Source organism: Rhipicephalus microplus, chromosome 3 (assembly GCF_043290135.1).
Source record: "Rhipicephalus microplus isolate Deutch F79 chromosome 3, USDA_Rmic, whole genome shotgun sequence".
Taxonomy (NCBI): Eukaryota; Metazoa; Arthropoda; class Arachnida; order Ixodida; family Ixodidae; genus Rhipicephalus; species Rhipicephalus microplus.
In genome coordinates this window covers 290,813,811-290,883,148 of record NC_134702.1, presented here as the reverse complement: position 1 = coordinate 290,883,148, position 69,338 = coordinate 290,813,811, and positions in this window count along the sequence as shown.

The window sequence follows — 69,338 nt, the reverse complement described above, 5'->3', positions numbered from 1 at the left end:
TGGTGGTGCGGCGCTTTTTTTTTCTTTGGGGTGATAGCTCTGAGAAATGTTCTGACGGTGGTGAGAGTGGAGCACGACTGTCTCCGTGGGGCAATTGGCTAGCACGATCGGCTGTTACCCGAAAGGTTGGAGGTTCGAGTCCACCCGGTGGTGGTGCGGCGCTTTTTTTTTCTTTGGGGTGATAGCTCTGAAGAAATGGTCTGACGGTGGTGAGAGTGGAGCAGGACGGTCACTGTGGCGCAATTGGCTAGCGCAATCGGCTGTTAACCGAAAAGTTGGAGGTTCGAGCCCACCCGGTGGTGGTGCGGCGCTTTTTTTCTATGGGCTGATAGCTTTGAAGATATGTTCTGATGGTGGTGAGAGTGGAGCACGACTGTCACCGTGGGGCAATTGGCTAGCACGATCGGCTGTTAACCGAAATGTTGGAGGTTCGAGCCCACCCGGTGGTGGTGCGGCGCTTTTTTTTCTTTGGGGTGATAGCTCTGAAGAAATGGTCTGACGGTGGTGAGAGTGGAGCAGGACTTTCTCCGTGGCGCAATTGGCCAGCGCGATCAGCTGTTAACCGAAAAGTTGGAGGTTCGAGCCCTCCCGGGAGTGGTGTTTTGCTTTTTTCTTTGCGCTGATAGCTTTGAAGATATGCTCTGATGGTGGTGAGAGTGAAGCACGACTGTCTCCGTGGCGCAATTGGCTAGCGCGATCGGCAGTTAACCAAAAGTTTGGAGGTTCGAGCCCACACGGTGGTGGTGCGGTGGTTTTTTTTCTTTGGGCTGATGGCTTTGAAGTTATGTTCTGATGGTGGTGAGAAGGGAGAGAGACTGTCTCCGTGGCGCAATGGGCTAGCGCGATCGGCTGTTGACCGAAAGGTTGGAGTTTCGAGCCCTCCCGGGAGTGGTGTGTTGCTTTTTTCTTTGCGCTGATAGCTTTGAAGATATGTTCTGATGGTGGTGAGAGTGGAGCAAGACTGTCTCCGTGGCGCAATGGGCTAGCGCGATCGGCTGTTAACCGTAAGGTTGGAGGTTCGAGCCCACCCGGTGGTGGTGCAGCGCTTTTTTTTTCTTTGGGCTGATAGCTCTGAAGAAATGTTCTGACGGTGGTGAGAGTAGAGGGACTGTCTCCGTGGCGCAATTGGCTAGCGCGATCGGCTGTTAACCAAAAGGTCGGAGGTTCGAGCCCACCCAGTGGTGGTGTGGCGCTTTTTTTTCTTCGGGCTGATAGCTTTGATGAAATGTTCTTATGGTGGTGAGAGTGGAGCAGGTCTGTCTCCGTGGCGCAATTGGCTAGCGCGATCGGCTGTTAACCGAAAAGTTGGAGGTTCGAGCCTACCCGGTGGATGTGCGGCGCTTTTTTTTCTAAGGGTTGATAGCTTTGAAGATATGTTCATATGGTGGTGAGAGATGAGCAAGACTGTCTCCGTGGCGCAATGGGCTAGCGCGATCGGCTGTTGACCGAAAGGTTGGAGTTTCGAGCCCTCCCGGGAGTGGTGTGTTGCTTTTTACTTTGCGATGATAGCTTTGAAGATATGTTCTGATGGTGGTGAGAGTGGAGCAAGACTGTCTCCGTGGCGCAATGGGCTAGCGCGATCGGCTGTTAACCGAAAGGTTGGAGTTTTGAGCCCTCCCGGGAGTGGTGTGTTGCTTTTTTCTTTGCGGTAATAGCTTTGAAGATATGTTCTGATGGTGGTGAGAGTGGAGCAGGACTGTCTTCGTGGCGCAATTGGCTAGCGCGATCTGCTGTTACCCGAAAGGTTGGAGGTTCGAGCCCACCCGGTGGTGGTGCGGCGCTTTTTTTTCTTTGGGCTGATAGCTTTGAAGATATGTTCTAATTGTGGTGAGAGTTGAGCTGGACTGTCTCCGTGGCGCAATTGGCCAGCGCGATCGGCTGTTAACCGAAAAGTTGGAGGTTCGAGCCCACCCGGTGGTGGTGCGGTGCTTTTTTTTCTTTGGGCTGATAGCTTTGAAGATATGTTCTTATGGTGGTGAGAGTGGAGCAGGACTGTCTCCGTGGCGCAATTGGCTAGCGCGATCGGCGGTTAACCGAAAAGTTGGAGGTTCGAGCCTACCCGGTGGTAGTGCGGCGCTTTCTTTTTCTGTGGGCTGATAGCTTTGAAGATATGTTCTGATGGTGGTAAGAGTGGAGCAGGACTGTCTCCGTGGCGCAATTGGCTTGCGTGATCGGCTGTTAACCGGAAAGTTGGAGGTTCGAGCCCACCCGGTGGTGGTGCGTCGCTTTTTTTCTTTGGGCTGATAGCTTTGAAGATATGTTCTGATGGTGGTGAGAGTGGAGCAGGATTGTCTCCGTGGCGCAATGGCTAGCGCGATCGGCTGTTAACCAAAAGGTCGGAGGTTCGAGCCCACCCAGTGGTGGTGCGGCGCTTTTCTTTCTTTGGGCTGATAGCTTTGAAGATATGTTCTTATGGTGGTGAGAGTGGAGCAGGACTGTCACCGTGGCGCAATTGGCTAGCGCGATCGGCTGTTAACCGAAAATTCAGAGGTTGGAGCCTACCCGGTGGTTGTGCGGCGCTTTTTTTTCTGTGGGTTGATAGCTTTGAAAATATGTTCTGATGGTGGTGAGAGTGGAGCAGGACTGTCTCCGTGGCGCAATTGGCTAGCGTGATCGGCTGTTAACCGAAAAGTTGGAGGTTCGAGCCCACCCGGTGGTGGTGCGGTGCTTTTTTTCTTTGGGTTGATAGCTTTGAAGATATCTTCTGATGGTGGTGAGAGTGGAACAGGACTGTCTCCATGGCACAATTGGCGAGCGCGATCGGTGTTAACCAAAAGGTCGGAGGTTCGAGCCCACCCGGTGGTGGTATGGCGCTTTTTTTTTCTTTGGGCTGATAGCTTTGAAGATATGTTCTGATGGTGGTGAGAGTGAAGCAGGACTGTCTCCGTGGCGCAATTGGCTAGCGCGATCGGCTGTTAACCGAAAGGTAGAAGTTTCGAGCCCACCCGGCGGTGGTGAGGCGCTTTTTTTTCTTTGGGCTGATAGCTTTGAAGATATGTTCTGATGGTGGTGAGAGTAGAGCAGGACTGTCTCCGTGGTGCAATTGGCTAGCGCGATCGGCTGTTAACCGAAAGGTTGGAGTTTCGATCCCTCCCGGGATTGGTGTGTTGCTTTTTTCGTTGCGCTGATAGCTTTGAAGATATGTTCTGATGGTGGTGAGAGTGGAGCACGACTGTCTCCGTGGCGCAGTTGGCTAGCGCGATCGGCTGTTAACCGAAAGGTTGGAGGTTCGAGCCCACCCGGGGGTGGTGCGGCGCTTTTTTTCTTTGTGCTGATAGCTTTGAAGATATGATCTGATGGTGGTGAGAGTGGAGCAGGACTGTCTCCGTGGCGCAATTGGCTAGCGCGATTGGCTGTTAACCGAAAGGTTGGATGTTCGAGCCCACCCGGTGGTGGTGCTGTGGTTTTTTTTCTTTGGGCTGATAGCTTTGAAGATATGATCTGATGGTGGTGAGAGTGGAGCAGGACTGTCTCCGTGGCGCAATTGGCTAGCGCGATCGGCTGTTAACCGAAAAGTCGGGGGTTCGAGCCCACCCAGTGGTGGTGCGGCGCTTTTTTTTGGGCTGATACCTTTGTAGATATGTTCTGATGGTGGTGAGAATGGAGCAGGACTGTCTCCATGGCAAAATTGGCTTGCGCGATCGGCTGTTAACCGAAAGGTTGGAGGTTCGAGCCCACCCAGTGGTGGTGCGGCGCTTTTTTTTTCTTTCCGCTGATAGCTTTGAAGATATGTTCTGATGGTGGTGAGAGTGGAGCACGATTGTCTCCGTGGCGCAATTGGCTAGCGCGATCTCCTGTTAACCTAAAGGTTGGAGGTTCCAGCCCACCCAGTGGTGGTGCGGCGCTTTTTTTTTCTTTGGGCTGATAGCTTTGAAGATATGTTCTGATGGTGGTGAGAGTGGAGCAGGACTGTCTTCGTGGCGCAATTGGCTAGCGCGATCGGCTGTTAACCGAAAGGTTGGAGGTTCTAGCCCAACCGGTGGTGGTGCGGCGCTTTTTTTTTCTTTGGGGTGATAGCTCTGAGAAATGTTCTGACGGTGGTGAGAGTGGAGCACGACTGTCTCCGTGGGGCAATTGGCTAGCGCGATCGGCTGTTACCCGAAAGGTTGGAGGTTCGAGCCCACCCGGTGGTGGTGCGGCGCTTTTTTTTTCTTTGGGGTGATAGCTCTGAAGAAATGGTCTGACATGGGTGAGAGTGGAGCAGGACGGTCACCGTGGCGCAATTGGCTAGCGCAATCGGCTGTTAACCGAAAAGTTGGAGGTTCGAGCCCACCCGGTGGTGGTGCGGCGCTTTTTTTCTATGGGCTGATAGCTTTGAAGATATGTTCTGATGGTGGTGAGAGTGGAGCACGACTGTCACCGTGGGGCAATTGGCTAGCACGATCGGTTGTTAACCGAAATGTTGGAGGTTCGAGCCCACCCGGTGGTGATGCGTCGCTTTTTTTTTCTTTGGGGTGATAGCTCTGAAGAAATGGTCTGACGGTGGTGAGAGTGGAGCAGGACTTTCTCCGTGGCGCAATTGGCCAGCGCGATCGGCTGTTAACCGAAAGGTTGGAGTTTTGAGCCCTCCCGGGAGTGGTGTGTTGCTTTTTTCTTTGCGCTGATAGCTTTGAAGATATGTTCTGATGGTGGTGAGAGTGGAGCAAGACTGTCTCCGTGGCGCAATGGGCTAGCACGATCGGCTGTTAACCGTAAGGTTGGAGGTTCGAGCCCACCCGGTGGTGGTGCAGCGCTTTTTTTTTCTTTGGGCTGATAGCTCTGAAGAAATGTTCTGACGGTGGTGAGAGTAGAGGGACTGTCTCCGTGGCGCAATTGGCCAGCGCGATCGGCTGTTAACCAAAAGGTCGGAGGTTCCAGCCCACCCGGTGGTGGTGTGGCGCTTTTTTTTCTTTGGGCTGATAGCTTTGAAGATATGTTCTAATTGTGGTGAGAGTGGAGCACGACTGTCTCCGTGGGGCAATTGGCTAGCGCGATCGGCTGTTACTCGAAAGGTTGGAGGTTCGAGCCCACCCGGTGGTGGTGCGGCGCTTTTTTTTCTTTGGGGTGATAGCTCTGAAGAAATGGTCTGACGGTGGTGAGAGTGGAGCAGGACGGTCCCCGTGGCGCAATCGGCTAGCGCAATCGGCTGTTAACCGAAAAGTTGGAGGTTCGAGCCCACCCGGTGGTGGTGCGGCGCTTTTTTTTCTATGGGCTGATAGCTTTGAAGATATGTTCTGATGGAGGTGAGAGTAGAGCACGACTGTCACCGTGGGGCAATTGGCTAGCACGATCGGCTGTTATCCGAAATGTTGGAGGTTCGAGCCCACCCGGTGGTGGTGCGGCGCTTTTATTTCTTTGGGCTGATATCTTTGAAGATATGTTCTAATTGTGGTGAGAGTGGAGCAGGACTGTCTCCGTGGCGCAATTGGCCAGCGCAATCGGCTGTTAACCGAAAAGTTGGAGGTTCGATCCCACCCGGTGGTGGTGCGGTGCTTTTTTTTCTTTGGGCTGATAGCTTTGAAGATATGTTATGATGGTGGTGAGAGATGAGCAAGACTGTCTCCGTGGCGCAATGGGCTAGCGCGATCGGCTGTTGACCGAAAGGTTGGAGTTTCGAGCCCTCCCGGGAGTGGTGTGTTGCTTATTACTTTGCGATGATAGCTTTGAAGATATGTTCTGATGGTGGTGAGAGTGGAGCAGGACGGTCCCCGTGGCGCAATCGGCTAGCGCAATCGGCTGTTAACCGAAAAGTTGGAGGTTCGAGCCCACCCGGTGGTGGTGCGGCGCTTTTTTTTCTATGGGCTGATAGCTTTGAAGATATGTTCTGATGGTGGTGAGAGTAGAGCACGACTGTCACCGTGGGGCAATTGGCTAGCACGATCGGCTGTTATCCGAAATGTTGGAGGTTCGAGCCCACCCGGTGGTGGTGCGGCGCTTTTTTTTCTTTGGGCTGATATCTTTGAAGATATGTTCTGATGGTGGTGAGAGTGGAGCAGTACTGTCTTCGTGGCGCAATTGGCTAGCGCGATCGGCTGTTAACCGAAAGGTTGGAGGTTCTAGCCCAACCGGTGGTGGTGCGGCGCTTTTTTTTTCTTTGGGGTGATAGCTCTGAGAAATGTTCTGACGGTGGTGAGAGTGGAGCACGACTGTCTCCGTGGGGCAATTGGCTAGCACGATCGGCTGTTACCCGAAAGGTTGGAGGTTCGAGTCCACCCGGTGGTGGTGCGGCGCTTTTTTTTTCTTTGGGGTGATAGCTCTGAAGAAATGGTCTGACGGTGGTGAGAGTGGAGCAGGACGGTCACTGTGGCGCAATTGGCTAGCGCAATCGGCTGTTAACCGAAAAGTTGGAGGTTCGAGCCCACCCGGTGGTGGTGCGGCGCTTTTTTTCTATGGGCTGATAGCTTTGAAGATATGTTCTGATGGTGGGGAGAGTGGAGCACGACTGTCACCGTGGGGCAATTGGCTAGCACGATCGGCTGTTAACCGAAATGTTGGAGGTTCGAGCCCACCCGGTGGTGGTGCGGCGCTTTTTTTTCTTTGGGGTGATAGCTCTGAAGAAATGGTCTGACGGTGGTGAGAGTGGAGCAGGACTTTCTCCGTGGCGCAATTGGCCAGCGCGATCAGCTGTTAACCGAAAAGTTGGAGGTTCGAGCCCTCCCGGGAGTGGTGTTTTGCTTTTTTCTTTGCGCTGATAGCTTTGAAGATATGCTCTGATGGTGGTGAGAGTGAAGCACGACTGTCTCCGTGGCGCAATTGGCTAGCGCGATCGGCAGTTAACCAAAAGTTTGGAGGTTCGAGCCCACACGGTGGTGGTGCGGTGGTTTTTTTTCTTTGGGCTGATGGCTTTGAAGTTATGTTCTGATGGTGGTGAGAAGGGAGAGAGACTGTCTCCGTGGCGCAATGGGCTAGCGCGATCGGCTGTTGACCGAAAGGTTGGAGTTTCGAGCCCTCCCGGGAGTGGTGTGTTGCTTTTTTCTTTGCGCTGATAGCTTTGAAGATATGTTCTGATGGTGGTGAGAGTGGAGCAAGACTGTCTCCGTGGCGCAATGGGCTAGCGCGATCGGCTGTTAACCGTAAGGTTGGAGGTTCGAGCCCACCCGGTGGTGGTGCAGCGCTTTTTTTCTTTGGGCTGATAGCTCTGAAGAAATGTTCTGACGGTGGTGAGAGTAGAGGGACTGTCTCCGTGGCGCAATTGGCTAGCGCGATCGGCTGTTAACCAAAAGGTCGGAGGTTCGAGCCCACCCAGTGGTGGTGTGGCGCTTTTTTTTCTTCGGGCTGATAGCTTTGATGAAATGTTCTTATGGTGGTGAGAGTGGAGCAGGTCTGTCTCCGTGGCGCAATTGGCTAGCGCGATCGGCTGTTAACCGAAAAGTTGGAGGTTCGAGCCTACCCGGTGGATGTGCGGCGCTTTTTTTTCTAAGGGTTGATAGCTTTGAAGATATGTTCTTATGGTGGTGAGAGATGAGCAAGACTGTCTCCGTGGCGGAATGGGCTAGCGCGATCGGCTGTTGACCGAAAGGTTGGAGTTTCGAGCCCTCCCGGGAGTGGTGTGTTGCTTTTTACTTTGCGATGATAGCTTTGAAGATATGTTCTGATGGTGGTGAGAGTGGAGCAAGACTGTCTCCGTGGCGCAATGGGCTAGCGCGATCGGCTGTTAACCGAAAGGTTGGAGTTTTGAGCCCTCCCGGGAGTGGTGTGTTGCTTTTTTCTTTGCGGTAATAGCTTTGAAGATATGTTCTGATGGTGGTGAGAGTGGAGCAGGACTGTCTTCGTGGCGCAATTGGCTAGCGCGATCTGCTGTTACCCGAAAGGTTGGAGGTTCGAGCCCACCCGGTGGTGGTGCAGCGCTTTTTTTTCTTTGGGCTGATAGCTTTGAAGATATGTTCTAATTGTGGTGAGAGTTGAGCTGGACTGTCTCCGTGGCGCAATTGGCCAGCGCGATCGGCTGTTAACCGAAAAGTTGGAGGTTCGAGCCCACCCGGTGGTGGTGCGGTGCTTTTTTTTCTTTGGGCTGATAGCTTTGAAGATATGTTCTTATGGTGGTGAGAGTGGAGCAGGACTGTCTCCGTGGCGCAATTGGCTAGCGCGATCGGCGGTTAACCGAAAAGTTGGAGGTTCGAGCCTACCCGGTGGTAGTGCGGCGCTTTTTTTTCTGTGGGCTGATAGCTTTGAAGATATGTTCTGATGGTGGTAAGAGTGGAGCAGGACTGTCTCCGTGGCGCAATTGGCTTGCGTGATCGGCTGTTAACCAGAAAGTTGGAGGTTCGAGCCCACCCGGTGGTGGTGCGTCGCTTTTTTTCTTTGGGCTGATAGCTTTGAAGATATGTTCTGATGGTGGTGAGAGTGGAGCAGGATTGTCTCCGTGGCGCAATGGCTAGCGCGATCGGCTGTTAACCAAAAGGTCGGAGGTTCGAGCCCACCCAGTGGTGGTGCGGCGCTTTTCTTTCTTTGGGCTGATAGCTTTGAAGATATGTTCTTATGGTGGTGAGAGTGGAGCAGGACTGTCACCGTGGCGCAATTGGCTAGCGCGATCAGCTGTTAACCGAAAATTCAGAGGTTGGAGCCTACCCGGTGGTTGTGCGGCGCTTTTTTTTCTGTGGGTTGATAGCTTTGAAAATATGTTCTGATGGTGGTGAGAGTGGAGCAGGACTGTCTCCGTGGCGCAATTGGCTAGCGTGATCGGCTGTTAACCGAAAAGTTGGAGGTTCGAGCCCACCCGGTGGTGGTGCGGTGCTTTTTTTCTTTGGGTTGATAGCTTTGAAGATATCTTCTGATGGTGGTGAGAGTGGAACAGGACTGTCTCCATGGCACAATTGGCGAGCGCGATCGGTGTTAACCAAAAGGTCGGAGGTTCGAGCCCACCCGGTGGTGGTATGGCGCTTTTTTTTTCTTTGGGCTGATAGCTTTAAGATATGTTCTGATGGTGGTGAGAGTAGAGCAGGACTGTCTCCGTGGTGCAATTGGCTAGCGCGATCGGCTGTTAACCGAAAGGTTGGAGTTTCGATCCCTCCCGGGATTGGTGTGTTGCTTTTTTCGTTGCGCTGATAGCTTTGAAGATATGTTCTGATGGTGGTGAGAGTGGAGCACGACTGTCTCCGTGGCGCAGTTGGCTAGCGCGATCGGCTGTTAACCGAAAGGTTGGAGGTTCGAGCCCACCCGGGGGTGGTGCGGCGCTTTTTTTCTTTGTGCTGATAGCTTTGAAGATATGATCTGATGGTGGTGAGAGTGGAGCAGGACTGTCTCCGTGGCGCAATTGGCTAGCGCGATTGGCTGTTAACCGAAAGGTTGGATGTTCGAGCCCACCCGGTGGTGGTGCTGTGGTTTTTTTTCTTTGGGCTGATAGCTTTGAAGATATGATCTGATGGTGGTGAGAGTGGAGCAGGACTGTCTCCGTGGCGCAATTGGCTAGCGCGATCGGCTGTTAACCGAAAAGTCGGGGGTTCGAGCCCACCCAGTGGTGGTGCGGCGCTTTTTTTTGGGCTGATACCTTTGTAGATATGTTCTGATGGTGGTGAGAATGGAGCAGGACTGTCTCCATGGCAAAATTGGCTTGCGCGATCGGCTGTTAACCGAAAGGTTGGAGGTTCGAGCCCACCCAGTGGTGGTGCGGCGCTTTTTTTTTCTTTCCGCTGATAGCTTTGAAGATATGTTCTGATGGTGGTGAGAGTGGAGCACGATTGTCTCCGTGGCGCAATTGGCTAGCGCGATCTCCTGTTAACGTAAAGGTTGGAGGTTCCAGCCCACCCGGTGGTGGTGCGGCGCTTTTTTTTTCTTTGGGCTGATAGCTTTGAAGATATGTTCTGATGGTGGTGAGAGTGGAGCAGGACTGTCTTCGTGGCGCAATTGGCTAGCGCGATCGGCTGTTAACCGAAAGGTTGGAGGTTCTAGCCCAACCGGTGGTGGTGCGGCGCTTTTTTTTTCTTTGGGGTGATAGCTCTGAGAAATGTTCTGACGGTGGTGAGAGTGGAGCACGACTGTCTCCGTGGGGCAATTGGCTAGCGCGATCGGCTGTTACCCGAAAGGCTGGAGGTTCGAGCCCACCCGGTGGTGGTGCGGCGCTTTTTTTTTCTTTGGGGTGATAGCTCTGAAGAAATGGTCTGACATGGGTGAGAGTGGAGCAGGACGGTCACCGTGGCGCAATTGGCTAGCGCAATCGGCTGTTAACCGAAAAGTTGGAGGTTCGAGCCCACCCGGTGGTGGTGCGGCGCTTTTTTTCTATGGGCTGATAGCTTTGAAGATATGTTCTGATGGTGGTGAGAGTGGAGCACGACTGTCACCGTGGGGCAATTGGCTAGCACGATCGGCTGTTAACCGAAATGTTGGAGGTTCGAGCCCACCCGGTGGTGATGCGTCGCTTTTTTTTTCTTTGGGGTGATAGCTCTGAAGAAATGGTCTGACGGTGGTGAGAGTGGAGCAGGACTTTCTCCGTGGCGCAATTGGCCAGCGCGATCGGCTGTTAACCGAAAGGTTGGAGTTTTGAGCCCTCCCGGGAGTGGTGTGTTGCTTTTTTCTTTGCGCTGATAGCTTTGAAGATATGTTCTGATGGTGGTGAGAGTGGAGCAAGACTGTCTCCGTGGCGCAATGGGCTAGCACGATCGGCTGTTAACCGTAAGGTTGGAGGTTCGAGCCCACCCGGTGGTGGTGCAGCGCTTTTTTTTTCTTTGGGCTGATAGCTCTGAAGAAATGTTCTGACGGTGGTGAGAGTAGAGGGACTGTCTCCGTGGCGCAATTGGCCAGCGCGATCGGCTGTTAACCAAAAGGTCGGAGGTTCCAGCCCACCCGGTGGTGGTGTGGCGCTTTTTTTTCTTTGGGCTGATAGCTTTGAAGATATGTTCTAATTGTGGTGAGAGTGGAGCACGACTGTCTCCGTGGGGCAATTGGCTAGCGCGATCGGCTGTTACTCGAAAGGTTGGAGGTTCGAGCCCACCCGGTGGTGGTGCGGCGCTTTTTTTTTCTTTGGGGTGATAGCTCTGAAGAAATGGTCTGACGGTGGTGAGAGTGGAGCAGGACGGTCCCCGTGGCGCAATCGGCTAGCGCAATCGGCTGTTAACCGAAAAGTTGGAGGTTCGAGCCCACCCGGTGGTGGTGCGGCGCTTTTTTTTCTATGGGCTGATAGCTTTGAAGATATGTTCTGATGGTGGTGAGAGTAGAGCACGACTGTCACCGTGGGGCAATTGGCTAGCACGATCGGCTGTTATCCGAAATGTTGGAGGTTCGAGCCCACCCGGTGGTGGTGCGGCGCTTTTATTTCTTTGGGCTGATATCTTTGAAGATATGTTCTAATTGTGGTGAGAGTGGAGCAGGACTGTCTCCGTGGCGCAATTGGCCAGCGCAATCGGCTGTTAACCGAAAAGTTGGAGGTTCGATCCCACCCGGTGGTGGTGCGGTGCTTTTTTTTCTTTGGGCTGATAGCTTTGAAGATATGTTATGATGGTGGTGAGAGATGAGCAAGACTGTCTCCGTGGCGCAATGGGCTAGCGCGATCGGCTGTTGACCGAAAGGTTGGAGTTTCGAGCCCTCCCGGGAGTGGTGTGTTGCTTATTACTTTGCGATGATAGCTTTGAAGATATGTTCTGATGGTGGTGAGAGTGGAGCAAGACTGTCTCCGTGGCGCAATGGGCTAGCGCGATCGGCTGTTAACCGAAAGGTTGGAGTTTTGAGCCCTCCCGGGAGTGGTGTGTTGCTTTTTTCTTTGCGGTAATAGCTTTGAAGATATGTTCTGATGGTGGTGAGAGTGGAGCAGGACTGTCTTCGTGGCGCAATTGGCTAGCGCGATCGGCTGTTAACCGAAAGGTTGGAGGTTCTAGCCCAACCGGTGGTGGTGCGGCGCTTTGTTTTTCTTTGGGGTGATAGCTCTGAGAAATGTTCTGACGGTGGTGAGAGTGGAGCACGACTGTCTCCGTGGGGCAATTGGCTAGCGCGATCGGCTGTTACCCGAAAGGTTGGAGGTTCGAGCCCACCCGGTGGTGGTGCGGCGCTTTTTTTTTCTTTGGGGTGATAGCTCTGAAGAAATGGTCTGACGGTGGTGAGAGTGGAGAAGGACGGTCACCGTGGCGCAATTGGCTAGCGCAATCGGCTGTTAACCGAAAAGTTGGAGGTTCGAGCCCACCCGGTGGTGGTGCGGCGCTTTTTTTCTATGGGCTGATAGCTTTGAAGATATGTTCTGATGGTGGTGAGAGTGGAGCACGACTGTCACCGTGGGGCAATTGGCTAGCACGATCGGCTGTTAACCGAAATGTTGGAGGTTCGAGCCCACCCGGTGGTGATGCGGCGCTTTTTTTTTCTTTGGGGTGATAGCTCTGAAGAAATGGTCTGACGGTGGTGAGAGTGGAGCAGGACTTCCTCCGTGGCGCAATTGGCCAGCGCGATCAGCTGTTAACCGAAAGGTTGGAGTTTTGAGCCCTCCCGGGAGTGGTGTGTTGCTTTTTCTTTGCGCTGATAGCTTTGAAGATATGTTCTGATGGTGGTGAGAGTGGAGCAAGACTGTCTCCGTGGCGCAATGGGCTAGCACGATCGGCTGTTAACCGTAAGGTTGGAGGTTCGAGCCCACCCGGTGGTGGTGCAGCGCTTTTTTTTTCTTTGGGCTGATAGCTCTGAAGAAATGTTCTGACGGTGGTGAGAGTAGAGGGACTGTCTCCGTGGCGCAATTGGCCAGCGCGATCGGCTGTTAACCAAAAGGTCGGAGGTTCCAGCCCACCCGGTGGTGGTGTGGCGCTTTTTTTTCTTTGGGCTGATAGCTTTGAAGATATGTTCTAATTGTGGTGAGAGTGGAGCACGACTGTCTCCGTGGGGCAATTGGCTAGCGCGATCGGCTGTTACTCGAAAGGTTGGAGGTTCGAGCCCACCCGGTGGTGGTGCGGCGCTTTTTTTTTTCTTTGGGGTGATAGCTCTGAAGAAATGGTCTGACGGTGGTGAGAGTGGAGCAGGACGGTCCCCGTGGCGCAATCGGCTAGCGCAATCGGCTGTTAACCGAAAAGTTGGAGGTTCGAGCCCACCCGGTGGTGGTGCGGCGCTTTTTTTTCTATGGGCTGATAGCTTTGAAGATATGTTCTGATGGTGGTGAGATTAGAGCACGACTGTCACCGTGGGGCAATTGGCTAGCACGATCGGCTGTTATCCGAAATGTTGGAGGTTCGAGCCCACCCGGTGGTGGTGCGGCGCTTTTTTTCTTTGGGCTGATATCTTTGAAGATATGTTCTAATTGTGGTGAGAGTGGAGCAGGACTGTCTCCGTGGCGCAATTGGCCAGCGCAATCGGCTGTTAACCGAAAAGTTGGAGGTTCGATCCCACCCGGTGGTGGTGCGGTGCTTTTTTTTCTTTGGGCTGATAGCTTTGATGATATGATCTGATGGTGGTGAGAGATTGGCAAGACTGTCTCCGTGGCGCAATGGGCTAGCGCGATCGGCTGTTAACCGAAAGGTTGGAGTTTTGAGCCCTCCCGGGAGTGGTGTGTTGCCTTTTTCTTTGCGGTAATAGCTTTGAAGATATGTTCTGATGGTGGTGAGAGTAGAGCAGGACTGTCTTCGTGGCGCAATTGGCTAGCGCGATCGGCTGTTAACCGAAAGGTTGGAGGTTCTAGCCCAACCGGTGGTGGTGCGGCGCTTTTTTTTTCTTTGGGGTGATAGCTCTGAGAAATGTTCTGACGGTGGTGAGAGTGGAGCACGACTGTCTCCGTGGGGCAATTGGCTAGCACGATCGGCTGTTACCCGAAAGGTTGGAGGTTCGAGTCCACCCGGTGGTGGTGCGGCGCTTTTTTTTTCTTTGGGGTGATAGCTCTGAAGAAATGGTCTGACGGTGGTGAGAGTGGAGCAGGACGGTCACTGTGGCGCAATTGGCTAGCGCAATCGGCTGTTAACCGAAAAGTTGGAGGTTCGAGCCCACCCGGTGGTGGTGCGGCGCTTTTTTTCTATGGGCTGATAGCTTTAAAGATATGTTCTGATGGTGGTGAGAGTGGAGCACGACTGTCACCGTGGGGCAATTGGCTAGCACGATCGGCTGTTAACCGAAATGTTGGAGGTTCGAGCCCACCCGGTGGTGGTGCGGCGCTTTTTTTTCTTTGGGGTGATAGCTCTGAAGAAATGGTCTGACGGTGGTGAGAGTGGAGCAGGACTTTCTCCGTGGCGCAATTGGCCAGCGCGATCAGCTGTTAACCGAAAAGTTGGAGGTTCGAGCCCTCCCGGGAGTGGTGTTTTGCTTTTTTCTTTGCGCTGATAGCTTTGAAGATATGCTCTGATGGTGGTGAGAGTGAAGCACGACTGTCTCCGTGGCGCAATTGGCTAGCGCGATCGGCAGTTAACCAAAAGTTTGGAGGTTCGAGCCCACACGGTGGTGGTGCGGTGGTTTTTTTTCTTTGGGCTGATGGCTTTGAAGTTATGTTCTGATGGTGGTGAGAAGGGAGAGAGACTGTCTCCGTGGCGCAATGGGCTAGCGCGATCGGCTGTTGACCGAAAGGTTGGAGTTTCGAGCCCTCCCGGGAGTGGTGTGTTGCTTTTTTCTTTGCGCTGATAGCTTTGAAGATATGTTCTGATGGTGGTGAGAGTGGAGCAAGACTGTCTCCGTGGCGCAATGGGCTAGCGCGATCGGCTGTTAACCGTAAGGTTGGAGGTTCGAGCCCACCCGGTGGTGGTGCAGCGCTTTTTTTTTTCTTTGGGCTGATAGCTCTGAAGAAATGTTCTGACGGTGGTGAGAGTAGAGGGACTGTCTCCGTGGCGCAATTGGCTAGCGCGATCGGCTGTTCACCAAAGGTCGGAGGTTCGAGCCCACCCAGTGGTGGTGTGGCGCTTTTTTTTCTTCGGGCTGATAGCTTTGATGAAATGTTCTTATGGTGGTGAGAGTGGAGCAGGTCTGTCTCCGTGGCGCAATTGGCTAGCGCGATCGGCTGTTAACCGAAAAGTTGGAGGTTCGAGCCTACCCGGTGGATGTGCGGCGCTTTTTTTTCTAAGGGTTGATAGCTTTGAAGATATGTTCTTATGGTGGTGAGAGATGAGCAAGACTGTCTCCGTGGCGCAATGGGCTAGCGCGATCGGCTGTTGACCGAAAGGTTGGAGTTTCGAGCCCTCCCGGGAGTGGTGTGTTGCTTTTTACTTTGCGATGATAGCTTTGAAGATATGTTCTGATGGTGGTGAGAGTGGAGCAAGACTGTCTCCGTGGCGCAATGGGCTAGCGCGATCGGCTGTTAACCGAAAGGTTGGAGTTTTGAGCCCTCCCGGGAGTGGTGTGTTGCTTTTTTCTTTGCGGTAATAGCTTTGAAGATATGTTCTGATGGTGGTGAGAGTGGAGCAGGACTGTCTTCGTGGCGCAATTGGCTAGCGCGATCTGCTGTTACCCGAAAGGTTGGAGGTTCGAGCCCACCCGGTGGTGGTGCGGCGCTTTTTTTTCTTTGGGCTGATAGCTTTGAAGATATGTTCTAATTGTGGTGAGAGTTGAGCTGGACTGTCTCCGTGGCGCAATTGGCCAGCGCGATCGGCTGTTAACCGAAAAGTTGGAGGTTCGAGCCCACCCGGTGGTGGTGCGGTGCTTTTTTTTCTTTGGGCTGATAGCTTTGAAGATATGTTCTTATGGTGGTGAGAGTGGAGCAGGACTGTCTCCGTGGCGCAATTGGCTAGCGCGATCGGCGGTTAACCGAAAAGTTGGAGGTTCGAGCCTACCCGGTGGTAGTGCGGCGCTTTTTTTTCTGTGGGCTGATAGCTTTGAAGATATGTTCTGATGGTGGTAAGAGTGGAGCAGGACTGTCTCCGTGGCGCAATTGGCTTGCGTGATCGGCTGTTAACCGGAAAGTTGGAGGTTCGAGCCCACCCGGTGGTGGTGCGTCGCTTTTTTTCTTTGGGCTGATAGCTTTGAAGATATGTTCTGATGGTGGTGAGAGTGGAGCAGGATTGTCTCCGTGGCGCAATGGCTAGCGCGATCGGCTGTTAACCAAAAGGTCGGAGGTTCGAGCCCACCCAGTGGTGGTGCGGCGCTTTTCTTTCTTTGGGCTGATAGCTTTGAAGATATGTTCTTATGGTGGTGAGAGTGGAGCAGGACTGTCACCGTGGCGCAATTGGCTAGCGCGATCGGCTGTTAACCGAAAATTCAGAGGTTGGAGCCTACCCGGTGGTTGTGCGGCGCTTTTTTTTCTGTGGGTTGATAGCTTTGAAAATATGTTCTGATGGTGGTGAGAGTGGAGCAGGACTGTCTCCGTGGCGCAATTGGCTAGCGTGATCGGCTGTTAACCGAAAAGTTGGAGGTTCGAGCCCACCCGGTGGTGGTGCGGTGCTTTTTTTCTTTGGGTTGATAGCTTTGAAGATATCTTCTGATGGTGGTGAGAGTGGAACAGGACTGTCTCCATGGCACAATTGGCGAGCGCGATCGGTGTTAACCAAAAGGTCGGAGGTTCGAGCCCACCCGGTGGTGGTATGGCGCTTTTTTTTTCTTTGGGCTGATAGCTTTGAAGATATGTTCTGATGGTGGTGAGAGTGAAGCAGGACTGTCTCCGTGGCGCAATTGGCTAGCGCGATCGGCTGTTAACCGAAAGGTAGAAGTTTCGAGCCCACCCGGCGGTGGTGAGGCGCTTTTTTTTCTTTGGGCTGATAGCTTTGAAGATATGTTCTGATGGTGGTGAGAGTAGAGCAGGACTGTCTCCGTGGTGCAATTGGCTAGCGCGATCGGCTGTTAACCGAAAGGTTGGAGTTTCGATCCCTCCCGGGATTGGTGTGTTGCTTTTTTCGTTGCGCTGATAGCTTTGAAGATATGTTCTGATGGTGGTGAGAGTGGAGCACGACTGTCTCCGTGGCGCAGTTGGCTAGCGCGATCGGCTGTTAACCGAAAGGTTGGAGGTTCGAGCCCACCCGGGGGTGGTGCGGCGCTTTTTTTCTTTGTGCTGATAGCTTTGAAGATATGATCTGATGGTGGTGAGAGTGGAGCAGGACTGTCTCCGTGGCGCAATTGGCTAGCGCGATTGGCTGTTAACCGAAAGGTTGGATGTTCGAGCCCACCCGGTGGTTGTGCTGTGGTTTTTTTTCTTTGGGCTGATAGCTTTGAAGATATGATCTGATGGTGGTGAGAGTGGAGCAGGACTGTCTCCGTGGCGCAATTGGCTAGCGCGATCGGCTGTTAACCGAAAAGTCGGGGGTTCGAGCCCACCCAGTGGTGGTGCGGCGCTTTTTTTTGGGCTGATACCTTTGTAGATATGTTCTGATGGTGGTGAGAATGGAGCAGGACTGTCTCCATGGCAAAATTGGCTTGCGCGATCGGCTGTTAACCGAAAGGTTGGAGGTTCGAGCCCACCCAGTGGTGGTGCGGCGCTTTTTTTTTCTTTCCGCTGATAGCTTTGAAGATATGTTCTGATGGTGGTGAGAGTGGACCACGATTGTCTCCGTGGCGCAATTGGCTAGCGCGATCTCCTGTTAACCTAAAGGTTGGAGGTTCCAGCCCACCCGGTGGTGGTGCGGCGCTTTTTTTTTCTTTGGGCTGATAGCTTTGAAGATATGTTCTAATTGTGGTGAGAGTGGAGCAGGACTGTCTCCGTGGCGCAATTGGCCAGCGCGATCAGCTGTTAACCGAAAGTTGGAGGTTCGATCCCACCCGGTGGTGGTGCGGTGCTTTTTTTTCTTTGGGCTGATAGCTTTGATGATATGATCTAATGGTGGTGAGAGATGAGCAAGACGGTCTCCGTGGCGCAATGGGCTAGCGCGATCGGCTGTTGACCGAAAGGTTGGAGTTTAAAGCCCTCCCGGGAGTGGTGTGTTGCTTTTTACTTTGCGATGATAGCTTTGAAGATATGTTCTGATGGTCGTGAGAGTGGAGCAAGACTGTCTCCGTGGCGCAATGGGCTAGCGCGATCGGCTGTTAACCGAAAGATTGGAGTTTTGAGCCCTCCCGGGAGTGGTGTGTTGCTTTTTTCTTTGCGGTAATAGCTTTGAAGATATGTTCTTATGGTGGTGAGAGTGGAGCAGAACTGTGTCCGTGGCGCAATTGGCTAGCGCGATCGGCTGTTAACCGAAAATTCAGAGGTTGGAGCCTACCCGGTGGTTGTGCGGCGCTTTTTTTCTGTGGGTTGATAGCTTTGAAGATATGTTCTGATGGTGGTGAGAGTGGAGCAGGACTGTCTCCGTGGCGCAATTGGCTAGCGTGATCGGCTGTTAACCGAAAAGTTGGAGGTTCGAGCCCTCCCGGGAGTGGTGTGTTGCTTTTTACTTTGCGATGATAGCTTTGAAGATATGTTATGATGGTGGTGAGAGTGGAGCAAGACTGTCTCCGTGGCGCAATGGGCTAGCGCGATCGGCTGTTAACCGAAAGGTTGGAGTTTTGAGCCCTCCCGGGAGTGGTGTGTTGCTTTTTTCCTTGCGGTAATAGCTTTGAAGATATGTTCTGATGGTGGTGAGTGTGGAGCAGGACTGTCTTCGTGGCGCAATTGGCTAGCGCGATCGGCTGTTAACCGAAAGGTTGGAGGTGCGGCGCTTTTTTTTTCTTTGGGGTGATAGCTCTGAAGAAATGTTCTGACGGTGGTGAGAGTGGAGCACGACTGTCTCCGTGGGGCAATTGGCTAGCGCGATCGGCTGTTACTCGAAAGGTTGGAGGTTCGAGCCCACCCGGTGGTGGTGCGGCGCTTTTTTTTTCTTTGGGGTGATAGCTCTGAAGAAATGGTCTGACGGTGGTGAGAGTGGAGCAGGACGGTCCCCGTGGCGCAATCGGCTAGCGCAATCGGCTGTTAACCGAAAAGTTGGAGGTTCGAGCCCACCCGGTGGTGGTGCGGCGCTTTTTTTTCTATGGGCTGATAGCTTTGAAGATATGTTCTGATGGTGGCGAGAGTAGAGCACGACTGTCACCGTGGGGCAATTGGCTAGCACGATCGGCTGTTATCCGAAATGTTGGAGGTTCGATCCCACCCGGTGGTGGTGCGGCGCTTTTTTTTCTTTGGGCTGATATCTTTGAAGATATGTTCTAATTGTGGTGAGAGTGGAGCAGGACTGTCTCCGTGGCGCAATTGGCCAGCGCAATCGGCTGTTAACCGAAAAGTTGGAGGTTCGATCCCACCCGGTGGTGGTGCGGTGCTTTTTTTTCTTTGGGCTGATAGCTTTGAAGATATGTTATGATGGTGGTGAGAGATGAGCAAGACTGTCTCCGTGGCGCAATGGGCTAGCGCGATCGGCTGTTGACCGAAAGGTTGGAGTTTCGAGCCCTCCCGGGAGTGGTGTGTTGCTTTTTACTTTGCGATGATAGCTTTGAAGATATGTTCTGATGGTGGTGAGAGTGGAGCAAGACTGTCTCCGTGGCGCAATGGGCTAGCGCGATCGGCTGTTAACCGAAAGGTTGGAGTTTTGAGCCCTCCCGGGAGTGGTGTGTTGCTTTTTTCTTTGCGGTAATAGCTTTGAAGATATGTTCTGATGGTGGTGAGAGTGGAGCAGGACTGTCTTCGTGGCGCAATTGGCTAGCGCGATCGGCTGTTAACCGAAAGGTTGGAGGTTCTAGCCCAACCGGTGGTGGTGCGGCGCTTTTTTTTTCTTTGGGGTGATAGCTCTGAGAAATGTTCTGACGGTGGTGAGAGTGGAGCACGACTGTCTCCGTGGGGCAATTGGCTAGCGCGATCGGCTGTTACCCGAAAGGTTGGAGGTTCGAGCCCACCCGGTGGTGGTGCGGCGCTTTTTTTTTCTTTGGGGTGATAGCTCTGAAGAAATGGTCTGACGGTGGTGAGAGTGGAGCAGGACGGTCACCGTGGCGCAATTGGCTAGCGCAATCGGCTGTTAACCGAAAAGTTGGAGGTTCGAGCCCACCCGGTGGTGGTGCGGCGCTTTTTTTCTATGGGCTGATAGCTTTGAAGATATGTTCTGATGGTGGTGAGAGTGGAGCACGACTGTCACCGTGGGGCAATTGGCTAGCACGATCGGCTGTTAACCGAAATGTTGGAGGTTCGAGCCCACCCGGTGGTGATGCGGCGCTTTTTTTTTCTTTGGGGTGATAGCTCTGAAGAAATGGTCTGACGGTGGTGAGAGTGGAGCAGGACTTTCTCCGTGGCGCAATTGGCCAGCGCGATCGGCTGTTAACCGAAAGGTTGGAGTTTTGAGCCCTCCCGGGAGTGGTGTGTTGCTTTTTTCTTTGCGCTGATAGCTTTGAAGATATGTTCTGATGGTGGTGAGAGTGGAGCAAGACTGTCTCCGTGGCGCAATGCGCTAGCGCGATCGGCTGTTAACCGTAAGGTTGGAGGTTCGAGCCCACCCGGTGGTGGTGCAGCGCTTTTTTTTTCTTTGGGCTGATAGCTCTGAAGAAATGTTCTGACGGTGGTGAGAGTAGAGGGACTGTCTCCGTGGCGCAATTGGCTAGCGCGATCGGCTGTTAACCAAAAGGTCGGAGGTTCCAGCCCACCCGGTGGTGGTGCGGCGCTTTTTTTTCTTTGGGCTGATAGCTTTGAAGATATGTTCTAATTGTGGTGAGAGTGGAGCACGACTGTCTCCGTGGGGCAATTGGCTAGCGCGATCGGCTGTTACTCGAAAGGTTGGAGGTTTTAGCCCACCCGGTGGTGGTGCGGCGCTTTTTTTTTCTTTGGGGTGATAGCTCTGAAGAAATGGTCTGACGGTGGTGAGAGTGGAGCAGGACGGTCCCCGTGGCGCAATCGGCTAGCGCAATCGGCTGTTAACCGAAAAGTTGGAGGTTCGAGCCCACCCGGTGGTGGTGCGGCGCTTTTTTTTCTATGGGCTGATAGCTTTGAAGATATGTTCTGATGGTGGTGAGAGTAGAGCACGACTGTCACCGTGGGGCAATTGGCTAGCACGATCGGCTGTTATCCGAAATGTTGGAGGTTCGAGCCCACCCGGTGGTGGTGCGGCGCTTTTTTTTCTTTGGGCTGATATCTTTGAAGATATGTTCTAATTGTGGTGAGAGTGGAGCAGGACTGTCTCCGTGGCGCAATTGGCCAGCGCAATCGGCTGTTAACCGAAAAGTTGGAGGTTCGATCCCACCCGGTGGTGGTGCGGTGCTTTTTTTTCTTTGGGCTGATAGCTTTGATGATATGATCTGATGGTGGTGAGAGATTGGCAAGACTGTCTCCGTGGCGCAATGGGCTAGCGCGATCGGCTGTTGACCGAAAGGTTGGAGTTTCGAGCCCTCCCGGGAGTGGTGTGTTGCTTTTTACTTTGCGATGATAGCTTTCAAGATATGTTCTGATGGTGGTGAGAGTGGAGCAAGACTGTCTCCGTGGCGCAATGGGCTAGCGCGATCGGCTGTTAACCGAAAGGTTGGAGTTTTGAGCCCTCCCGGGAGTGGTGTGTTGCTTTTTTCTTTGCGGTAATAGCTTTGAAGATATGTTCTGATGGTGGTGAGAGTGGAGCAGGACTGTCTTCGTGGCGCAATTGGCTAGCGCGATCGGCTGTTAACCGAAAGGTTGGAGGTTCTAGCCCAACCGGTGGTGGTGCGGCGCTTTTTTTTTTCTTTGGGGTGATAGCTCTGAGAAATGTTCTGACGGTGGTGAGAGTGGAGCACGACTGTCTCCGTGGGGCAATTGGCTAGCGCGATCGGCTGTTACCCGAAAGGTTGGAGGTTCGAGTCCACCCGGTGGTGGTGCGGCGCTTTTTTTTTCTTTGGGGTGATAGCTCTGAAGAAATGGTCTGACGGTGGTGAGAGTGGAGCAGGACGGTCACTGTGGCGCAATTGGCTAGCGCAATCGGCTGTTAACCGAAAAGTTGGAGGTTCGAGCCCACCCGGTGGTGGTGCGGCGCTTTTTTTCTATGGGCTGATAGCTTTGAAGTTATGTTCTGATGGTGGTGAGAGTGGAGCACGACTGTCACCGTGGGGCAATTGGCTAGCACGATCGGCTGTTAACCGAAATGTTGGAGGTTCGAGCCCACCCGGTGGTGGTGCGGCGCTTTTTTTTTCTTTGGGGTGATAGCTCTGAAGAAATGGTCTGACGGTGGTGAGAGTGGAGCAGGACTTTCTCCGTGGCGCAATTGGCCAGCGCGATCAGCTGTTAACCGAAAAGTTGGAGGTTCGAGCCCTCCCGGGAGTGGTGTTTTGCTGTTTTCTTTGCGCTGATAGCTTTGAAGATATGCTCTGATGGTGGTGAGAGTGAAGCACGACTGTCTCCGTGGCACAATTGGCTAGCGCGATCGGCAGTTAACCAAAAGTTTGGAGGTTCGAGCCCACACGGTGGTGGTGCGGTGCTTTTTTTTCTTTGGGCTGATGGCTTTGAAGTTATGTTCTGATGGTGGTGAGAAGGGAGAGAGACTGTCTCCGTGGCGCAATGGGCTAGCGCGATCGGCTGTTGACCGAAAGGTTGGAGTTTCGAGCCCTCCCGGGAGTGGTGTGTTGCTTTTTTCTTTGCGCTGATAGCTTTGAAGATATGTTCTGATGGTGGTGAGAGTGGAGCAAGACTGTCTCCGTGGCGCAATGGGCTAGCGCGATCGGCTGTTAACCGTAAGGTTGGAGGTTCGAGCCCACCCGGTGGTGGTGCAGCGCTTTTTTTTTCTTTGGGCTGATAGCTCTGAAGAAATGTTCTGACGGTGGTGAGAGTAGAGGGACTGCCTCCGTGGCGCAATTGGCTAGCGCGATCAGCTGTTAACCAAAAGGTCGGAGGTTCGAGCCCACCCAGTGGTGGTGTGGCGCTTTTTTTTCTTCGGGCTGATAGCTTTGATGATATGTTCTTATGGTGGTGAGAGTGGAGCAGGTCTGTCTCCGTGGCGCAATTGGCTAGCGCGATCGGCTGTTAACCGAAAAGTTGGAGGTTCGAGCCTACCCGGTGGATGTGCGGCGCTTTTTTTTCTAAGGGTTGATAGCTTTGAAGATATGTTCTGATGGTGGTGAGAGATGAGCAAGACGGTCTCCGTGGCGCAATGGGCTAGCGCGATCGGCTGTTGACCGAAAGGTTGGAGTTTCGAGCCCTCCCGGGAGTGGTGTGTTGCTTTTTACTTTGCGATGATAGCTTTGAAGATATGTTCTGATAGTCGTGAGAGTGGAGCAAGACTGTCTCCGTGGCGCAATGGGCTAGCGCGATCGGCTGTTAACCGAAAGGTTGGAGTTTTGAGCCCTCCCGGGAGTGGTGTGTTGCTTTTTTCTTTGCGCTGATAGCTTTGAAGATATGTTCTGATGGTGGTGAGAGTGGAGCAAGACTGTCTCCGTGGCGCAATGGGCTAGCGCGATCGGCTGTTAACCGTAAGGTTGGAGGTTCGAGCCCACCCGGTGGTGGTGCAGCGCTTTTTTTTTCTTTGGGCTGATAGCTCTGAAGAAATGTTCTGACGGTGGTGAGAGTAGAGGGACTGTCTCCGTGGCACAATTGGCTAGCGCGATCGGCTGTTAACCAAAAGGTCGGAGGTTCCAGCCCACCCGGTGGTGGTGCGGCGCTTTTTTTTCTTTGGGCTGATAGCTTTGAAGATATGTTCTAATTGTGGTGAGAGTGGAGCAGGACTGTCTCCGTGGCGCAATTGGCCAGCGCGATCGGCTGTTAACCGAAAACTTGGAGGTTCGATCCCACCCGGTGGTGGTGCGGTGCTTTTTTTTCTTTGGGCTGATAGCTTTGATGATATGATCTGATGGTGGTGAGAGATGAGCAAGACGGTCTCCGTGGCGCAATGGGCTAGCGCGATCGGCTGTTGACCGAAAGGTTGGAGTTTCGAGCCCTCCCGGGAGTTGTGTGTTGCTTTTTACTTTGCGATGATAGCTTTGAAGATATGTTCTGATGGTCGTGAGAGTGGAGCAAGACTGTCTCCGTGGCGCAATGGGCTAGCGCGATCGGCTGTTAACCGAAAGGTTGGAGTTTTGAGCCCTCCCGGGAGTGGTGTGTTGCTTTTTTCTTTGCGGTAATAGCTTTGAAGATATGTTCTTATGGTGGTGAGAGTGGAGCAGAACTGTCTCCGTGGCGCAATTGGCTAGCGCGATCGGCTGTTAACCGAAAATTCAGAGGTTGGAGCCTACCCGGTGGTTGTGCGGCGCTTTTTTTCTGTGGGTTGATAGCTTTGAAGATATGTTCTGATGGTGTTGAGAGTGGAGCAGGACTGTCTCCGTGGCGCAATTGGCTAGCGTGATCGGCTGTTAACCGAAAAGTTGGAGGTTCGAGCCCTCTCGGGAGTGGTGTGTTGCTTTTTACTTTGCGATGATAGCTTTGAAGATATGTTATGATGGTGGTGAGAGTGGAGCAAGGCTGTCTCCGTGGCGCAATGGGCTAGCGCGATCGGCTGTTAACCGAAAGGTTGGAGTTTTGAGCCCTCCCGGGAGTGGTGTGTTGCTTTTTTCTTTGCGGTAATAGCTTTGAAGATATGTTCTGATGGTGGTGAGAGTGGAGCAGGACTGTCTTCGTGGCGCAATTGGCTAGCGCGATTGGCTGTTAACCGAAAGGTTGGAGGTTCTAGCCCAACCGGTGGTGGTGCGGCGCTTTTTTTTTCTTTGGGGTGATAGCTCTGAAGAAATGTTCTGACGGTGGCGCGAGTGGAGCACGACTGTCTCCGTGGGGCAATTGGCTAGCGCGATGGGCTGTTACTCGAAAAGTTGGAGGTTCGAGCCCACCCGGTGGTGGTGCGGCGCTTTTTTTTTCTTTGGGGTGATAGCTCTGAAGAAATGGTCTGACGGTGGTGAGAGTGGAGCAGGACGGTCCCCGTGGCGCAATCGGCTAGCGCAATCGGCTGTTAACCGAAAAGTTGGAGGTTCGAGCCCACCCGGTGGTGGTGCGGCGCTTTTTTTTCTATGGGCTGATAGCTTTGAAGATATGTTCTGATGGTGGTGAGAGTAGAGCACGACTGTCACCGTGGGGCAATTGGCTAGCACGATCGGCTGTTATCCGAAATGTTGGAGGTTCGAGCCCACCCGGTGGTGGTGCGGCGCTTTTTTTCTTTGGGCTAATATCTTTGAAGATATGTTCTAATTGTGTTGAGAGTGGAGCAGGACTGTCTCCGTGGCGCAATTGGCCAGCGCAATCGGCTGTTAACCGAAAAGTTGGAGGTTCGATCCCACCCGGTGGTGGTGCGGTGCTTTTTTTTCTTTGGGCTGATAGCTTTGATGATATGATCTGATGGTGGTGAGAGATGAGCAAGACTGTCTCCGTGGCGCAATGGGCTAGCGCGATCGGCTGTTGACCGAAAGGTTGGAGTTTCGAGCCCTCCCGGGAGTGGTGTGTTGCTTTTTACTTTGCGATGATAGCTTTGAAGTTATGTTCTGATGGTGGTGAGAGTGGAGCAAGACTGTCTCCGTGGCGCAATGGGCTAGCGCGATCGGCTGTTAACCGAAAGGTTGGAGTTTTGAGCCCTCCCGGGAGTGGTGTGTTGCTTTTTTCTTTGCGGTAATAGCTTTGAAGATATGTTCTGATGGTGGTGAGAGTGGAGCAGGACTGTCTTCGTGGCGCAATTGGCTAGCGCGATCGGCTGTTAACCGAAAGGTTGGAGGTTCTAGCCCAACCGGTGGTGGTGCGGCGCTTTTTTTTTCTTTGGGGTGATAGCTCTGTAGAAATGGTCTGACGGTGGTGAGAGTGGAGCAGGACGGTCCCCGTGGCGCAATTGGCTAGCGCAATCGGCTGTTAACCGAAAAGTTGGAGGTTCGAGCCCACCCGGTGGTGGTGCGGCGCTTTTTTTCTATGGGCTTATAGCTTTGAAGATATGTTCTGATGGTGGTGAGAGTGGAGCACGACTGTCACCGTGGGGCAATTGGCTAGCACGATCGGCTGTTAACCGAAATGTTGGAGGTTCGAGCCCACCCGGTGGTGGTGCGGCACTTTTTTTTCTTTGGGGTGATAGCTCTGAAGAAATGGTCTGACGGTGGTGAGAGTGGAGCAGGACTTTCTCCGTGGCGCATTTGGCCAGCGCGATCAGCTGTTAACCGAAAAGTTGGAGGTTCGAGCCCTCCCGGGAGTGGTGTTTTGCTTTTTTCTTTGCGCTGATAGCTTTGAAGATATGCTCTGATGGTGGTGAGAGTGAAGCACGACTGTCTCCGTGGCGCAATTGGCTAGCGCGATCGGCAGTTAACCAAAAGTTTGGAGGTTCGAGCCCACACGGTGGTGGTGCGGTGCTTTTTTTTCTTTGGGCTGATGGCTTTGAAGTTATGTTCTGATGGTGGTGAGAAGGGAGAGAGACTGTCTCCGTGGCGCAATGGGCTAGCGCGATCGGCTGTTGACCGAAAGGTTGGAGTTTCGAGCCCTCCCGGGAGTGGTGTGTTGCTTTTTTCTTTGCGCTGATAGCTTTGAAGATATGTTCTGATGGTGGTGAGAGTGGAGCAAGACTGTCTCCGTGGCGCAATGGGCTTGCGCGATCGGCTGTTAACCGTAAGGTTGGAGGTTCGAGCCCACCCGGTGGTGGTGCAGCGCTTTTTTTTCTTTGGGCTGATAGCTCTGAAGAAATGTTCTGACGGTGGTGAGAGTAGAGGGACTGTCTCCGTGGCGCAATTGGCTAGCGCGATCGGCTGTTAACCAAAAGGTCGGAGGTTCGAGCCCACCCAGTGGTGGTGTGGCGCTTTTTTTTCTTCGGGCTGATAGCTTTGATGATATGTTCTTATGGTGGTGAGAGTGGAGCAGTTCTGTCTCCGTGGCGCAATTGGCTAGCGCGATCGGCTGTTAACCGAAAAGTTGGAGGTTCGAGCCTACCCGGTGGATGTGCGGCGCTTTTTTTTCTAAGGGTTGATAGCTTTGAAGATATGTTCTGATGGTGGTGAGAGTGGAGCAGGACTATGTCCGTGGCGCAAATGGCTAGCTTGATCGGCTGTTAACCGGAAAGTTGGAGGTTCGAGCCCACCCGGTGGTGGTGCGGCGCTTTTTTTTTCTTTGGGCTGATAGCTTTGAAGATATGTTCTAATTGTGGTGAGAGTGGAGCAGGACTGTCTCCGTGGCGCAATTGGCCAGCGCGATCGGCTGTTAACCGAAAAGTTGGAGGTTCGATCCCACCCGGTGGTGGTCCGGTGCTTTTTTTTCTTTGGGCTGATAGCTTTGAAGATATGTTATGATGGTGGTGAGAGATGAGCAAGACTGTCTCCGTGGCGCAATGGGCTAGCGCGATCGGCTGTTGACCGAAAGGTTGGAGTTTCGAGCCCTCCCGGGAGTGGTGTGTTGCTTTTTACTTTGCGATGATAGCTTTGAAGATATGTTCTGATGGTGGTGAGAGTGGAGCAAGACTGTCTCCGTGGGGCAATTGGCTAGCGCGATCGGCTGTTACCCGAAAGGTGGGAGGTTCGAGCCCACCCGGTGGTGGTGCGGCGGTTTTTTTTTCTTTGGGGTGATAGCTCTGAAGAAATGGTCTGACATGGGTGAGAGTGGAGCAGGACGGTCACCGTGGCGCAATTGGCTAGCGCAATCGGCTGTTAACCGAAAAGTTGGAGGTTCGAGCCCACCCGGTGGTGGTGCGGCGCTTTTTTTCTATGGGCTGATAGCTTTGAAGATATGTTCTGATGGTGGTGAGAGTGGAGCACGACTGTCACCGTGGGGCAATTGGCTAGCACGATCGGCTGTTAACCGAAATGTTGGAGGTTCGAGCCCACCCGGTGGTGATGCGTCGCTTTTTTTTTTCTTTGGGGTGATAGCTCTGAAGAAATGGTCTGACGGTGGTGAGAGTGGAGCAGGACTTTCTCCGTGGCGCAATTGGCCAGCGCGATCGGCTGTTAACCGAAAGGTTGGAGTTTTGAGCCCTCCCGGGAGTGGTGTGTTGCTTTTTTCTTTGCGCTGATAGCTTTGAAGATATGTTCTGATGGTGGTGAGAGTGGAGCAAGACTGTCTCCGTGGCGCAATGGGCTAGCACGATCGGCCGTTAACCGTAAGGTTGGAGGTTCGAGCCCACCCGGTGGTGGTGCAGCGCTTTTTTTTTCTTTGGGCTCATAGCTCTGAAGAAATGTTCTGACGGTGGTGAGAGTAGAGGGACTGTCTCCGTGGCGCAATTGGCCAGCGCGATCGGCTGTTAACCAAAAGGTCGGAGGTTCCAGCCCACCCGGTGGTGGTGTGGCGCTTTTTTTTCTTTGGGCTGATAGCTTTGAAGATATGTTCTAATTGTGGTGAGAGTGGAGCACGACTGTCTCCGTGGGGCAATTGGCTAGCGCGATCGGCTGTTACTCGAAAGGTTGGAGGTTCGAGCCCACCCGGTGGTGGTGCGGCGCTTTTTTTTCTTTGGGGTGATAGCTCTGAAGAAATGGTCTGACGGTGGTGAGAGTGGAGCAGGACGGTCCCCGTGGCGCAATCGGCTAGCGCAATCGGCTGTTAACCTAAAAGTTGGAGGTTCGAGCCCACCCGGTGGTGGTGCGGCGCTTTTTTTTCTATGGGCTGATAGCTTTGAAGATATGTTCTGATGGTGGTGAGAGTAGAGCACGACTGTCACCGTGGGGCAATTGGCTAGCACGATCGGCTGTTATCCGAAATGTTGGAGGTTCGAGCCCACCCGGTGGTGGTGCGGCGCTTTTTTTCTTTGGGCTGATATCTTTGAAGATATGTTCTAATTGTGGTGAGAGTGGAGCAGGACTGTCTCCGTGGCGCAATTGGCCAGCGCAATCGGCTGTTAACCGAAAAGTTGGAGGTTCGATCCCACCTGGTGGTGGTGCGGTGCTTTTTTTTCTTTGGGCTGATAGCTTTGAAGATATGTTATGATGGTGGTGAGAGATGAGCAAGACTGTCTCCGTGGCGCAATGGGCTAGCGCGATCGGCTGTTGACCGAAAGGTTGGAGTTTCGAGCCCTCCCGGGAGTTGTGTGTTGCTTTTTACTTTGCGATGATAGCTTTGAAGATATGTTCTGATGGTCGTGAGAGTGGAGCAAGACTGTCTCCGTGGCGCAATGGGCTAGCGCGATCGGCTGTTAACCGAAAGGTTGGAGTTTTGAGCCCTCCCGGGAGTGGTGTGTTGCTTTTTTCTTTGCGGTAATAGCTTTGAAGATATGTTCTTATGGTGGTGAGAGTGGAGCAGAACTGTCTCCGTGGCGCAATTGGCTAGCGCGATCGGCTGTTAACCGAAAATTCAGAGGTTGGAGCCTACCCGGTGGTTGTGCGGCGCTTTTTTTCTGTGGGTTGATAGCTTTGAAGATATGTTCTGATGGTGGTGAGAGTGGAGCAGGACTGTCTCCGTGGCGCAATTGGCTAGCGTGATCGGCTGTTAACCGAAAAGTTGGAGGTTCGAGCCCTCTCGGGAGTGGTGTGTTGCTTTTTACTTTGCGATGATAGCTTTGAAGATATGTTATGATGGTGGTGAGAGTGGAGCAAGGCTGTCTCCGTGGCGCAATGGGCTAGCGCGATCGGCTGTTAACCGAAAGGTTGGAGTTTTGAGCCCTCCCGGGAGTGGTGTGTTGCTTTTTTCTTTGCGGTAATAGCTTTGAAGATATGTTCTGATGGTGGTGAGAGTGGAGCAGGACTGTCTTCGTGGCGCAATTGGCTAGCGCGATTGGCTGTTAACCGAAAGGTTGGAGGTTCTAGCCCAACCGGTGGTGGTGCGGCGCTTTTTTTTTCTTTGGGGTGATAGCTCTGAAGAAATGTTCTGACGGTGGCGCGAGTGGAGCACGACTGTCTCCGTGGGGCAATTGGCTAGCGCGATGGGCTGTTACTCGAAAAGTTGGAGGTTCGAGCCCACCCGGTGGTGGTGCGGCGCTTTTTTTTTCTTTGGGGTGATAGCTCTGAAGAAATGGTCTGACGGTGGTGAGAGTGGAGCAGGACGGTCCCCGTGGCGCAATCGGCTAGCGCAATCGGCTGTTAACCGAAAAGTTGGAGGTTCGAGCCCACCCGGTGGTGGTGCGGCGCTTTTTTTTCTATGGGCTGATAGCTTTGAAGATATGTTCTGATGGTGGTGAGAGTAGAGCACGACTGTCACCGTGGGGCAATTGGCTAGCACGATCGGCTGTTATCCGAAATGTTGGAGGTTCGAGCCCACCCGGTGGTGGTGCGGCGCTTTTTTTCTTTGGGCTAATATCTTTGAAGATATGTTCTAATTGTGTTGAGAGTGGAGCAGGACTGTCTCCGTGGCGCAATTGGCCAGCGCAATCGGCTGTTAACCGAAAAGTTGGAGGTTCGATCCCACCCGGTGGTGGTGCGGTGCTTTTTTTTCTTTGGGCTGATAGCTTTGATGATATGATCTGATGGTGGTGAGAGATGAGCAAGACTGTCTCCGTGGCGCAATGGGCTAGCGCGATCGGCTGTTGACCGAAAGGTTGGAGTTTCGAGCCCTCCCGGGAGTGGTGTGTTGCTTTTTACTTTGAGATGATAGCTTTGAAGTTATGTTCTGATGGTGGTGAGAGTGGAGCAAGACTGTCTCCGTGGCGCAATGGGCTAGCGCGATCGGCTGTTAACCGAAAGGTTGGAGTTTTTAGCCCTCCCGGGAGTGGTGTGTTGCTTTTTTCTTTGCGGTAATAGCTTTGAAGATATGTTCTGATGGTGGTGAGAGTGGAGCAGGACTGTCTTCGTGGCGCAATTGGCTAGCGCGATCGGCTGTTAACCGAAAGGTTGGAGGTTCTAGCCCAACCGGTGGTGGTGCGGCGCTTTTTTTTTCTTTGGGGTGATAGCTCTGAAGAAATGGTCTGACGGTGGTGAGAGTGGAGCAGGACGGTCCCCGTGGCGCAATTGGCTAGCGCAATCGGCTGTTAACCGAAAAGTTGGAGGTTCGAGCCCACCCGGTGGTGGTGCGGCGCTTTTTTTCTATGGGCTTATAGCTTTGAAGATATGTTCTGATGGTGGTGAGAGTGGAGCACGACTGTCACCGTGGGGCAATTGGCTAGCACGATCGGCTGTTAACCGAAATGTTGGAGGTTCGAGCCCACCCGGTGCTGGTGCGGCACTTTTTTTTCTTTGGGGTGATAGCTCTGAAGAAATGGTCTGACGGTGGTGAGAGTGGAGCAGGACTTTCTCCGTGGCGCATTTGGCCAGCGCGATCAGCTGTTAACCGAAAAGTTGGAGGTTCGAGCCCTCCCGGGAGTGGTGTTTTGCTTTTTTCTTTGCGCTGATAGCTTTGAAGATATGCTCTGATGGTGGTGAGAGTGAAGCACGACTGTCTCCGTGGCGCAATTGGCTAGCGCGATCGGCAGTTAACCAAAAGTTTGGAGGTTCGAGCCCACACGGTGGTGGTGCGGTGCTTTTTTTTCTTTGGGCTGATGGCTTTGAAGTTATGTTCTGATGGTGGTGAGAAGGGAGAGAGACTGTCTCCGTGGCGCAATGGGCTAGCGCGATCGGCTGTTGACCGAAAGGTTGGAGTTTCGAGCCCTCCCGGGAGTGGTGTGTTGCTTTTTTCTTTGCGCTGATAGCTTTGAAGATATGTTCTGATGGTGGTGAGAGTGGAGCAAGACTGTCTCCGTGGCGCAATGGGCTTGCGCGATCGGCTGTTAACCGTAAGGTTGGAGGTTCGAGCCCACCCGGTGGTGGTGCAGCGCTTTTTTTTCTTTGGGCTGATAGCTCTGAAGAAATGTTCTGACGGTGGTGAGAGTAGAGGGACTGTCTCCGTGGCGCAATTGGCTAGCGCGATCGGCTGTTAACCAAAAGGTCGGAGGTTCGAGCCCACCCAGTGGTGGTGTGGCGCTTTTTTTTCTTCGGGCTGATAGCTTTGATGATATGTTCTTATGGTGGTGAGAGTGGAGCAGTTCTGTCTCCGTGGCGCAATTGGCTAGCGCGATCGGCTGTTAACCGAAAAGTTGGAGGTTCGAGCCTACCCGGTGGATGTGCGGCGCTTTTTTTTCTAAGGGTTGATAGCTTTGAAGATATGTTCTGATGGTGGTGAGAGTGGAGCAGGACTATGTCCGTGGCGCAAATGGCTAGCTTGATCGGCTGTTAACCGGAAAGTTGGAGGTTCGAGCCCACCCGGTGGTGGTGCGGCGCTTTTTTTTTCTTTGGGCTGATAGCTTTGAAGATATGTTCTAATTGTGGTGAGAGTGGAGCAGGACTGTCTCCGTGGCGCAATTGGCCAGCGCGATCGGCTGTTAACCGAAAAGTTGGAGGTTCGATCCCACCCGGTGGTGGTCCGGTGCTTTTTTTTCTTTGGGCTGATAGCTTTGAAGATATGTTATGATGGTGGTGAGAGATGAGCAAGACTGTCTCCGTGGCGCAATGGGCTAGCGCGATCGGCTGTTGACCGAAAGGTTGGAGTTTCGAGCCCTCCCGGGAGTGGTGTGTTGCTTTTTACTTTGCGATGATAGCTTTGAAGATATGTTCTGATGGTGGTGAGAGTGGAGCAAGACTGTCTCCGTGGGGCAATTGGCTAGCGCGATCGGCTGTTACCCGAAAGGTGGGAGGTTCGAGCCCACCCGGTGGTGGTGCGGCGGTTTTTTTTTCATTGGGGTGATAGCTCTGAAGAAATGGTCTGACATGGGTGAGAGTGGAGCAGGACGGTCACCGTGGCGCAATTGGCTAGCGCAATCGGCTGTTAACCGAAAAGTTGGAGGTTCGAGCCCACCCGGTGGTGGTGCGGCGCTTTTTTTCTATGGGCTGATAGCTTTGAAGATATGTTCTGATGGTGGTGAGAGTGGAGCACGACTGTCACCGTGGGGCAATTGGCTAGCACGATCGGCTGTTAACCGAAATGTTGGAGGTTCGAGCCCACCCGGTGGTGATGCGTCGCTTTTTTTTTCTTTGGGGTGATAGCTCTGAAGAAATGGTCTGACGGTGGTGAGATTGGAGCAGGACTTTCTCCGTGGCGCAATTGGCCAGCGCGATCGGCTGTTAACCGAAAGGTTGGAGTTTTGAGCCCTCCCGGGAGTGGTGTGTTGCTTTTTTCTTTGCGCTGATAGCTTTGAAGATATGTTCTGATGGTGGTGAGAGTGGAGCAAGACTGTCTCCGTGGCGCAATGGGCTAGCACGATCGGCCGTTAACCGTAAGGTTGGAGGTTCGAGCCCACCCGGTGGTGGTGCAGCGCTTTTTTTTTCTTTGGGCTGATAGCTCTGAAGAAATGTTCTGACGGTGGTGAGAGTAGAGGGACTGTCTCCGTGGCGCAATTGGCCAGCGCGATCGGCTGTTAACCAAAAGGTCGGAGGTTCCAGCCCACCCGGTGGTGGTGTGGCGCTTTTTTCTCTTTGGGCTGATAGCTTTGAAGATATGTTCTAATTGTGGTGAGAGTGGAGCACGACTGTCTCCGTGGGGCAATTGGCTAGCGCGATCGGCTGTTACTCGAAAGGTTGGAGGTTCGAGCCCACCCGGTGGTGGTGCGGCGCTTTTTTTTCTTTGGGGTGATAGCTCTGAAGAAATGGTCTGACGGTGGTGAGAGTGGAGCAGGACGGTCCCCGTGGCGCAATCGGCTAGCGCAATCGGCTGTTAACCTAAAAGTTGGAGGTTCGAGCCCACCCGGTGGTGGTGCGGCGCTTTTTTTTCTATGGGCTGATAGCTTTGAAGATATGTTCTGATGGTGGTGAGAGTAGAGCACGACTGTCACCGTGGGGCAATTGGCTAGCACGATCGGCTGTTATCCGAAATGTTGGAGGTTCGAGCCCACCCGGTGGTGGTGCGGCGCTTTTTTTCTTTGGGCTGATATCTTTGAAGATATGTTCTAAATGTGGTGAGAGTGGAGCAGGACTGTCTCCGTGGCGCAATTGGCCAGCGCAATCGGCTGTTAACCGAAAAGTTGGAGGTTCGATCCCACCTGGTGGTGGTGCGGTGCTTTTTTTTCTTTGGGCTGATAGCTTTGAAGATATGTTATGATGGTGGTGAGAGATGAGCAAGACTGTCTCCGTGGCGCAATGGGCTAGCGCGATCGGCTGTTGACCGAAAGGTTGGAGTTTCGAGCCCTCCCGGGAGTGGTGTGTTGCTTATTACTTTGCGATGATAGCTTTGAAGATATGTTCTGATGGTGGTGAGAGTGGAGCAAGACTGTCTCCGTGGCGCAATGGGCTAGCGCGATCGGCTGTTAACCGAAAGGTTGGAGTTTTGAGCCCTCCCGGGAGTGGTGTGTTGCTTTTTTCTTTGCGGTAATAGCTTTGAAGATATGTTCTGATGGTGGTGAGAGTGGAGCAGGACTGTCTTCGTGGCGCAATTGGCTAGCGCGATCGGCTGTTAACCGAAAGGTTGGAGGTTCTAGCCCAACCGGTGGTGGTGCGGCGCTTTTTTTTTCTTTGGGGTGATAGCTCTGAGAAATGTTCTGACGGTGGTGAGAGTGGAGCACGACTGTCTCCGTGGGGCAATTGGCTAGCGCGATCGGCTGTTACCCGAAAGGTTGGAGGTTCGAGCCCACCCGGTGGTGGTGCGGCGCTTTTTTTTTCTTTGGGGTGATAGCTCTGAAGAAATGGTCTGACGGTGGTGAGAGTGGAGCAGGACGGTCACCGTGGCGCAATTGGCTAGCGCAATCGGCTGTTAACCGAAAAGTTGGAGGTTCGAGCCCACCCGGTGGTGGTGCGGCGCTTTTTTTCTATGGGCTGATAGCTTTGAAGATATGTTCTGATGGTGGTGAGAGTGGAGCACGACTGTCACCGTGGGGCAATTGGCTAGCACGATCGGCTGTTAACCGAAATGTTGGAGGTTCGAGCCCACCCGGTGGTGATGCGGCGCTTTTTTTTTCTTTGGGGTGATAGCTCTGAAGAAATGGTCTGACGGTGGTGAGAGTGGAGCAGGACTTCCTCCGTGGCGCAATTGGCCAGCGCGATCGGCTGTTAACCGAAAGGTTGGAGTTTTGAGCCCTCCCGGGAGTGGTGTGTTGCTTTTTCTTTGCGCTGATAGCTTTGAAGATATGTTCTGATGGTGGTGAGAGTGGAGGAAGACTGTCTCCGTGGCGCAATGGGCTAGCACGATCGGCTGTTAACCGTAAGGTGGGAGGTTCGAGCCCACCCGGTGGTGGTGCAGCGCTTTTTTTTTCTTTGGGCTGATAGCTCTGAAGAAATGTTCTGACGGTGGTGAGAGTAGAGGGACTGTCTCCGTGGCGCAATTGGCCAGCGCGATCGGCTGTTAACCAAAAGGTCGGAGGTTCCAGCCCACCCGGTGGTGGTGTGGCGCTTTTTTTTCTTTCGGCTGATAGCTTTGAAGATATGTTCTAATTGTGGTGAGAGTGGAGCACGACTGTCTCCGTGGGGCAATTGGCTAGCGCGATCGGCTGTTACTCGAAAGGTTGGAGGTTCGAGCCCACCCGGTGGTGGTGCGGCGCTTTTTTTTCTTTGGGGTGATAGCTCTGAAGAAATGGTCTGACGGTGGTGAGAGTGGAGCAGGACGGTCCCCGTGGCGCAATCGGCTAGCGCAATCGGCTGTTAACCGAAAAGTTGGAGGTTCGAGCCCACCCGGTGGTGGTGCGGCGCTTTTTTTTCTATGGGCTGATAGCTTTGAAGATATGTTCTGATGGTGGTGAGAGTAGAGCACGACTGTCACCGTGGCGCAATTGGCCAGCGCAATCGGCTGTTAACCGAAAAGTTGGAGGTTCGATCCCACCCGGTGGTGGTGCGGTGCTTTTTTTTCTTTGGGCTGATAGCTTTGATGATATGATCTGATGGTGGTGAGAGATTGGCAAGACTGTCTCCGAGGCGCAATGGGCTAGCGCGATCGGCTGTTAACCGAAAGGTTGGAGTTTTGAGCCCTCCCGGGAGTGGTGTGTTGCTTTTTTCTTTGCGGTAATAGCTTTGAAGATATGTTCTGATGGTGGTGAGAGTGGAGCAGGACTGTCTTCGTGGCGCAATTGGCTAGCGCGATCGGCTGTTAACCGAAAGGTTGGAGGTTCTAGCCCAACCGGTGGTGGTGCGGCGCTTTTTTTTTTCTTTGGGGTGATAGCTCTGAGAAATGTTCTGACGGTGGTGAGAGTGGAGCACGACTGTCTCCGTGGGGCAATTGGCTAGCGCGATCGGCTGTTACCCGAAAGGTTGGAGGTTCGAGTCCACCCGGTGGTGGTGCGGCGCTTTTTTTTCTTTGGGGTGATAGCTCTGAAGAAATGGTCTGACGGTGGTGAGAGTGGAGCAGGACGGTCACTGTGGCGCAATTGGCTAGCGCAATCGGCTGTTAACCGAAAAGTTGGAGGTTCGAGCCCACCCGGTGGTGGTGCGGCGCTTTTTTTCTATGGGCTGATAGCTTTGAAGATATGTTCTGATGGTGGTGAGAGTGGAGCACGACTGTCACCGTGGGGCAATTGGCTAGCACGATCGGCTGTTAACCGAAATGTTGGAGGTTCGAGCCCACCCGGTGGTGGTGCGGCGCTTTTTTTTCTTTGGGGTGATAGCTCTGAAGAAATGGTCTGACGGTGGTGAGAGTGGAGCAGGGCTTTCTCCGTGGCGCAATTGGCCAGCGCGATCAGCTGTTAACCGAAAAGTTGGAGGTTCGAGCCCTCCCGGGAGTGGTGTTTTGCTTTTTTCTTTGCGCTGATAGCTTTGAAGATATGCTCTGATGGTGGTGAGAGTGAAGCACGACTGTCTCCGTGGCGCAATTGGCTAGCGCGATCGGCAGTTAACCAAAAGTTTGGAGGTTCGAGCCCACACGGTGGTGGTGCGGTGGTTTTTTTTCTTTGGGCTGATGGCTTTGAAGTTATGTTCTGATGGTGGTGAGAAGGGAGAGAGACTGTCTCCGTGGCGCAATGGGCTAGCGCGATCGGCTGTTGACCGAAAGGTTGGAGTTTCGAGCCCTCCCGGGAGTGGTGTGTTGCTTCTTTCTTTGCGCTGATAGCTTTGAAGATATGTTCTGATGGTGGTGAGAGTGGAGCAAGACTGTCTCCGTGGCGCAATGGGCTAGCGCGATCGGCTGTTAACCGTAAGGTTGGAGGTTCGAGCCCACCCGGTGGTGGTGCAGCGCTTTTTTTTTCTTTGGGCTGATAGCTCTGAAGAAATGTTCTGACGGTGGTGAGAGTAGAGGGACTGTCTCCGTGGCGCAATTGGCTAGCGCGATCGGCTGTTAACCAAAAGGTCGGAGGTTCGAGCCCACCCAGTGGTGGTGTGGCGCTTTTTTTTCTTCGGGCTGATAGCTTTGATGAAATGTTCTTATGGTGGTGAGAGTGGAGCAGGTCTGTCTCCGTGGCGCAATTGGCTAGCGCGATCGGCTGTTAACCGAAAAGTTGGAGGTTCGAGCCTACCCGGTGGATGTGCGGCGCTTTTTTTTCTAAGGGTTGATAGCTTTGAAGATATGTTCTTATGGTGGTGAGAGATGAGAAAGACTGTCTCCGTGGCGCAATGGGCTAGCGCGATCGGCTGTTGACCGAAAGGTTGGAGTTTCGAGCCCTCCCGGGAGTGGTGTGTTGCTTTTTACTTTGCGATGATAGCTTTGAAGATATGTTCTGATGGTGGTGAGAGTGGAGCAAGACTGTCTCCGTGGCGCAATGGGCTAGCGCGATCGGCTGTTAACCGAAAGGTTGGAGTTTTGAGCCCTCCCGGGAGTGGTGTGTTGCTTTTTTCTTTGCGGTAATAGCTTTGAAGATATGTTCTGATGGTGGTGAGAGTGGAGCAGGACAGTCTTCGTGGCGCAATTGGCTAGCGCGATCTGCTGTTACCCGAAAGGTTGGAGGTTTGAGCCCACCCGGTGGTGGTGCGGCGCTTTTTTTCTTTGGGCTGATAGCTTTGAAGATATGTTCTAATTGTGGTGAGAGTTGAGCTGGACTGTCTCCGTGGCGCAATTGGCCAGCGCGATCGGCTGTTAACCGAAAAGTTGGAGGTTCGAGCCCACCCGGTGGTGGTGCGGTGCTTTCTTTTCTTTGGGCTGATAGCTTTGAAGATATGTTCTTATGGTGGTGAGAGTGGAGCAGGACTGTCTCCGTGGCGCAATTGGCTAGCGCGATCGGCGGTTAACCGAAAATTTGGAGGTTCGAGCCTACCCGGTGGTAGTGCGGCGCTTTTTTTTCTGTGGGCTGATAGCTTTGAAGATATGTTCTGATGGTGGTAAGAGTGGAGCAGGACTGTCTCCGTGGCGCAATTGGCTTGCGTGATCGGCTGTTAACCGGAAAGTTGGAGGTTCGAGCCCACCCGGTGGTGGTGCGTCGCTTTTTTTCTTTGGGCTGATAGCTTTGAAGATATGTTCTGATGGTGGTGAGAGTGGAGCAGGATTGTCTCCGTGGCGCAATGGCTAGCGCGATCGGCTGTTAACCAAAAGGTCGGAGGTTCGAGCCCACCCAGTGGTGGTGCGGCGCTTTTTTTTCTTTGGGCTGATAGCTTTGAAGATATGTTCTTATGGTGGTGAGAGTGGAGCAGGACTGTCACCGTGGCGCAATTGGCTAGCGCGATCGGCTGTTAACCGAAAATTCAGAGGTTGGAGCCTACCCGGTGGTTGTGCGGCGCTTTTTTTTCTGTGGGTTGATAGCTTTGAAAATATGTTCTGATGGTGGTGAGAGTGGAGCAGGACTGTCTCCGTGGCGCAATTGGCTAGCGTGATCGGCTGTTAACCGAAAAGTTGGAGGTTCGAGCCCACCCGGTGGTGGTGCGGTGCTTTGTTTCTTTGGGTTGATAGCTTTGAAGATATCTTCTGATGGTGGTGAGAGTGGAACAGGACTGTCTCCATGGCACAATTGGCGAGCGCGATCGGTGTTAACCAAAAGGTCGGAGGTTCGAGCCCACCCAGTGGTGGTATGGCGCTTTTTTTTTCTTTGGGCTGATAGCTTGGAAGATATGTTCTGATGGTGGTGAGAGTGAAGCAGGACTGTCTCCGTGGCGCAATTGGCTAGCGCGATCGGCTGTTACCCGAAAGGTAGAAGTTTCGAGCCCACCCGGCGGTGGTGAGGCGCTTTTTTTTCTTTGGGCTGATAGCTTTGAAGATATGTTCTGATGGTGGTGAGAGTAGAGCAGGACTGTCTCCGTGGTGCAATTGGCTAGCGCGATCGGCTGTTAACCGAAAGGTTGGAGTTTCGATCCCTCCCGGGATTGGTGTGTTGCTTTTTTCGTTGCGCTGATAGCTTTGAAGATATGTTCTGATGGTGGTGAGAGTGGAGCACGACTGTCTCCGTGGCGCAGTTGGCTAGCGCGATCGGCTGTTAACCGAAAGGTTGGAGGTTCGAGCCCACCCGGGGGTGGTGCGGCGCTTTTTTTCTTTGTGCTGATAGCTTTGAAGATATGATCTGATGGTGGTGAGAGTGGAGCAGGACTGTCTCCGTGGCGCAATTGGCTAGCGCGATTGGCTGTTAACCGAAAGGTTGGATGTTCGAGCCCACCCGGTGGTGGTGCTGTGGTTTTTTTTCTTTGGGCTGATAGCTTTGAAGATATGATCTGATGGTGGTGAGAGTGGAGCAGGACTGTCTCCGTGGCGCAATTGGCTAGCGCGATCGGCTGTTAACCGAAAAGTCGGGGGTTCGAGCCCACCCAGTGGTGGTGCGGCGCTTTTTTTTGGGCTGATACCTTTGTAGATATGTTCTGATGGTGGTGAGAATGGAGCAGGACTGTCTCCATGGCAAAATTGGCTTGCGCGATCGGCTGTTAACCGAAAGGTTGGAGGTTCGAGCCCACCCAGTGGTGGTGCGGCGCTTTTTTTTTCTTTCCGCTGATAGCTTTGAAGATATGTTCTGATGGTGGTGAGAGTGGAGCACGATTGTCTCCGTGGCGCAATTGGCTAGCGCGATCTCCTGTTAACCTAAAGGTTGGAGGTTCCAGCCCACCCGGTGGTGGTGCGGCGCTTTTTTTTTCTTTGGGCTGATAGCTTTGAAGATATGTTCTAATTGTGGTGAGAGTGGAGCAGGACTGTCTCCGTGGCGCAATTGGCCAGCGCGATCGGCTGTTAACCGAAAAGTTGGAGGTTCGATCCCACCCGGTGGTGGTGCGGTGCTTTTTTTTCTTTGGGCTGATAGCTTTGATGATATGATCTGATGGTGGTGAGAGATGAGCAAGACGGTCTCCGTGGCGCAATGGGCTAGCGCGATCGGCTGTTGACCGAAAGGTTGGAGTTTCGAGCCCTCCCGGGAGTGGTGTGTTGCTTTTTACTTTGCGATGATAGCTTTGAAGATATGTTCTGATGGTGGTGAGAGTGGAGCAAGACTGTCTCCGTGGCGCAATGGGCTAGCGCGATCGGCTGTTAACCGAAAGGTTGGAGTTTTGAGCCCTCCCGGGAGTGGTGTGTTGCTTTTTTCTTTGCGGTAATAGCTTTGAAGATATGTTCTGATGGTGGTGAGAGTGGAGCAGGACTGTCTTCGTGGCGCAATTGGCTAGCGCGATCGGCTGTTAACCGAAAGGTTGGAGGTTCTAGCCCAACCGGTGGTGGTGCGGCGCTTTTTTTTTCTTTGGGGTGATAGCTCTGAGAAATGTTCTGACGGTGGTGAGAGTGGAGCACGACTGTCTCCGTGGGGCAATTGGCTAGCGCGATCGGCTGTTACCCGAAAGGTTGGAGGTTCGAGCCCACCCGGTGGTGGTGCGGCGCTTTTTTTTCTTTGGGGTGATAGCTCTGAAGAAATGGTCTGACGGTGGTGAGAGTGGAGCAGGACAGTCACCGTGGCGCAATTGGCTAGCGCAATCGGCTGTTAACCGAAAAGTTGGAGGTTCGAGCCCACCCGGTGGTGGTGCGGCGCTTTTTTTCTATGGGCTGATAGCTTTGAAGATATGTTCTGATGGTGGTGAGAGTGGAGCACGACTGTCACCGTGGGGCAATTGGCTAGCACGATCGGCTGTTAACCGAAATGTTGGAGGTTCGAGCCCACCCGGTGGTGATGCGGCGCTTTTTTTTTCTTTGGGGTGATAGCTCTGAAGAAATGGTCTGACGGTGGTGAGAGTGGAGCAGGACTTTCTCCGTGGCGCAATTGGCCAGCGCGATCGGCTGTTAACCGAAAGGTTGGAGTTTTGAGCCCTCCCGGGAGTGGTGTGTTGCTTTTTTCTTTGCGCTGATAGCTTTGAAGATATGTTCTGATGGTGGTGAGAGTGGAGCAAGACTGTCTCCGTGGCGCAATGGGCTAGCGCGATCGGCTGTTAACCGAAAAGTTGGAGGTTCGATCCCACCCGGTGGTGGTGCGGTGCTTTTTTTTCTTTGGGCTGATAGCTTTGATGATATGATCTGATGGTGGTGAGAGATGAGCAAGACGGTCTCCGTGGCGCAATGGGCTAGCGCGATCGGCTGTTGACCGAAAGGTTGGAGTTTCGAGCCCTCCCGGGAGTGGTGTGTTGCTTTTTACTTTGCGATGATAGCTTTGAAGATATGTTCTGATGGTCGTGAGAGTGGAGCAAGACTGTCTCCGTGGCGCAATGGGCTAGCGCGATCGGCTGTTAACCGAAAGGTTGGAGTTTTGAGCCCTCCCGGGAGTGGTGTGTTGCTTTTTTCTTTGCGGTAATAGCTTTGAAGATATGTTCTTATGGTGGTGAGAGTGGAGCAGAACTGTCTCCGTGGCGCAATTGGCTAGCGCGATCGGCTGTTAACCGAAAATTCAGAGGTTGGAGCCTACCCGGTGGTTGTGCGGCGCTTTTTTTCTGTGGGTTGATAGCTTTGAAGATATGTTCTGATGGTGGTGAGAGTGGAGCAGGACTGTCTCCGTGGCGCAATTGGCTAGCGTGATCGGCTGTAAACCGAAAAGTTGGAGGTTCGAGCCCTCCCGGGAGTGGTGTGTTGCTTTTTACTTTGCGATGATTGCTTTGAAGATATGTTATGATGGTGGTGAGAGTGGAGCAAGGCTGTCTCCGTGGCGCAATGGGCTAGCGCGATCGGCTGTTAACCGAAAGGTTGGAGTTTTGAGCCCTCCCGGGAGTGGTGTGTTGCTTTTTTCTTTGCGGTAATAGCTTTGAAGATATGTTCTGATGGTGGTGAGAGTGGAGCAGGACTGTCTTCGTGGCGCAATTGGCTAGCGCGATTGGCTGTTAACCGAAAGGTTGGAGGTTCTAGCCCAACCGGTGGTGGTGCGGCGCTTTTTTTTTCTTTGGGGTGATAGCTCTGAAGAAATGTTCTGACGGTGGCGAGAGTGGAGCACGACTGTCTCCGTGGGGCAATTGGCTAGCGCGATGGGCTGTTACTCGAAAAGTTGGAGGTTCGAGCCCACCCGGTGGTGGTGCGGCGCTTTTTTTTTCTTTGGGGTGATAGCTCTGAAGAAATGGTCTGACGGTGGTGAGAGTGGAGCAGGACGGTCCCCGTGGCGCAATCGGCTAGCGCAATCGGCTGTTAACCGAAAAGTTGGAGGTTCGAGCCCACCCGGTGGTGGTGCGGCGCTTTTTTTTCTATGGGCTGATAGCTTTGAAGATATGTTCTGATGGTGGTGAGAGTAGAGCACGACTGTCACCGTGGGGCAATTGGCTAGCACGATCGGCTGTTATCCGAAATGTTGGAGGTTCGAGCCCACCCGGTGGTGGTGCGGCGCTTTTTTTCTTTGGGCTAATATCTTTGAAGATATGTTCTAATTGTGGTGAGAGTGGAGCAGGACTGTCTGCGTGGCGCAATTGGCCAGCGCAATCGGCTGTTAACCGAAAAGTTGGAGGTTCGATCCCACCCGGTGGTGGTGCGGTGCTTTTTTTTCTTTGGGCTGATAGCTTTGATGATATGATCTGATGGTGGTGAGAGATGAGCAAGACTGTCTCCGTGGCGCAATGGGCTAGCGCGATCGGCTGTTGACCGAAAGGTTGGAGTTTCGAGCCCTCCCGGGAGTGGTGTGTTGCTTTTTACTTTGCGATGATAGCTTTGAAGATATGTTCTGATGGTGGTGAGAGTGGAGCAAGACTGTCTCCGTGGCGCAATGGGCTAGCGCGATCGGCTGTTAACCGAAAGGTTGGAGTTTTGAGCCCTCCCGGGAGTGGTGTGTTGCTTTTTTCTTTGCGGTAATAGCTTTGAAGATATGTTCTGATGGTGGTGAGAGTGGAGCAGGACTGTCTTCGTGGCGCAATTGGCTAGCGCGATCGGCTGTTAACCGAAAGGTTGGAGGTTCTAGCCCAACCGGTGGTGGTGCGGCGCTTTTTTTTTCTTTGGGGTGATAGCTCTGAAGAAATGGTCTGACGGTGGTGAGAGTGGAGCAGGACGGTCCCCGTGGCGCAATTGGCTAGCGCAATCGGCTGTTAACCGAAAAGTTGGAGGTTCGAGCCCACCCGGTGGTGGTGCGGCGCTTTTTTTCTATGGGCTTATAGCTTTGAAGATATGTTCTGATGGTGGTGAGAGTGGAGCACGACTGTCACCGTGGGGCAATTGGCTAGCACGATCGGCTGTTAACCGAAATGTTGGAGGTTCGAGCCCACCCGGTGGTGGTGCGGCACTTTTTTTTCTTTGGGGTGATAGCTCTGAAGAAATGGTCTGACGGTGGTGAGAGTGGAGCAGGACTTTCTCCGTGGCGCATTTGGCCAGCGCGATCAGCTGTTAACCGAAAAGTTGGAGGTTCGAGCCCTCCCGGGAGTGGTGTTTTGCTTTTTTCTTTGCGCTGATAGCTTTGAAGATATGCTCTGATGGTGGTGAGAGTGAAGCACGACTGTCTCCGTGGCGCAATTGGCTAGCGCGATCGGCAGTTAACCAAAAGTTTGGAGGTTCGAGCCCACACGGTGGTGGTGCGGTGCTTTTTTTTCTTTGGGCTGATGGCTTTGAAGTTATGTTCTGATGGTGGTGAGAAGGGAGAGAGACTGTCTCCGTGGCGCAATGGGCTAGCGCGATCGGCTGTTGACCGAAAGGTTGGAGTTTCGAGCCCTCCCGGGAGTGGTGTGTTGCTTTTTTCTTTGCGCTGATAGCTTTGAAGATATGTTCTGATGGTGGTGAGAGTGGAGCAAGACTGTCTCCGTGGCGCAATGGGCTTGCGCGATCGGCTGTTAACCGTAAGGTTGGAGGTTCGAGCCCACCCGGTGGTGGTGCAGCGCTTTTTTTTCTTTGGGCTGATAGCTCTGAAGAAATGTTCTGACGGTGGTGAGAGTAGAGGGACTGTCTCCGTGGCGCAAAGGGCTAGCGCGATCGGCTGTTAACCAAAAGGTCGGAGGTTCGAGCCCACCCAGTGGTGGTGTGGCGCTTTTTTTTCTTCGGGCTGATAGCTTTGATGATATGTTCTTATGGTGGTGAGAGTGGAGCAGTTCTGTCTCCGTGGCGCAATTGGCTAGCGCGATCGGCTGTTAACCGAAAAGTTGGAGGTTCGAGCCTACCCGGTGGTGGTGCGGCGCTTTTTTTTCTTTGGGCTGATAGCTTTGAAAATATGTTCTGATGGTGGTGAGAGTGGCGCAGGACTGTCTCTGTGGCGCAATTGGCTAGCGCGATCGGCTGTTAACCAAAAGGTCGGAGGTTCGAGCCCACCCAGTGGTGGTGCGGCGCTTTTTTTTTCTTTGGGGTGATAGCTCTGAAGAAATGGTCTGACGGTGGTGAGAGTGGAGCAGGACGGTCCCCGTGGCGCAATCGGCTAGCGCAATCGGCTGTTAACCGAAAAGTTGGAGGTTCGAGCCCACCCGGTGGTGGTGCGGCGCTTTTTTTTCTATGGGCTGATAGCTTTGAAGATATGTTCTGATGGTGGTGAGAGTAGAGCACGACTGTCACCGTGGGGCAATTGGCTAGCACGATCGGCTGTTATCCGAAATGTTGGAGGTTCGAGCCCACCCGGTGGTGGTGCGGCGCTTTTTTTCTTTGGGCTGATATCTTTGAAGATATGTTCTGATGGTGGTGAGAGTGAAGCAGGACTGTCTCCATGGCGCACTTGGCTAGCGCGATCGGCTGTTAACCAAAAGGTCGGAGGTTCGAGCCCACCCTGTGGTGGTATGGCGCTTTTTTTTCTTTGGGCTGATAGCTTTGAAGATATGTTCTGATGGTGGTGAGAGTGGAGCAGGACTGTCTTCATGGCAAAATTGGCTTGCGCGATCGGCTGTTAACCGAAAGGTTGGAGGTTCGAGCCCACCCAGTGGTGGCGCGGCGCTTTTTTTCTTTGCGCTGATAGCTTTGAAGATATGTTCTGATGGTGGTGAGAGTGGAGCACGATTGTCTCCGTGGCGCAATTGGCTAGCGCGATATGCTGTTAACCGAAAGGTTGGAGGTTCCAGCCCACCCGGTGGTGGTGCGGCGCTTTTTTTTCTTTGGGCTGATAGCTTTGAAGATATGTTCTAATTGTGGTGAGAGTGGAGCAGGACTGTCTCCGTGGCGCAATTGGCCAGCGCGATCGGCTGTTAACCGAAAAGTTGGAGGTTCGAGCCCACCCGGTGGTGGTGCGGTGCTTTTTTTTCTTTGGGCTGATAGCTTTGATGATATGATCTGATGGTGGTGAGAGATGAGCAAGACTGTCTCCGTGGCGCAATGGGCTAGCGCGATCGGCTGTTGACCGAAAGGGTGGAGTTTCGAGCCCTCCCGGGAGTGGTGTGTTGCTTTTTTCTTCGGGCTGATAGCTTTGAAGATATGTTCTTATGGTGGTGAGAGTGGAGCAGGACTGTCTCCGTGGCGCAATTGGCTAGCGTGATCGGCTGTTAACCGGAAAGTTGGAGGTTCGAGCCCACCCTGTGGTGGTGCGTCGCTTTTTTTTCTTTGGGCTGATAGCTTTGAAGATATGTTCTGATGGTGGTGAGAGTGGAGCAGGATTGTCTCCGTGGCGCAATGGCTAGCGCGATCGGCTGTTAACCAAAAGGTCGGCGGTTCGAGCCCACCCAGTGGTGGTGCGGCGCTTTTTTTTCTTTGGGCTGATAGCTGAAGATATGTTTTTATGGTGGTGAGAGTGGAGCAGGACTGTCTCCGTGGCACAATTGGCTAGCGCGATCGGCTGTTAACCGAAAATTCGGAGGTTGGAGCCTACCCGGTGGTTGTGGGGCGCTTTTTTTTCTGTGGGTTGATAGCTTTGAAGATATGTTCTGATGGTGGTGAGAGTGGAGCAGGACTGTCTCTGTGGCGCAATTGGCTAGCGTGATCGGCTGTTAACCGAAAAGTTGGAGGTTAGAGCCCACCCGGTGGTGGTGCGGTGCTTTTTTTCTTTGGGCTGATAGCTTTGAAGATGTCTTCTGATGGTGGTGAGAGTGGAGCAGGACTGTCTCCATGGCGCAATTGGCGAGCGCGATCGGTGTTAACCAAAAGGTCGGAGGTTCGAGCCCACCCGTTGGTGGTATGGCGCTTTTTTTTCTTTGGGCTGATAGCTTTGAAGATATGTTCTGATGGTGGTGAGAGTGAAGCAAGACTGTCTCCGTGGCGCAATTGGCTAGCGCGATCGGCTGTTAACCGAAAGGTAGGAGTTTGGAGCCCACCCGGCGGTGGTGCGGCGCTTTTTTTTCTTTGGGCTGATAGCTTTGAAGATATGTTCTGATGGTGGTGAGAGTGGAGCACGATTGTCTCCGTGGCGCAATTGGCTAGCGCGATCTGCTGTTAACCGAAAGGTTGGAGGTTCCAGCCCACCCGGTGGTGGTGCGGCGCTTTTTTTTCTTTGGGCTGATAGCTTTGAAGATATGTTCTAATTGTGGTGAGAGTGGAGCAGGACTGTCTCCGTGGCGCAATTGGCCAGCGCGATCGGCTGTTAACCGAAAAGTTGGAGGTTCGATCCCACCCGGTGGTGGTGCGGTGCTTTTTTTTCTTCGGGCTGATAGCTTTGATGATATGATCTGATGGTGGTGAAAGATGAGCAAGACTGTCTCCGTGGCGCAATGGGCTAGCGCGATCGGCTGTTGACCGAAAGGTTGGAGTTTCGAGCCCTCCCGGGAGTGGTGTGTTGCTTTTTACTTTGCGATGATAGCTTTGAAGATATGTTATGATGGTGGTGAGAGTGGAGCAAGACTGTCTCCGTGGCGCAATGGGCTAGCGCGATCGGCGTTTAACCGAAAGGTTGGAGTTTTGAGCCCTCCCGGGAGTGGTGTGTTGCTTTTTTCTTTGCGGTAATAGCTTTGAAGATATGTTCTGATGGTGGTGAGAGTGGAGCAGGACTGTCTTCGTGGCGCAATTGGCTAGCGCGATCGGCTGTTAACCGAAAGGTTGGAGGTTCTAGCCCAACCGGTGGTGGTGCGGCGCTTTTTTTTTCTTTGGGGTGATAGCTCTGAACAAATGTTCTGACGGTGGTGAGAGTGGAGCACGACTGTCTCCGTGGGGCAATTGGCTAGCGCGATCGGCTGTTACCCGAAAGGTTGGAGGTTCGAGCCCACCCGGTGGTGGTGCGGCGCTTTTTTTTTCTTTGGGGTGATAGCTCTGAAGAAATGGTCTGACGGTGGTGAGAGTGGAGCAGGACGGTCCCCGTGGCGCAATTGGCTAGCGCAATCGGCTGTTAAACGAAAAGTTGGAGGTTCGAGCCCACCCGGTGGTGGTGCGGCGCTTTTTTTTCTATGGGCTGATAGCTTTGAAGATATTGTAACGGTAGGATGAGAACGACGAAGAAGACAAAGAGGAGGACGATGTTGTCAGATCTGTGAGCCAACTGGGCGCCATCTTGTCCACCACCGAGTTTATTCCTCGTTTTATAAAGTAAAGTTATTCTCCCGCAACATCATTGGTGGGAGGTGCGGGGTACTCACTTCACGCAAAACGGAGCTTCGTAGCGGGCGCCTAGTGGTCTCCCCCATGGCGACTGCAGTCAACAATGCCGACCCTTCCCCGTCTACCGTGCCTTCTCCAACTACGTCCGTGCTTTCTCCAACTGGACCGTCAACCCTCATCTTGGAGCCCCCGAGAGATCCAGGTACCTTTTCTGGCACTGATGGCATTGACGTAGAAGCCTGGCTGAAGTCATACGAACGAGTGGGTGTACGTATGCGATGGGATCCAACGCTCATGCTGGCCAACGTGATTTTTTATCTCAGAGGTACCGCAAAGGTCTGGTACGAGACGCACGAGGAAGAACTGACTAGCTGGGAGTTATGCAAGCAAAAGCTCCGGGAGCTATTTGGCAGGCCTGTGGGAAGTCAACGCGCCGCCCAAAACGAGCTCGCACGTCGAGTTCAGACGTGCACCGAATCATACCTCACGTACATTCAGGACGTGCTCGCTTTGTGCCGCAAGGTAGACTCGCAGATGTCCGAAGCCGATAAGGTTGGCCATATTATTAAGGGCATAGCAGATGACGCCTTTCACCTTCTTGTGTTCAAGAATTCATCTACGGTCCACGACATTATTTCTGAATGCCGGCGCTTTGAAGAAGCGAAGAGCCGCCGTGTTCTCCACCAGTTTGCCCGGCTTCCAAACACGGCTGCAACGTCCACATGCGAAGACCCTCGCCTGCCTTCTACGGAAAGTCCCGGTGACGTTGTCCGTATTGTCCGTCGGGAAATAGAAGCCGCAGCTCCACTCGTGTCAGCTTCCCCCAACTCCGAAAGCTATCACGCCACCGTCTCTCTCATACAGACCGTCGTGAGGCAAGAACTGGCCAACGCCGGCTTAAACGTCTGCTCCATTCATCGTCCAGACTACGCCACACCAAATCCACCCGTGACTGTCCCGCCCAACCGACGTTTTTCTGCCAGCCCACATTATCGCGACCCGGCGGTATGGCGCACCCCAGACGACCGGCCGATATGCTTCAATTGCGGTCGTATAGGCCACATTTCGCGTCACTGCCGTGCTTGGTCCAGCTCTGCTCCGTGGCCTCACCCTCCGCCCCATCGCCCACTTGTCTGGAATTCACGCTCATCACCGAAAACAGAGCCGCTAACGCCTGAGAATTCCTCGCGCCCCCGATCCAGCCGCTCCCCTTCGCCACAACGCCGTTTCTCCCGCTCGCCCCCATCTCGCCGATCGCCGTCCCCAAGCTCGTTCCGGCGTTCACCTCCGGAAAACTGACGGGAGCAGCTCTTGGAGGTGATGCTGCAATACCGACCCGATCCCAAAATCCTCTACTGACCTTGCCCGCACATCAGAACCTTATCAATGTTGACGTCGACGGTGTACCTACTACAGCCCTCATTGACACTGGCGCACACGTGTCTATCATGAACGCTGACCTTAGAGCACGGCTGAAGAAAGTCCTTACTCCTGGCCCAACTCCTGTGGTCCGAACGGCCGATGGTGGAAAAGTCGCCGTAATTGGTGTGTGCTCAGCTCGCGTCAGCGTCGCCGGACACCACACATCAGTTCTGTTTTATGTTTTAGAACACTGCCCTAATGACATAATTTTGGGCCAAGACTTTTTGTCTGAACATTCGGCCTTGATAGACTGCTCTGCCGGTATAGTGCAACTCGCTCTACCTAATGTTGTTGATCCTCCAAGTTGCCCTCCAAGTCGGCTTTGTTCTACAGAACACCTGCGTCTCCCTCAACGAACAGTAGCTTACATAGGCGTCTCCCCTGTTCCACCTGTCCCAGACGGTGTTTATATTGTGTCCCCCAATGTTGACGTCCTGCTTTCGCACAACGTTGCGTTTCCTCACACCGTCATCACTATTACGGCCAATGCATCCTGCCTACCCTTAGTGAATTTTTCACTATGTACACAAGTCCTCCCTCGTGGTATATCTCTAGCCGAGATCGTGCCGACGGCAGAGTGCCATATTTGCACTCTAAGTTATGACAGCATCCCGAGTGCCGAAAAAACTTCGTCTACTCCTCCATCAGACCAAAGTGTGTTAACCAAGATGATTGCCCCCGACTTGCCGAAAGAACAAGCTAACGACCTGCGTTCCCTGCTTGCATCTTTTTGGGACATCTTCGACCTTGGCGACCGCCCACTCGGCCAGACGTCCGTTGTTAAGCACCGGATTGATACAGGCGATACGAGTCCAATCCATCGGAGACCCTACCGTGTTTCCCATGCAGAGCGGCGCATCATCCAACAGGAGGTCGACAAAATGCTTTCTCGGAATATCATCGAGCCTTCATGCAGTCCCTGGGCGTCCCCTGTTGTACTTGTAAAGAAGAAGGACAACAGCTGGAGATTTTGCGTCGATTATCGCCATTTAAACAAAATAACGAAGAAGGACGTCTACCCTTTACCACGCATAGACGATGCCCTGGATTGCCTTCACGGCGCAAAATATTTTTCCTCCATTGACCTCCGCTCTGGGTACTGGCAGATTGCCGTTGATGACATGGACCGTGAGAAAACGGCGTTTATCACTCCCGACGGCCTTTACGAGTTTAAAGTGATGCCATTCGGTTTATGTAATGCGCCCGCCACATTCGAACGTATGATGGACGCTCTGTTGCACGGCTTCAAGTGGTCCATCTGCCTGTGCTACCTGGACGACGTTATCGTTTTTTCGCCTTCTTTTGCGACGCACCTTGAAAGGCTATCGAAAATCTTATCTGTCTTTCGTAAGGCGGGCCTGCAACTCAATTCGGCAAAGTGCCACTTCGGCCGTCGTGAAATTTCTGTCCTCGGACACCTCGTTGATTCCGTGGGGGTTCGCCCTGATCAAGATAAAATACGCGCAGTAAGAGATTTCCCTGTACCAACCTGTACCAAAGACGTTCGCAGTTTCGTTGGCCTCTGTTCTTACTTCCGCCGCTTTGTTAAAAACTTCGCCGACGTAGCACGCCCTCTCACTCAACTTCTCAAAAAAGACGCTGGCTTCATTTGGGGCCCTGAGCAAGCAGATGCGTTTCAAAATCTAGTGTGTCTGCTTACGTCTCCGCCTATCCTCGCCCACTTTGATATTTCATCTCCAACAGAAGTTCGTACAGACGCAAGTGGCTATGGCATCGGTGCAGTCCTCGCCCAGAAACAACAAGGACGAGACCGTGTTGTTGCTTATGCCAGCCGCCTTCTTTCGCCTGCTGAAAGAAAATATTCAATAACCGAACGGGAATGTTTGGCACTTGTTTGGGCAGTCGGTAAATTTCGTCCCTATTTGTACGGCCGGCCATTCACAGTAATCACAGATCACCACGCCTTGTGCTGGCTTTCGTCCCTTAAAGACCCTTCAGGCCGTCTTGGCCGTTGGGCGCTGCGCCTTCAAGAATTTGATTACTCAGTCCTGTATAAAACCGGCCGCCTGCATCAAGATGCGGACTGCTTGTCCCGGTATCCTGTCGACCCTCCAGACGGCGACTCCTCTAAAACCACCCTTCCTATCGACGTTTTCTCTCTATCCGCGTTTCATGACATTGGAATCGAGCAGCGACGAGATACTTTCTTGGACGGTATTATCCGAAGGCTCACATCGGAGAGGCCCGACCCTTCCCTTCGAATGTTTGAAATACATGATGGTGTATTGTACCGTTCCAATATGCGTCCTGACGGCCCCGAAAGACTACTCGTCGTTCCCATTCAATTGCGTCACACTGTTCTCGCCCAGCTTCATGATGCACCTACAGCGGGTCACCTCGGCGTGTCACGGACCTACGACAGAGTTCGCCGGCGCTTCTTCTGGCCTGGCATGTACCGCGACGTCTGCCGTTATATTGCAGCCTGCGACCCTTGTCAACGACGGAAAAAACCAAATGCCCCTCCGGCCGGACGTCTTCAGCCACTGCACATCCCACAAGACCCATTCTACCGTGTTGGCGTGGACCTGCTTGGCCCTTTTCCTACGTCAGCTGCGGGTAATCGGTGGATTGCAGTAGCAACCGATTATGCTACCTGATACGCGATCACACGGGCCCTTCCAACCAGCTGTGCAACTGACGTGGCCGATTTCCTTTTGGAGGACGTCATCTTACATCATGGCGCCCCTCGACAACTCCTTACCGACCGAGGCAGCTACTTCCTTTCCAAAGTGGTTGATGACCTCCTCCGCTCCTGCGCCACTAAACACAAGCTCTCGACTGCTTACCATCCACAAACAAATGGTCTAACGGAGCGCCTCAATCGCACTCTCACCGACATGCTCTCCATGTATGTCTCCGCCGATCACCGCGACTGGGACACTACGTTACCGTTTGTAACATTCGCGTACAATTCTTCCAGACACGACACCGCTGGGTTCTCTCCTTTTTTTCTGTTGTTCGGCCGTGACCCTGCGCTACCTTTCGACACCCTCCTGCCGGCCGGACTAAATGACAAGTCTCAGTACGCTCGTGATGCAATAATGAAGGCCCAAGCGGCACGCCAAGTTGCTCGACGACGCTTACTGGACTCCCAGGACAATCAGAAGAGCGTATACGACGCCCGCCATCGTGACGTCCACTTCACACCCGGAGATCTCGTTCTGTTATGGTTCCCCTCGCGCCGCGTTGGACTTTCGGAGAAGTTACTCCCACGCTATTCAGGTCCCTACCGTATCTTACGCCAAGTAACTGACGTCACATACGAAATCACCCCTACGGACCCCGCCATCCTTCACCCTCACACTGACGTAGTGCATGTTACGCGACTCAAACCGTATTACTCCAGTGCCTCCTGATTAGCACCGGGTCGGTGCTCCAGCCGCCGGGGAAATCATGTAACGGTAGGATGAGAACGACGAAGAAGACAAAGAGGAGGACGATGTTGTCAGATCTGTGAGCCAACTGGGCGCCATCTTGTCCACCACCGAGTTTATTCCTCGTTTTATAAAGTAAAGTTATTCTCCCGCAACAATATGTTCTGATGGTGGTGAGAGTAGAGCACGACTGTCACCGTGGGGCAATTGGCTAGCACGATCGGCTGTTAACCGAAATGTTGGAGGTTCGAGCCCACCCGGTGGTGGAGCGGCGCTTTTTTTTTCTTTGGGGTGATAGCTCTGAAGAAATGGTCTGACGGTGGTGAGAGTGGAGCAGGACTTTCTCCGTGGCGCAATTGGCCAGCGCGATCGGCTGTTAACCGAAAAGTTGGAGGTTCGAGCCCTCCCGGGAGTGGTGTTTTGCTTTTTTCTTTGCGCTGATAGCTTTGAAGATATGTTCTGATGGTGGTGAGAGTGAAGCACGACTGTCTCCGTGGCGCAATTGGCTAGCGCGATCGGCTGTTAACCAAAAGTTTGGAGGTTCGAGCCCACACGGTGGTGGTGCGGTGCTTTTTTTTCTTTGGGCTGATAGCTTTGAAGTTATGTTCTGATGGTGGTGAGAAGGGAGCAAGACTGTCTCCGTGGCGCAATGGGCTAGCGCGATCGGCTGTTGACCGAAAGGTTGGAGTTTCGAGCTCTCCCGGGAGTGGTGTGTTGCTTTTTTCTTTGCGCTGATAGCTTTGAAGATATGTTCTGATGGTGGTGAGAGTCGAGCAAGACTGTCTCCGTGGCGCACTGGGATAGCGCGATCGGCTGTTAACCGAAAAGTCGGAGGTTCGAGCCTACCCGGTGGTTATGTGGCGCTTTTTTTTCTGTGGGCTGATAGCTTTGAAGATATGTTCTGATGGCGGTGAGAGTGGAGCAGGACTGTCTCCGTGGCGCGATTGGCTAGCGCGATCGGCTGTTAACCAAAAGGTCGGAGGTTCGAGCCCACCCAGTGGTGGTGTGGCGCTTTTTTTTCTTCGGGCTGATAGCTTTGATGATATGTTCTTATGGTGGTGAGAGTGGAGCAGATTTGTCTCCGTGGCGCAATTGGCTAGCGCGATCGGCTGTTAACCGAAAAGTTGGAGGTTCGAGCCTACACTATGGTTGTGCGGCGCTTTTTTTTCTGTGGGCTGATAGCTTTGAAGATATGTTCTGATGGTGGTGAGAGTGGAGCAGGACTATCTCCGTGGCGCAATTGGCTAGCTTGATCGGCTGTTAACCGGAAAGTTGGAGGTTCGAGCCCACCCGGTGGTGGTGCGGCGCTTTTTTTTCTTTGGGCTGATAGCTTTGAAAATATGTTCTGATGGTGGTGAGAGTGGAGCAGGACTGTCTCCGTGGCGCAATTGGCTAGCGCGATCGGCTGTTAACCAAAAGGTCGGAGGTTCGAGCCCGCCCAGTGGTGGTGCGGCGCTTTTTTTTTCTTTGGGCTGATAGCTTTGAAGATATGTTCTTATGGTGGTGAGAGTGGAGCAGGACTGTCTAAGTGGCGCAATTGGCTAGCGCGATCGGCTGTTAACCGAAAAGTCGGAGGTTCGAGCCAACCCGGTGGTGGTGCAGTGCTTTTTTTCTTTGGGCTGATAGCTTTGAAGATATGTTCTGATGGTGGTGAGAGTGGAGCAGGATTGTCTCCATGGCGCACTTGGCTAGCGCGATCGGTTGTTAACCAAAAGGTCGGAGGTTCGAGCCCACCCTGTGGTGGTATGACGCTTTTTTTTCTTTGGGCTGATAGCTTTGAAGATATGTTCTGATGGTGGTGAGAGTGGAGCAGGACTGTCTCCATGGCAAAATTGGCTTGCGTGATCGGCTGTTAACCGAAAGGTTGGAGGTTCGAGCCCACCCAGTGGTGGTGCGGCGCTTTTTTTTCTTTGCGCTGATAGCTTTAAAGATATGTTCTGATGGTGGTGAGAGTGGAGCACGATTGTCTCCGTGGCGCAATTGGCTAGCGCGATCTGCTGTTAACCGAAAGGTTGGAGGTTCCAGCCCACCCGGTGGTGGTGCGGTGCTTTTTTTCCTTGGGCTGATAGCTTTGATGATATGATCTGATGGTGGTGAGAGATGAGCAAGACTGTTTCCGTGGCGCAATGGGCTAGCGCGATCGGCTGTTGACCGAAAGGTTGGAGTTTCGAGCCCTCCCGGGAGTGGTGTGTTGCTTTTTTCTTTGCGATGATAGCTTTGAAGATATGTTCTGATGGTGGTGAGAGCAGAGCAAGACTGTCTCCATGGCGCAATTGGCTAGCGCGATCGGCTGTTAACCGAAAAGTTGGAGGTTCGAGCCCACCCGGTGGTGGTGCGGTGCTTTTTTTTCTTTGGGCTGATAGCTTTGATGATATGATCTGATGGTGGTGAGCGATGAGCAAGACTGTCTCCGTGGCGCAATGGGCTAGCGCGATCGGCTGTTAACCAAAAGGTCGGAGGTTCGAGCCCACCCAGTGGTGGTGTGGCGCTTTTTTTTCTTTGGGCTGATAGCTTTGATGATATGTTCTTATGGTGGTGAGAGTGGAGCAGGTCTGTCTCCGTGGCGCAATTGGCTAGCGCGATCGGCTGTTAACCGAAAAGTTGGAGGTTCGAGCCTACCCGGTGGATGTGCGGCGCTTTTTTTTCTAAGGGTTGATAGCTTTGAAGATATGTTCTGATGGTGGTGAGAGTGGAGCAGGACTATGTCCGTGGCGCAAATGGCTAGCTTGATCGGCTGTTAACCGGAAAGTTGGAGGTTCGAGCCCACCCGATGGTGGTGCGGCGCTTTTTTTTCTTTGGGCTGATAGCTTTGAAAATATGTTCTGATGGTGGTGAGAGTGGCGCAGGACTGTCTCTGTGGCGCAATTGGCTAGCGCGATCGGCTGTTAACCGAAAAGTCGGAGGTTCGAGCCTATCCGGTGGTTGTGTGGCGCTTTTGTTTCTGTGGGCTGATAGCTTTGAAGATATGTTCTGATGGTGGTGAGAGTGGAGCAGGACTGTCTCCGTGGCGCAATTGGCTAGCGTGATCGGCTGTTAACCGAAAAGTTGGAGGTTCGAGCCCACCGGTGGTGGTGCGGTGCTTTTTTTCTTTGGGCTGATAGCTTTGAAGATATGTTCTGATGGTGGTGAGAGTGAAGCAGGACTGTCTCCATGGCGCACTTGGCTAGCGCGATCGGCTGTTAACCAAAAGGTCGGAGGTTCGAGCCCACCCTGTGGTGGTATGGCGCTTTTTTTTCTTTGGGCTGATAGCTTTGAAGATATGTTCTGATGGTGGTGAGAGTGGAGCAGGACTGTCTTCATGGCAAAATTGGCTTGCGCGATCGGCTGTTAACCGAAAGGTTGGAGGTTCGAGCCCACCCAGTGGTGGTGCGGCGCTTTTTTTTCTTTGCGCTGATAGCTTTGAAGATATGTTCTGATGGTGGTGAGAGTGGAGCACGATTGTCTCCGTGGCGCAATTGGCTAGCGCGATCTGCTGTTAACCGAAAGGTTGGAGGTTCCAGCCCACCCGGTGGTGGTGCGGCGCTTTTTTTTCTTTGGGCTGATAGCTTTGAAGATATGTTCTAATTGTGGTGAGAGTGGAGCAGGACTGTCTCCGTGGCGCAATTGGCCAGCGCGATCGGCTGTTAACCGAAAAGTTGGAGGTTCGAGCCCACCCGGTGGTGGTGCGGTGCTTTTTTTTCTTTGGGCTGATAGCTTTGATGATATGATCTGATGGTGGTGAGAGATGAGCAAGACTGTCTCCGTGGCGCAATGGGCTAGCGCGATCGGCTGTTGACCGAAAGGTTGGAGTTTCGAGCCCTCCCGGGAGTGGTGTGTTGCTTTTTTCTTTGCGATGATAGCTTTGAAGATATGTTCTGATAGTGGTGAGAGCGGAGCAAGCCTGTCTTCATGGCGCAATTGGCTAGCGCGATCGGCTGTTAACCGAAAAGTTGGAGGTTCGAGCCCACCCGGTGGTGGTGCGGTGCTTTTTTTTCTTTGGGCTGATAGCTTTGATGATATGATCCGATGGTGGTGAGAGATGAGCAAGACTGTCTCCGTGGCGCAATGGGCTAGCGCGATCGGCTGTTGACCGAAAGGTTGGAGTTTCGAGCCCTCCCGGGAGTGGTGTGTTGCTTTTTTCTTCGGGCTGATAGCTTTGAAGATATGTTCTTATGGTGGTGAGAGTGGAGCAGGACTGTCTCCGTGGCGCAATTGGCTAGCGCGATCGGCTGTTAACCGAAAAGTTGGAGGTTCGAGCCTACCCGGTGGTTGTGCGGCGCTTTTTTTTCTGTGGGCTGATAGCTTTGAAGATATGTTCTGATGATGGTGAGTGTGGAGCAGGACTGTCTTCGTGGCGCAATTGGCTAGCGTGATCGGCTGTTAACCGGAAAGTTGGAGGTTCGAGCCCACCCTGTGGTGGTGCGTCGCTTTTTTTTCTTTGGGCTGATAGCTTTGAAGATATGTTCTGATGGTGGTGAGAGTGGAGCAGGATTGTCTCCGTGGCGCAATGGCTAGCGCGATCGGCTGTTAACCAAAAGGTCGGCGGTTCGAGCCCACCCAGTGGTGGTGCGGCGCTTTTTTTTCTTTGGGCTGATAGCATTGAAGATATGTTTTTATGGTGGTGAGAGTGGAGCAGGACTGTCTCCGTGGCACAATTGGCTAGCGCGATCGGCTGTTAACCGAAAATTCGGAGGTTGGAGCCTACCCGGTGGTTGTGCGGCGCTTTTTTTTCTGTGGGTTGATAGCTTTGAAGATATGTTCTGATGGTGGTGAGAGTGGAGCAGGACTGTCTCTGTGGCGCAATTGGCTAGCGTGATCGGCTGTTAACCGAAAAGTTGGAGGTTCGAGCCCACCCGGTGGTGGTGCGGTGCTTTTTTTCTTTGGGCTGATAGCTTTGAAGATGTCTTCTGATGGTGGTGAGAGTGGAGCAGGACTGTCTCCATGGCGCAATTGGCGAGCGCGATCAGTGTTAACCAAAAGGTCGGAGGTTCGAGCCCACCCGGTGGTGGTATGGCGCTTTTTTTTCTTTGGGCTGATAGCTTTGAATATATGTTCTGATGGTGGTGAGAGTGAAGCAGGACCGTCTCCGTGGCGCAATTGGCTAGCGCGATCGGCTGTTAACCGAAAGGTAGGAGTTTGGAGCCCACCCGGCGGTGGTGCGGCGCTTTTTTTTTCTTTGGGCTGATAGCTTTGAAGATATGTTCTGATGGTGGTGAGAGTGGAGCACGATTGTCTCCGTGGCGCAATTGGCTAGCGCGATCTGCTGTTAACCGAAAGGTTGGAGGTTCCAGCCCACCCGGTGGTGGTGCGGCGCTTTTTTTTTCTTTGGGCTGATAGCTTTGAAGATATGTTCTAATTGTGGTGAGAGTGGAGCAGGACTGTCTCCGTGGCGCAATTGGCTAGCGCGATCGGCTGTTAACCGAAAAGTTGGAGGTTCGAGCCTACACTATGGTTGTGCGGCGCTTTTTTTTCTGTGGGCTGATAGCTTTGAAGATATGTTCTGATGGTGGTGAGAGTGGAGCAGGACTCTCTCCGTGGCGCAATTGGCTAGCTTGATCGGCTGTTAACCGGAAAGTTGGAGGTTCGAGCCCACCCGGTGGTGGTGCGGCGCTTTTTTTTCTTTGGGCTGATAGCTTTGAAAATATGTTCTGATGGTGGTGAGAGTGGAGCAGGACTGTCTCCGTGGCGCAATTGGCTAGCGCGATCGGCTGTTAACCAAAAGGTCGGAGGTTCGAGCCCGCCCAGTGGTGGTGCGGCGCTTTTTTTTTCTTTGGGCTGATAGCTTTGAAGATATGTTCTTATGGTGGTGAGAGTGGAGCAGGACTGTCTACGTGGCGCAATTGGCTAGCGCGATCGGCTGTTAACCGAAAAGTCGGAGGTTCGAGCCAACCCGGTGGTGGTGCAGTGCTTTTTTTTCTTTGGGCTGATAGCTTTGAAGATATGTTCTGATGGTGGTGAGAGTGGAGCAGGATTGTCTCCATGGCGCACTTGGCTAGCGCGATCGGTTGTTAACCAAAAGGTCGGAGGTTCGAGCCCACCCTGTGGTGGTATGACGCTTTTTTTTCTTTGGGCTGATAGCTTTGAAGATATGTTCTGATGGTGGTGAGAGTGGAGCAGGACTGTCTCCATGGCAAAATTGGCTTGCGTGATCGGCTGTTAACCGAAAGGTTGGAGGTTCGAGCCCACCCAGTGGTGGTGCGGCGCTTTTTTTTCTTTGCGCTGATAGCTTTAAAGATATGTTCTGATGGTGGTGAGAGTGGAGCACGATTGTCTCCGTGGCGCAATTGGCTAGCGCGATCTGCTGTTAACCGAAAGGTTGGAGGTTCCAGCCCACCCGGTGGTGGTGCGGTGCTTTTTTTTCCTTGGGCTGATAGCTTTGATGATATGATCTGATGGTGGTGAGAGATGAGCAAGACTGTTTCCGTGGCGCAATGGGCTAGCGCGATCGGCTGTTGACCGAAAGGTTGGAGTTTCGAGCCCTCCCGGGAGTGGTGTGTTGCTTTTTTCTTTGCGATGATAGCTTTGAAGATATGTTCTGATGGTGGTGAGAGCAGAGCAAGACTGTCTCCATGGCGCAATTGGCTAGCGCGATCAGCTGTTAACCGAAAAGTTGGAGGTTCGAGCCCACCCGGTGGTGGTGCGGTGCTTTTTTTTCTTTGGGCTGATAGCTTTGATGATATGATCTGATGGTGGTGAGCGATGAGCAAGACTGTCTCCGTGGCGCAATGGGCTAGCGCGATCGGCTGTTAACCAAAAGGTCGGAGGTTCGAGCCCACCCAGTGGTGGTGTGGCGCTTTTTTTTCTTTGGGCTGATAGCTTTGATGATATGTTCTTATGGTGGTGAGAGTGGAGCAGGTCTGTCTCCGTGGCGCAATTGGCTAGCGCGATCGGCTGTTAACCGAAAAGTTGGAGGTTCGAGCCTACCCGGTGGATGTGCGGCGCTTTTTTTCCTAAGGGTTGATAGCTTTGAAGATATGTTCTGATGGTGGTGAGAGTGGAGCAGGACTATGTCCGTGGCGCAAATGGCTAGCTTGATCGGCTGTTAACCGGAAAGTTGGAGGTTCGAGCCCACCCGATGGTGGTGCGGCGCTTTTTTTTCTTTGGGCTGATAGCTTTGAAAATATGTTCTGATGGTGGTGAGAGTGGCGCAGGACTGTCTCTGTGGCGCAATTGGCTAGCGCGATCGGCTGTTAACCAAAAGGTCGGAGGTTCGAGCCCACCCAGTGGTGGTGCGGCGCTTTTTTTTCTTTGGGCTGATAGCTTTGAAGATATGTTCTTATGGTGGTGAGAGTGGAGCAGGACTGTCTCTGTGGCACAATTGGCTAGCGCGATCGGCTGTTAACCGAAAAGTCGGAGGTTCGATCCTATCCGGTGGTTGTGTGGCGCTTTTGTTTCTGTGGGCTGATAGCTTTGAAGATATGTTCTGATGGTGGTGAGAGTGGTGCAGGACTGTCTCCGTGGCGCAATTGGCTAGCGTGATCGGCTGTTAACCGAAAAGTTGGAGGTTCGAGCCCACCGGTGGTGGTGCGGTGCTTTTTTTCTTTGGGCTGATAGCTTTGAAGATATGTTCTGATGGTGGTGAGAGTGAAGCAGGACTGTCTCCATGGCGCACTTGGCTAGCGCGATCGGCTGTTAACCAAAAGGTCGGAGGTTCGAGCCCACCCTGTGGTGGTATGGCGCTTTTTTTTCTTTGGGCTGATAGCTTTGAAGATATGTTCTGATGGTGGTGAGAGTGGAGCAGGACTGTCTTCATGGCAAAATTGGCTTGCGCGATCGGCTGTTAACCGAAAGGTTGGAGGTTCGAGCCCACCCAGTGGTGGTGCGGCGCTTTTTTTTCTTTGCGCTGATAGCTTTGAAGATATGTTCTGATGGTGGTGAGAGTGGAGCACGATTGTCTCCGTGGCGCAATTGGCTAGCGCGATCTGCTGTTAACCGAAAGGTTGGAGGTTCCAGCCCACCCGGTGGTGGTGCGGCGCTTTTTTTTCTTTGGGCTGATAGCTTTGAAGATATGTTCTAATTGTGGTGAGAGTGGAGCAGGACTGTCTCCGTGGCGCAATTGGCCAGCGCGATCGGCTGTTAACCGAAAAGTTGGAGGTTCGAGCCCACCCGGTGGTGGTGCGGTGCTTTTTTTTCTTTGGGCTGATAGCTTTGATGATATGATCTGATGGTGGTGAGAGATGAGCAAGACTGTCTCCGTGGCGCAATGGGCTAGCGCGATCGGCTGTTGACCGAAAGGTTGGAGTTTCGAGCCCTCCCGGGAGTGGTGTGTTGCTTTTTTCTTTGCGATGATAGCTTTGAAGATATGTTCTGATAGTGGTGAGAGCGGAGCAAGACTGTCTTCATGGCGCAATTGGCTAGCGCGATCGGCTGTTAACCGAAAAGTTGGAGGTTCGAGCCCACCCGGTCGTGGTGCGGTGCTTTTTTTTCTTTGGGCTGATAGCTTTGATGATATGATCCGATGGTGGTGAGAGATGAGCAAGACTGTCTCCGTGGCGCAATGGGCTAGCGCGATCGGCTGTTGACCGAAAGGTTGGAGTTTCGAGCCCTCCCGGGAGTGGTGTGTTGCTTTTTTCTTCGGGCTGATAGCTTTGAAGATATGTTCTTATGGTGGTGAGAGTGGAGCAGGACTGTCTCCGTGGCGCAATTGGCTAGCGCGATCGGCTGTTAACCGAAAAGTTGGAGGTTCGAGCCTACCCGGTGGTTGTGCGGCGCTTTTTTTTCTGTGGGCTGATAGCTTTGAAGATATGTTCTGATTGTGGTGAGTGTGGAGCAGGACTGTCTTCGTGGCGCAATTGGCTAGCGTGATCAGCTGTTAACCGGAAAGTTGGAGGTTCGAGCCCACCCTGTGGTGGTGCGTCGCTTTTTTTTCTTTGGGCTGATAGCTTTGAAGATATGTTCTGATGGTGGTGAGAGTGGAGCAGGATTGTCTCCGTGGCGCAATGGCTAGCGCGATCGGCTGTTAACCAAAAGGTCGGCGGTTCGAGCGCACCCAGTGGTGGTGCGGCGCTTTTTTTTCTTTGGGCTGATAGCATTGAAGATATGTTTTTATGGTGGTGAGAGTGGAGCAGGACTGTCTCCGTGGCACAATTGGCTAGCGCGATCGGCTGTTAACCGAAAATTCGGAGGTTGGAGCCTACCCGGTGGTTGTGCGGCGCTTTTTTTTCTGTGGGTTGATAGCTTTGAAGATATGTTCTGATGGTGGTGAGAGTGGAGCAGGACTGTCTCTGTGGCGCAATTGGCTAGCGTGATCGGCTGTTAACCGAAAAGTTGGAGGTTCGAGCCCACCCGGTGGTGGTGCGGTGCTTTTTTTCTTTGGGCTGATAGCTTTGAAGATGTCTTCTGATGGTGGTGAGAGTGGAGCAGGACTGTCTCCATGGCGCAATTGGCGAGCGCGATCGGTGTTAACCAAAAGGTCGGAGGTTCGAGCCCACCCGGTGGTGGTATGGCGCTTTTTTTTCTTTGGGCTGATAGCTTTGAATATATGTTCTGATGGTGGTGAGAGTGAAGCAGGACTGTCTCCGTGGCGCAATTGGCTAGCGCGATCGGCTGTTAACCGAAAGGTAGGAGTTTGGAGCCCACCCGGCGGTGGTGCGGCGCTTTTTTTTCTTTGGGCTGATAGCTTTGAAGATATGTTCTGATGGTGGTGAGAGTGGAGCACGATTGTCTCCGTGGCGCAATTGGCTAGCGCGATCTGCTGTTAACCGAAAGGTTGGAGGTTCCAGCCCACCCGGTGGTGGTGCGGCGCTTTTTTTTTCTTTGGGCTGATAGCTTTGAAGATATGTTCTAATTGTGGTGAGAGTGGAGCAGGACTGTCTCCGTGGCGCAATTGGCCAGCGCGATCGGCTGTTAACCGAAAAGTTGGAGGTTCGATCCCACCCGGTGGTGGTGCGGTGCTTTTTTTTCTTCGGGCTGATAGCTTTGATGATATGATCTGATGGTGGTGAAAGATGAGCAAGACTGTCTCCGTGGCGCAATGGGCTAGCGCGATCGGCTGTTGACCGAAAGGTTGGAGTTTCGAGCCCTCCCGGGAGTGGTGTGTTGCTTTTTACTTTGCGATGATAGCTTTGAAGATATGTTATGATGGTGGTGAGAGTGGAGCAAGACTGTCTCCGTGGCGCAATGGGCTAGCGCGATCGGCTGTTAACCGAAAGGTTGGAGTTTTGAGCCCTCCCGGGAGTGGTGTGTTGCTTTTTTCTTTGCGGTAATACCTTTGAAGATATGTTCTGATGGTGGTGAGAGTGGAGCAGGACTGTCTTCGTGGCGCAATTGGCTAGCGCGATCGGCTGTTAACCGAAAGGTTGGAGGTTCTAGCCCAACCGGTGGTGGTGCGGCGCTTTTTTTTCTTTGGGGTGATAGCTCTGAAGAAATGTTCTGACGGTGGTGAGAGTGGAGCACGACTGTCTCCGTGGGGCAATTGACTAGCGCGATCGGCTGTTACCCGAAAGGTTGGAGGTTCGAGCCCACCCGGTGGTGGTGCGGCGCTTTATTTTCTTTGGGGTGATAGCTCTGAAGAAATGGTCTGACGGTGGTGAGAGTGGATCAGGACGGTCCCCGTGGCGCAATTGGCTAGCGCAATCGGCTGTTAACCGAAAAGTTGGAGGTTCGAGCCCACCCGGTGGTGGTGCGGCGCTTTTTTTTCTATGGGCTGATAGCTTTGAGGATATGTTCTGATGGTGGTGAGAGTAGAGCACGACTGTCACCGTGGGGCAATTGGCTAGCACGATCGGCTGTTAACCGAAATGTTGGAGGTTCGAGCCCACCCGGTGGTGGTGCGGCGCTTTTTTTTCTTTGGGGTGATAGCTCTGAAGAAATGGTCTGACGGTGGCGAGAGTGGAGCAGGACTTTCTCCGTGGCGCAATTGGCCAGCGCGATCGGCTGTTAACCGAAAAGTTGGAGGTTCGAGCCCTCCCGGGAGTGGTGTTTTGCTTTTTTCTTTGCGCTGATAGCTTTGAAGATATGTTCTGATGGTGGTGAGAGTGAAGCACGACTGTCTCCGTGGCGCAATTGGCTAGCGCGATCGCCTGTTAACCAAAAGTTTGGAGGTTCGAGCCCACACGGTGGTGGTGCGGTGCTTTTTTTTCTTTGGGCTGATAGCTTTGAAGTTATGTTCTGATGGTGGTGAGAAGGGAGCAAGACTGTCTCCGTGGCGCAATGGGCTAGCGCGATCGGCTGTTGACCGAAAGGTTGGAGTTTCGAGCTCTCCCGGGAGTGGTGTGTTGCTTTTTTCTTTGCGCTGATAGCTTTGAAGATATGTTCTGATGGTGGTGAGAGTCGAGCAAGACTGTCTCCGTGGCGCACTGGGCTAGCGCGATCGGCTGTTAACCGAAAAGTCGGAGGTTCGAGCCTACCCGGTGGTTATGTGGCGCTTTTTTTTCTGTGGGCTGATAGCTTTGAAGATATGTTCTGATGGTGGTGAGAGTGGAGCAGGACTGTCTCCGTGGCGCGATTGGCTAGCGCGATCGGCTGTTAACCAAAAGGTCGGAGGTTCGAGCCCACCCAGTGGTGGTGTGGCGCTTTTTTTTTCTTCGGGCTGATAGCTTTGATTATATGTTCTTATGGTGGTGAGAGTGGAGCAGGTCTGTCTCCGTGGCGCAATTGGCTAGCGCGATCGGCTGTTAACCGAAAAGTTGGAGGTTCGAGCCTACCCTATGGTTGTGCGGCGCTTTTTTTTCTGTGGGCTGATAGCTTTGAAGATATGTTCTGATGGTGGTGAGAGTGGAGCAGGACTATCTCCATGGCGCAATTGGCTAGCTTGATCGGCTGTTAACCGGAAAGTTGGAGGTTCGAGCCCACCCGGTGGTGGTGCGGCGCTTTTTTTTCTTTGGGCTGATAGCTTTGAAAATATGTTCTGATGGTGGTGAGAGTGGAGCAGGACTGTCTCCGTGGCGCAATTGGCTAGCGCGATCGGCTGTTAACCAAAAGGTCGGAGGTTCGAGCCCGCCCAGTGGTGGTGCGGCGCTTTTTTTTCTTTGGGCTGATAGCTTTGAAGATATGTTCTTATGGTGGTGAGAGTGGAGCAGGACTGTCTCCGTGGCGCAATTGGCTAGCGCGATCGGCTGTTAACCGAAAAGTCGGAGGTTCGAGCCAACCCGGTGGTGGTGCAGTGCTTTTTTTTCTTTGGGCTGATAGCTTTGAAGATATGTTCTGATGGTGGTGAGAGCGGAGCAGGACTGTCTCCATGGCGCACTTGGCTAGCGCGATCGGCTGTTAACCAAAAGGTCGGAGGTTCGAGCCCACCCTGTGGTGGTATGACGCTTTTTTTTCTTTGGGCTGATAGCTTTGAAGATATGTTCTGATGGTGGTGGGAGTGGAGCAGGACTGTCTCCATGGCAAAATTGGCTTGCGTGATCGGCTGTTAACCGAAAGGTTGGAGGTTCGAGCCCACCCAGTGGTGGTGCGGCGCTTTTTTTTCTTTGCGCTGATAGCTTTAAAGATATGTTCTGATGGTGGTGAGAGTGGAGCACGATTGTCTCCGTGGCGCGATTGGCTAGCGCGATCTGCTGTTAACCGAAAGGTTGGAGGTTCCAGCCCACCCGGTGGTGGTGCGGTGCTTTTTTTTCTTTGGGCTGATAGCTTTGATGATATGATCTGATGGTGGTGAGAGATGAGCAAGACTGTCTCCGTGGCGCAATGGGCAAGCGCGATCGGCTGTTAACCAAAAGGTCGGAGGTTCGAGCCCACCCAGTGATGGTGTGGCGCTTTTTTTTCTTCGGGCTGATAGCTTTGATGATATGTTCTTATGGTGGTGAGAGTGAAGCAGGTCTGTCTCCGTGGCACAATTGGCTAGCGCGATCGGCTGTTAACCAAAAGGTCGGAGGTTCGAGCCCACCCTGTGGTGGTATGGCGCTTTTTTTTCTTTGGGCTGATAGCTTTGAAGATATGTTCTGATGGTGGTGAGAGTGGAGCAGGACTGTCTTCATGGCAAAATTGGCTTGCGCGATCGGCTGTTAACCGAAAGGTTGGAGGTTCGAGCCCACCCAGTGGTGGTGCGGCGCTTTTTTTTCTTTGCGCTGATAGCTTTGAAGATATGTTCTGATGGTGGTGAGAGTGGAGCACGATTGTCTCCGTGGCGCAATTGGCTAGCGCGATCTGCTGTTAACCGAAAGGTTGGAGGTTCCAGCCCACCCGGTGGTGGTGCGGCGCTTTTTTTTCTTTGGGCTGATAGCTTTGAAGATATGTTCTAATTGTGGTGAGAGTGGAGCAGGACTGTCTCCGTGGCGCAATTGGCCAGCGCGATCGGCTGTTAACCGAAAAGTTGGAGGTTCGAGCCCACCCGGTGGTGGTGCGGTGCTTTTTTTTCTTTGGGCTGATAGCTTTGATGATATGATCTGATGGTGGTGAGAGATGAGCAAGACTGTCTCCGTGGCGCAATGGGCTAGCGCGATCGGCTGTTGACCGAAAGGTTGGAGTTTCGAGCCCTCCCGGGAGTGGTGTGTTGCTTTTTTCTTTGCGATGATAGCTTTGAAGATATGTTCTGATAGTGGTGAGAGCGGAGCAAGACTGTCTTCATGGCGCAATTGGCTAGCGCGATCGGCTGTTAACCGAAAAGTTGGAGGTTCGAGCCCACCCGGTGGTGGTGCGGTGCTTTTTTTTCTTTGGGCTGATAGCTTTGATGATATGATCCGATGGTGGTGAGAGATGAGCAAGACTGTCTCCGTGGCGCAATGGGCTAGCGCGATCGGCTGTTGACCGAAAGGTTGGAGTTTCGAGCCCTCCCGGGAGTGGTGTGTTGCTTTTTTCTTCGGGCTGATAGCTTTGAAGATATGTTCTTATGGTGGTGAGAGTGGAGCAGGACTGTCTCCGTGGCGCAATTGGCTAGCGCGATCGGCTGTTAACCGAAAAGTTGGAGGTTCGAGCCTACCCGGTGGTTGTGCGGCGCTTTTTTTTCTGTGGGCTGATAGCTTTGAAGATATGTTCTGATTGTGGTGAGTGTGGAGCAGGACTGTCTTCGTGGCGCAATTGGCTAGCGTGATCGGCTGTTAACCGGAAAGTTGGAGGTTCGAGCCCACCCTGTGGTGGTGCGTCGCTTTTTTTTCTTTGGGCTGATAGCTTTGAAGATATGTTCTGATGGTGGTGAGAGTGGAGCAGGATTGTCTCCGTGGCGCAATGGCTAGCGCGATCGGCTGTTAACCAAAAGGTCGGCGGTTCGAGCGCACCCAGTGGTGGTGCGGCGCTTTTTTTTCTTTGGGCTGATAGCATTGAAGATATGTTTTTATGGTGGTGAGAGTGGAGCAGGACTGTCTCCGTGGCACAATTGGCTAGCGCGATCGGCTGTTAACCGAAAATTCGGAGGTTGGAGCCTACCCGGTGGTTGTGCGGCGCTTTTTTTTCTGTGGGTTGATAGCTTTGAAGATATGTTCTGATGGTGGTGAGAGTGGAGCAGGACTGTCTCTGTGGCGCAATTGGCTAGCGTGATCGGCTGTTAACCGAAAAGTTGGAGGTTCGAGCCCACCCGGTGGTGGTGCGGTGCTTTTTTTCTTTGGGCTGATAGCTTTGAAGATGTCTTCTGATGGTGGTGAGAGTGGAGCAGGACTGTCTCCATGGCGCAATTGGCGAGCGCGATCGGTGTTAACCAAAAGGTCGGAGGTTCGAGCCCACCCGGTGGTGGTATGGCGCTTTTTTTTCTTTGGGCTGATAGCTTTGAATATATGTTCTGATGGTGGTGAGAGTGAAGCAGGACTGTCTCCGTGGCGCAATTGGCTAGCGCGATCGGCTGTTAACCGAAAGGTAGGAGTTTGGAGCCCACCCGGCGGTGGTGCGGCGCTTTTTTTTCTTTGGGCTGATAGCTTTGAAGATATGTTCTGATGGTGGTGAGAGTGGAGCACGATTGTCTCCGTGGCGCAATTGGCTAGCGCGATCTGCTGTTAACCGAAAGGTTGGAGGTTCCAGCCCACCCGGTGGTGGTGCGGCGCTTTTTTTTTCTTTGGGCTGATAGCTTTGAAGATATGTTCTAATTGTGGTGAGAGTGGAGCAGGACTGTCTCCGTGGCGCAATTGGCCAGCGCGATCGGCTGTTAACCGAAAAGTTGGAGGTTCGATCCCACCCGGTGGTGGTGCGGTGCTTTTTTTTCTTCGGGCTGATAGCTTTGATGATATGATCTGATGGTGGTGAAAGATGAGCAAGACTGTCTCCGTGGCGCAATGGGCTAGCGCGATCGGCTGTTGACCGAAAGGTTGGAGTTTCGAGCCCACCGGGAGTGGTGTGTTGCTTTTTACTTTGCGATGATAGCTTTGAAGATATGTTATGATGGTGGTGAGAGTGGAGCAAGACTGTCTCCGTGGCGCAATGGGCTAGCGCGATCGGCTGTTAACCGAAAGGTTGGAGTTTTGAGCCCTCCCGGGAGTGGTGTGTTGCTTTTTTCTTTGCGGTAATACCTTTGAAGATATGTTCTGATGGTGGTGAGAGTGGAGCAGGACTGTCTTCGTGGCGCAATTGGCTAGCGCGATCGGCTGTTAACCGAAAGGTTGGAGGTTCTAGCCCAACCGGTGGTGGTGCGGCGCTTTTTTTTTCTTTGGGGTGATAGCTCTGAAGAAATGTTCTGACGGTGGTGAGAGTGGAGCACGACTGTCTCCGTGGGGCAATTGACTAGCGCGATCGGCTGTTACCCGAAAGGTTGGAGGTTCGAGCCCACCCGGTGGTGGTGCGGCGCTTTATTTTCTTTGGGGTGATAGCTCTGAAGAAATGGTCTGACTGTGGTGAGAGTGGAGCAGGACGGTCCCCGTGGCGCAATTGGCTAGCGCAATCGGCTGTTAACCGAAAAGTTGGAGGTTCGAGCCCACCCGGTGGTGGTGCGGCGCTTTTTTTTCTATGGGCTGATAGCTTTGAGGATATGTTCTGATGGTGGTGAGAGTAGAGCACGACTGTCACCGTGGGGCAATTGGCTAGCACGATCGGCTGTTAACCGAAATGTTGGAGGTTCGAGCCCACCCGGTGGTGGTGCGGCGCTTTTTTTTCTTTGGGGTGATAGCTCTGAAGAAATGGTCTGACGGTGGCGAGAGTGGAGCAGGACTTTCTCCGTGGCGCAATTGGCTAGCGCGATCGCCTGTTAACCAAAAGTTTGGAGGTTCGAGCCCACACGGTGGTGGTGCGGTGCTTTTTTTTCTTTGGGCTGATAGCTTTGAAGTTATGTTCTGATGGTGGTGAGAAGGGAGCAAGACTGTCTCCGTGGCGCAATGGGCTAGCGCGATCGGCTGTTGACCGAAAGGTTGGAGTTTCGAGCTCTCCCGGGAGTGGTGTGTTGCTTTTTTCTTTGCGCTGATAGCTTTGAAGATATGTTCTGATGGTGGTGAGAGTCGAGCAAGACTGTCTCCGTGGCGCACTGGGCTAGCGCGATCGGCTGTTAACCGAAAAGTCGGAGGTTCGAGCCTACCCGGTGGTTATGTGGCGCTTTTTTTTCTGTGGGCTGATAGCTTTGAAGATATGTTCTGATGGTGGTGAGAGTGGAGCAGGACTGTCTCCGTGGCGCGATTGGCTAGCGCGATCGGCTGTTAACCAAAAGGTCGGAGGTTCGAGCCCACCCAGTGGTGGTGTGGCGCTTTTTTTTTCTTCGGGCTGATAGCTTTGATTATATGTTCTTATGGTGGTGAGAGTGGAGCAGGTCTGTCTCCGTGGCGCAATTGGCTAGCGCGATCGGCTGTTAACCGAAAAGTTGGAGGTTCGAGCCTACCCTATGGTTGTGCGGCGCTTTTTTTTCTGTGGGCTGATAGCTTTGAAGATATGTTCTGATGGTGGTGAGAGTGGAGCAGGACTATCTCCATGGCGCAATTGGCTAGCTTGATCGGCTGTTAACCGGAAAGTTGGAGGTTCGAGCCCACCCGGTGGTGGTGCGGCGCTTTTTTTTCTTTGGGCTGATAGCTTTGAAAATATGTTCTGATGGTGGTGAGAGTGGAGCAGGACTGTCTCCGTGGCGCAATTGGCTAGCGCGATCGGCTGTTAACCAAAAGGTCGGAGGTTCGAGCCCGCCCAGTGGTGGTGCGGCGCTTTTTTTTCTTTGGGCTGATAGCTTTGAAGATATGTTCTTATGGTGGTGAGAGTGGAGCAGGACTGTCTCCGTGGCGCAATTGGCTAGCGCGATCGGCTGTTAACCGAAAAGTCGGAGGTTCGAGCCAACCCGGTGGTGGTGCAGTGCTTTTTTTTCTTTGGGCTGATAGCTTTGAAGATATGTTCTGATGGTGGTGAGAGCGGAGCAGGACTGTCTCCATGGCGCACTTGGCTAGCGCGATCGGCTGTTAACCAAAAGGTCGGAGGTTCGAGCCCACCCTGTGGTGGTATGACGCTTTTTTTTCTTTGGGCTGATAGCTTTGAAGATATGTTCTGATGGTGGTGGGAGTGGAGCAGGACTGTCTCCATGGCAAAATTGGCTTGCGTGATCGGCTGTTAACCGAAAGGTTGGAGGTTCGAGCCCACCCAGTGGTGGTGCGGCGCTTTTTTTTCTTTGCGCTGATAGCTTTAAAGATATGTTCTGATGGTGGTGAGAGTGGAGCACGATTGTCTCCGTGGCGCGATTGGCTAGCGCGATC